Source organism: Solanum dulcamara, chromosome 8 (genome assembly GCF_947179165.1).
Source record: "Solanum dulcamara chromosome 8, daSolDulc1.2, whole genome shotgun sequence".
NCBI lineage: Eukaryota > Viridiplantae > Streptophyta > Magnoliopsida > Solanales > Solanaceae > Solanum > Solanum dulcamara.
This window is the reverse complement of record NC_077244.1, coordinates 75253364-75325452: the sequence shown is the minus strand read 5'-3', so window position 1 is coordinate 75325452 and position 72089 is coordinate 75253364. Positions and strand designations below refer to the sequence as shown.

Below are 72089 nucleotides of genomic sequence, written 5' to 3'. Positions count from 1 at the left end.
TTACTTATTGCATATTGATTCCTATTTTGAGTCGGCCGAAGATACTTACTCAGTACATGTTATCCTGTACTAACCCCTACTTGTATCTTTTCTTGTTTTGTTTTGTGGGGTGCAACGAGTGTTCCACCGACTTCGACTCGACCTCAACTCTAGTCAGTCTCCAGTTCATAAGATTTCAAGGTGAACTATCCTTCTAGCTGGCGATGGAATCTCTTGTCATGGTATGTTATCCTTAGTTTTCAGATACGTTATGTTATTTATTTATTTGGTGTTTGATAATTCGAGACTTAGTTTTAGAATTTAGATGTCTTTCATGTTTTGGGAAAAACGTATTTATTTGAGCTTCCACGTTATTGTCTTATTTATTTGTTGGGATTTGTATCGTTGGTTCTCCCACCTAGGAGGTTAAGTGTGGGTGCCACTCACGACCCATTTTGGATCGTGACTTTCTTTGATGGAAATTAAACAACATGACCAATGGCGAGTCACCAGCGGTTCATTCGAATCTCATTCGGCAGAAAATTATATTATTTATATATGATTAAAATAATTTTTTATGTATATATAGTAGATGTCAAACTTCTTCGACTAATTCATGTGTTTACTTATTCAGATTTTAAATCTCCTTACTCAAAATTCTAATTCCGCCACTGAACACCACCATCATTGAAATACAAGCCAAAAAAAAAACGTTTTTATTGTAAGATAATATAATTTAGAAGATTCATGCACCGGAGTGCTGAAATTAAAGAAGCACACACATATATATAAAATCCAACAAACACACTTTAATTTATCTTGCATGTATTATCCCTATGTTTTGCTGTCGGTTTTATAACAGACATCCGAGAAACTAGGTATATGCCTACAAGTCCCTCCTGCCTCCTGTCCTACCAACATTTATCAAAATCTAAGTTTTGTGGGATTTTTCACTTTTGATATGATATGTAGAATTCTTTAAAACTATATTAATATTGAAAATTTGACAGACACCTTGACATTTTTGAAAAGTCCTACTAATATTTATAAATATGATTACAAATTAAAGTGGAAGAATTAGCATTTTCATTAATAAAAAGTTGAAACATAATTTAATTTACACCATTCAAAGGACGATGTATATTTAATATTTACTTATACATGGAATTCTTTGTTGAAGAGATACCAAATGACTCTCATAGACAAGAATAGTCATTATTACATGACAAAATTATAAGTTGGATCGTGAATTAATGATAAGTTTCGAATACTAAATGATTAAATAAAAAATAAAGAGTGGTGTGGACACAACACATTGCAAATAATGGATAAGAATAGATATTTCAAAAAGAAAAGAAAAGAAAAGGGCCATGAATGTTTTGCCTTCACAGCTCTAAAGACGAGCATAAAAATGAAGTTTATTATTGCAAATTATTTACCACTATGTTTTGCCTGTTACGTTATGTGATAAAAGCCAAGAATAGAAGAAGAGGACAAAGCATATGTAAAACAAGGAAGAAAAAGGAAAAAACAAGGACAACACATTACACATTGGATCTAAAATAAGAAGATTCATGCACCCGAGGGAGCGACGCGATTTGATTTCGTAATCTTTAAGAATTTGGTTTTTAGTTTTTTATTAACATTTTATGTGAGATATTTATTTTTACACCTAATCTAGTAATGCACTTTTTATTGCACGTTCCGTATGTTTAGTTGTCGTCTGACAACAGACATCCGAAAAACTGGGAATGTACACAATTCCCTGATGATTACAGTTTAATTTCTTTATTCAATATAATTTTTACACAATCAAAAATTTTAAAGATACTATATAGTTATATATAAGTAGAGTTTAACTTTGGTGTACTATCAGTGTACAAGATTTTTTATGTAATTTTAAAGATAATTATCATAAATTTTTCAAGTAAGTAGACCTTTTCAAAAAAAGTTATAATTCTAAGTTTAGAAAAATATTACTACATCCTGATTTCTTCTCTTTTCTTCTTTTTATTCCTTTTATTTTTTTAAATTATTATATTCATCTTCCACCTTTTATTTTAAGAAAATCTAATTCATAACATTTACATTTATAATAATAATTATAATATAATGTGCAATAAGAATATTTAAAAAAGATGAAAGATGTAGCGAATTATCCAAGAAAGTTGTTGTGTTTTATGAGAAATACAACAATAGAAAAATGAAACGAATACTTTAAAAAACACTTAATTTCATGAGACAATACCAACAAATCCTAGAAACAATAAACAAAATAAAAACTAATCTAAAAAAGTGAGCTTTGATTGTAGATATAAAAAAAGAGTTGAAAAATGCAATTGTTATAGATTGAAAGAAGGATGCACAAAAGATTTCGGAGAAAAAAATGGGTATTTATGCTAGTAGAATAATTAAGGAGAAAGATACGCAAATGGTGAGGAGGACACAAGGAGAACAAAGAGAGAGAGAGAAAAATAATAATTGTGTTTAATCTTTTTACAAATAAATAAATTAATTAAAAATACTTGATAACTTGTACGTCACTATTACCTAATGTATAAGAAATTAATACAGCACAAAAGTTAAATCATATAAGTAATCGTTCGCTATATTACTTGCTATTAAATGTTTAAATACGACAATAGTGTAGAGATATTTACACTGCAAGAATATATATATTAAATATATATATATATATATATATATATATACTTCCTCCGATTCAATTTAATGTCCTTATTTTTCGCTTCAGTTTATTTGAAAAAAAAACTCTTTCATTCCATAGTTGGTAACTTTCTACTTTGTATATCTACGTGGCTTGTTAAGATCAAATTCAAATGATATTTGTTATTTTAGTACATTATTATATATATCTTTAAATTTAAATTACAAGATTAATTTTTTTTTTATTTTACTTTTTAAAAAATTATTTCTAAAATTGAGAGCTTATTTGGCTAAACAGTTTGGAGCACTTACTTTGAAGGGGAAAAAAACTTTTTGTGGAAATTTTAAGTTGAAGCAGAAGCAGTTTAACCATCTATAGCCAATCTCTCATATATCCGCACCAAAGAATCCGTGCATCTCCTCTTCACATTTATGAATCATATAATCAAAACTATTTTGTTAATTGATGGATCGGAGTACTAATTAAGTGGAAGTAGTGGTATCGAGTATTACACTACTCAGATAATAACCAAATCTAATTGTATTACTGCTAGTAGTATTTTATATATATAAACACATCACATGGAGATCACCCTAGCTAATACCCTCACTTCCTTTTAATAAATGAAGCAAGCCAGGAATATCGAGATAACAGCTTTAAATCAACCATTTATTAATTTCTATGATAATAATGCAAAATTTATCAAACTAGATAAAAAGGCGTTAAGTTCTAGTACTATAGTATATTATTGCATGAAAAGTAGTTATGTTATTAAGTAATATTATTATTATTATTATTAGTAGTAGTATATATAAGACCAACATAGGTTGTGGTGCAGTGATGAGACTACTTCATTCTTAAATCATGGCTATGGAAAGAATTCTATTGGGAGCGCTATCCTCGAATTGGCCCTAAAATGCGCGATTTAAATTTAATCGGAGTTCCACGGATTTCGAACGGTGAAAAACCAAAAAAGTATATATAAGGCCATTTATACCTAAACGAACGTTGGTTTCTTACATTTATTTATTTATTTATTTTATTTTTTCTATCGTGACAACTCTTGTTCTCACCTTTTAACATTTTGAAGCTAATATGTATTAAAATTAATAAGTTTAACTTATAAATTCATTTGAATTCAAATAATTATGACTCGTACCATTTATATGTATTAAAATGTTACTGTAGTAATAAGTACAAAAAGTTAATTTTAAACCGAATAAATTATAATAAATTTCAATTTCAAATTCATAAAGTTCTGTTTTTTTATCCGTATTATTATCTCAGCCAGCACATGGTGCAGTAAAGATCACGGATAATTGCATTTCTCCATGCAAGAACCATCAGTGGCTTTGGGGAAGTCTTCTCAAGATCCAACAGATCTAATTTTCTTTCCGGAACTACTATATGAGTGAGAGTTCATAATTTAAATTTGATGAATTTAATATTTAAAGTTTTAGTATTAAATATATTTTACTATTAAAATTATAAGTTTGAATATAATGACAAGGGTAAAATCTCCGTTTCTATGTAATAACTTACGATCCACATAGAAGAGGTAAATCCACTAGGCAAATCGGATGCAATAAGCTCTATTCATAAGGCAAACTCCACCCAAAAAGCCAATCCATTAAATTCATGCTTCGTTGTGCTTTTAAAGAACATAAGCAATACTTTGTAAATCATATATGAGAGATAATCCGCATTTTACAGATCCGATGCAATGAGCTCGACCCAGAAGGTAAACCCTTGCTTTCGCTTGGCCGGAAAGGCTACATCTGTTAGATTCTCGCTTTGTGCTTTTAAACAACAGAAAATTAGAAAGTCTTGCCGACATTATTATAAAATTCATTATTTATAGTGATTTGATTATTAATGGAAAATTCAACTATGTGTTGTTCCAACTACCAACGCAATTAGTGGGGTTACGACGTAACGTGAAACCTTAAACACTTTAATATGATATGATATATAGTAATTAATTAATTTAAGCCACTAGTTAAACTGCATGATTGTTCCTCTTCTGCTTACATGAAGAGCACCGTTAGAATGTTGTTGTTCGTTAAAGTATTCGAACCAATATATATATGACAGATTCGAACATGAACATATGTATATAATCTAGTAATGGTTGGTACAATATTTTTGCCTTAAGACTTGAGAGTTGCTTCACTAATTACTATGGCACATATGTATTTTTTTAGCCTATATTTACTTTCTTGAAGTTAAACATTTAGCTTTCTTTTTTAAATTAAATAAATTTTAAGTCATTAGAGTTCCTGGGAATGGAAAATATTGGATTGGGAGTGTCGCTTTTGAATCTAAATTTAATCGAATCCAATCCGAATACTTTAAACCATATATAGAATATGAGTCCAAAACTCAAAACATATATTTTAGCATAATTATTTGGAAAAAGAACGAGTTATATCTTTTCAAGTATAATTATTTGGAAAAAGAACGAGTTATATCATTATCAAAATTGCAATTATTGGTCTCAATTATGGGATTAATATATGATCATCTGGTCCCTTCATTTTTAGTTAATTAAAAAGATAAAGTATCAAAAATACACATGAACTATCCTTCTTTTTTGAATTTCATACCTAAACTATTGAGAATGTGAGTTTCATACCTAAACTATCACTTATAAGTTTGATAAATACACCTCTCTATTTTATTCCACTCTTATCATGGTATGTGTACTACACTTTCTCTTTCATTTAAAAAATTTGTCACACTACACTCCACATAGACAAAACATTCCATTTTAACAAAAATTAAATAAATTATTAGAATTAGTTAAAATTAAGATTAAAGTATTACTATCTTCCTTCCAAAAAATATTATAAAATAAAATATAAAATATTTTCTTACCTCACTCTACCACTTTCTCTCACCATACCCTCCCCCCTCCCAATTTTTTAATTTTATTTTTATTGATTAAATTTCTTTTATAATTTTTTTTAAAAAATTCTTACTTCATCTTCCCCCCCTTCAAATAATAATTTAGATATTTTTACTTTTTTTTAAAAAAATTCTACCCAGCCCTACTTAACCCTCCGCTTTCAATTTTTTTTATCGTTTTGTATTAGATATATATATATATATATATATATATATATATATATATATATATATACACATATGATTTTAGGAAAGTATTTTTTACTTTCCGCAAAACTTTTCTTATACAATTTTTTTATTTCTATTATATTCAGTACACAAGTAGAAAAAAATATTTTTCTAAAAATATATGTACATATCTAACACAAAACGAGAACACACACACACATATAAAAGAGTGGAGAGTTAGATGGGGTGGGCATAATTCTAATTTTTTTAAAAATAAAAATAATAACATTTTTTAGGAAAGAGTGAGGGGCCGGGGTGAAATATGAATTTTTTAAAAATATTTTATAAAAGAAATTTAAAAAATTTTAAAAATAATTTCTTTTTTTAAAAAAGTAATTTTTTTTTGGAATAGAAATACTTTAATCTTTAACTTTTAACTTGTCAAGGTGGAATATTTTATCCATGTGGAATGCCATGTGACAAGGTTTTTAAAAAAAATATTAAGAGTAGAGAGAGTGCATTACACACACCACTGATGTTTGTTTTTCAAACTAATAAGTTATAGTTTATGTATGAAACTCACACTTCCAATAGTTTAGGTAAGAATTAAAAAAACGAAGATAATTTAAGTGTGTTTTTAACACTTATTTCTTAATTAAATTATAGGTCTACAACTCAGGGACTTATCTAGTGCTTCAGTTCGATTTTAATATTTAACGATTTAACTTATTGATTGTCTATTTTATTATTTGCTAATTTTCTGTCGAACTAATAGAATATTGATTCGTCAATTTTTGATCAAATTATTGGTTAATCGTATATCCGATACAAATATTAAAATAAAAGATTATGTATCCCTTTAGTAACCATCCAACCATATTGGTACTTTTTCTTTGGGGTTGGGGGCGGGGGGGAGGGCCTCATTCCCAATATCATGCAAGTTGACATTTGCTGCTTTAGCTACGTAAAATTGCAATTCTATCTTGACGTAATAGGCGGAAGATCATTTATAATAAAAAGTCATGTGAAAATATAGTAGTGAGATTTTGGTGAGACAACTTTAATTACCCGTAATAAGAAATTTCGAGTTTAGATTTTAGGTATGGAGAAAATTCTGTTGAGAGCGGCTCATCAAACATATAAGTAGCCTAAAATCAAATGTAAATGGAGACCTTAAGTTTTAATTTTTTTTTAATGAAGTTTCTTATAGTCAATTCATTTAATCTTTCTTAAGACATAATATTCAAGATTTGTTAAAAAGTTTATATTTTCTACAAATAATACCTAATATTTATTTTTGTAAATATCTATAACCTATTATTTCTAAAAAAAATGAGGCCCCTCTAAGTAGGAGGCCCAAGTCTATTGCCTTCTTCTTAGGCTTGTTAAGCAATTGTCACGACTCAACCCATTGGACCGTGCGGGCACCTACTCTAACACCTAGAGCAAATTTCACGCGGAAGTTTAATAATTATCAATAATAGGCCAAAAGAGTTATGAAATCACTTTATATCAACTTAAAAAAACTCTGATGGTTTATTACAAGGAACAATCTAACACCCCAAAGATACTAGTCTATACAGGTACAAGAGCTTCTAAAGATACAAAGTATAAATAAGGTAATAACATAGCTCCCACCATAAGGAAGGAAGAGTGGAAGTTGTTGGAGAATCATCTTCGTCTTCACCTAAGAAACATCACTGACCCTGCAACCAGACAATGCCAAGTGGCATAGCAAGAGTAATATCAGTACAAACAACACGTACTGGTAGGCATCATCAGTCAATGTAACTCGATACCCAACGCATAATATATGGAAATTAACAAGAAGAAGACACGCTCTTAAGAAAATATATTCGCCAAACCTTTATGCACAAAATATTATCATTTCCATTAACCTCATTAAAGTAGTTCAAGCCTAATTTTCATCCTTTCTAGTTGGGTCGCTGCCAACACTAATATTGATCAAGGCCTAGCCCTTCTATCACATAGAGTAGTTTCCAAACTACGGGCCACTACTAACTCTGTCTAGCTCGTCTACTATATTTAGTTTTCACACCAACACATGAACCTAGAATAATTAACATCTCACTTGGAAGAGGTAAACATTTAGGGAAACTAAGGCTCACTTTCTAACCGTGCTGGCCCGCCATAGCGAGACCTATCCCATTCTGACGGCTTCGCCACAGCGGGATTCCTCTCGCCAGGGCGGCCTGCATAGAGACAGAAACTCTGATTAACCTCCCAATCCCCATTTTAACTCATATGCCACAGGACATCAACAATACATGACTATTAAGTCATTTATCCTACTTCACAACGCATTGACTGCTTTTCACTTATTTACCGACAACCTCATAACTACTATGCGGACGCATCTAGCACTCATAACTTAATCCGAACAGGCATACATAGAAACACATTATCAATTTATCATTTCAGGAGAAATATACAGTTTCACAAGGTAAATATCAATTACAACAGTCAACATAGTTATACTTGGACCTTCAGTCCTTTCATATCAACTACTACACAAAATGGGTGTGTTCAATTATGTTTGGGTTAGTTTTTCTATCATCAATCATATAGTCAAAATTAATTCACAGATGATAGTCATATAATGGTTCTCTTATGGAACTCATACCCAAGCCATATATGCGTCGGAACGTGACACTTAATCCAATATATGTGTCAAAATGTGATACCCGATACTATATATATATATGTGTTAAAATGTGATACCCGATACTATATATAACACCCAATCCAATATATGTGTCGGTACGTGACACCCAATCCAATATCACAATCACAACTACAATCATATGTCCACACAGGATATTTTACATACTTGGACAATCAAATAACAGGTTCATTGCATACAATTATTCATAATTAGTCATTTCATTAGTTTCATTCTATCTTCCTTTCATTAACAATATCTCAACAAGTCTTTTTTATTTAAGGCATCACTTTGGATAGAACAAGGTCAAGATTATGCATTTCACGGTCTTGGGATTATAAACTAATCACAACAACATATCATTCACCCAACAATAATAATGAAATGTATGGTAAATATCACAGTATCACTTAATCATTATTAAGAGCCTCTCTATGATTTAGTCCATACCATAACTTACAGCTACAGGCCATCAAAGAGGTATCAACACTAAGTCATTAACATTTAACCTTTATATCATGACTCGTATTACTCAAATAATTCACAGAAAATAATCAGCATAAACACACACAATTATTGTATAAGATTATCTTTATATGCATCAATAGCCCATAATCCTCAAGTCTCAAGATTCTGTTATGACCCAACTATTGTCTCATAAGAATCATTGGCCTTCTAATAGTTTCACCAAGATTAACATTGAAGATTGGGTCTTTATCACTAATCACATAATAATCATGACTCACATCATACATTCCCACTCTAAACAATAATCGACAATCATGTAACCATCCAGACTCCGTGCCCGAAGGCCTAGGCATGAAATCTCCCGTCAATCTACATTATATTAAGCAATGGGAACGAATATATACTACTCAATTGAGAAAACCTAGCCTACCTGAGCTCCAAGCAATTGTAGAAGGATTATAGCACAATCTATGACTTTCGGAAGGAGAATCAATGGAGACGGCTTGAAATCTGTGGGTTGTAGCCTTGCTTACGTTAGAAATCTCTTCTCCCATTCTCTCCAAGCCTAGAATAGCTTCTTGGGGGTTTCTAGGGTAACCCTTATCTATTTTGGCACTTAAGGGAAGAATGAGATGATAAAAAGATGCCTCCTTTACATTCTGGCCCGTCGGATTCCGCTCTGGCCGCTCAAATCCCGCTCTGGCAGCGCAGCACAGACAGTGCTCAATAAAATGGGCATAACTTTTTACTCCAAACTCCAAATAAAGTAAATTTGTGGCGTTGGAAAGAAGACTCATAGACCTTTAATTTGATAGGTCATGGTCCACCTAATTCTTTATAGGATGAGAGTTATGGTCATTTGAAGTAGACCTTAGTTTGAACTTAAGTCCAAAACTAAATCGAAAAAACACTTTTAGCTCAACTTTGAGATATGAGCATAACTCAAACTTAATTCACAACTAATGCACACTCACATATCAAGGTATTGATCCTAACCTTATGATGAATGAGATTGTATAACTTTACCGCATATATTTTTAGTAACGACGGGCTTGGTCGTTACATCAATTCCTGGAGAGCGTTACCCCTGAATGGGCCTTTCAATACGCGATTCAAGTTTAATCGGTGCTTCAATGTGGGCTTCGGATATTGGATGAAAAACCAAAAATAAAATAAAATTTGGTTCTCCCTTGATCTCAAATTATCTATTTTTATTTTTAAAAAAGTAATTATCTCAAATTATTTGTTAGTTTAGAAACTCAACATAAAATAATTTTTTTATTTTATCCCTGATAATTTGTTCATAAAAGCAACAAACATCTCAACAGAGTAACTACTTCGGGATTGTTTGGTATAAAGATAAGCTATTCTAGGATTAGTTAGGTACGAATTAGTAATATTGAGAATAGTTATATTTATTTATAAAAATATCCTCCACCTTATTTAGTATTCCATCTTTCCCAATTTATTTGACTCTTTTTCATTTTTCGAGAGTCAAACAATTTAAGTTTAATAAAAAATTCACGCATGAAATCTTCAAATTTTTTGAAATAAAATTTATATATTTGTAAACTATGTAAAAAATACTATAAAGTCACAATAATTGACAATTCAAAAATATTTAAAAGATATATGAAAAATTTACGGTAAAAAATAGATTTGTTTGAATCTCAAAATCCAAAAGGTGACACATAAATTGAGAACGAGGGAGTAGAAAAAACATTTGAGGGACTTCTGTGTTACTTTTATCATTTTCATTCCTTTATCCTGAGATAATTAATTCTAGTACAACTTCCTCCATTCCTTTTTAGTTGTTATGATAAGATTTTGCATAACTCTTACATGCCTCTTAATTCTTTAATCTCTATTTATTTATGTGCCTCTTAATTATAGAATAATTAATGCTAAGGGCAAAGTTGAAAAGAGATAATTAATTCTTTTTTTATTATTTAAATTGACAATTATTTTGAAAAAAATATTTTTAGTATACATGATAACTAATATGGAATGGAGAAAGTGTTATTCTAGCTTGTGACATTTATACCACTATTAATAACCAAACAAAGGACAAAAACAATATTAAAATTTTATCTCAAAACTATTTAGGCTTGTCTAGCATATTAAACGTCTCTTTAATGAAGAGCGTTTTTTCAAAAACCATAAATAAAGATTAAATAGTTAAAAATTTATTTTAACCAAGTTTGTTTTTGAAGGGTGGGTAAAAGAAAAACACGAGAGATAATTTGAGACAGAATAAAACCAAACAAGTTTTTTTCATGGCCAAACATGGGCGAGCCAAAAAAAGTCGAAACGGCGTCGCTCCAACCCCAGCGGGTTACCGTTAAATTCAAGTCTTCTGAAGCAATGTGAAACGTGGCAGTCGTTCCTCTTACTGGGAAAAAAATAATCTCTCATACAATTAACTAAACATATTGCAATCCTTTCCTCTTAACTTAATTAAAGGCAAGTTTTTTTTTTTGCTTTCTTTCCTTCTGGCTATTAATTTTGCTCATTTAGTATCGTATATTTTCCGTTATTTTGCTATTGATTTTTAATTGCTGCTTTCGAATTTGGGTAATTAACCATAGTTTAATCTTGTTTGGAACAGTTTTAATATGTTCCTTCTTTATATTTGAATCAATGCTCTTTATAATCTTGCTGTCTGAGTTGGCTTGTGCAGCTACTTTCTACCTCTCGCCATATAACAGGTACCGAGTAACTTTATCCAGCAATGATTAGACAAAATTGAGAAGTCCCCTGGTGTTTTGTTTCCGTTGAAATTTAAATGTGAGACATTATGATTTTCAGCCTACTTCATTCCAACTAGGCCACACCTTTGCTGCAATTTACTTTTCTTTTTTTTTTTGCTGAATTAATTCAACGATTAGATATTTTAATTTTACTGTCTTTCTTGGTTGTCAGAGGACATAAAGATCTCTTGATTTGCTTTTTCTTTTAGGGAAGAGTGTTCTTTGGATTTTTGTTGGGAGTTTAGATCAAATGTTTTGTTTATATATGGTGATTAAGTTAAACATTGTTTGATTCGATCCGTGTTGATATATTCTCGTTGGATCCTAAGGCATAATGGACACTGCAATGGCTCAAGTGGCTGTTTTCTTTTCATCTCCTTATTGCGAGTTTTGAAGATTTTGTTGCATTAAAACTTTTATATATGTATATGTTTACTATAGCTGCAATGCAATGCTATAGTATGTTTAAGAATTTAAACAATTGAATGTGCTGTATGTTTGCATAAATATAATGGGATCTTCACACATATAGCCAGACAAATTTACTGTTTACTTTTTTCTAGTCAGTCTACATAGATTATATACATATATTATACATCCGCTGGCAATTTTTAGTTTAATCAGTTTATGCATTTGGCTCTTTCTTTATAGAGTGGCAGTCTCTGGTATCAAGGTGACAGAGTGAACAAGATAGGGTGAGCATCGGAGCATCCACATTCACTTCCTTGCAAATGTGGCGAAATCTTGAGGGTGAGCATGGGGTGATTAATTCCCGTGCTCGTTGAGGAGAAGGGATAATACAACAGAGGACTGAAATTGAAAACCCAAACAGTACAGACCCCATTTTATTGTATGATCAGGGAATCGTTATGGGAAATACTAGGGTTGAAGGTGCCAATGAGGCTTGTAATGGATGTGTAACGTCTCAAAGCCAGAATGTATTGGAAAATGAATCCGAGGATAACCATAGTATTCTCTCAGATCAATCTAGCGATCTTGTGGAAATTGAACGCGAGAGAGTAAGGCAGGTTTTTCAGGAGTGGATGAGCACAGGTGTAAAGGACCATTCACAATCATTGAGTGTCTCACATAAGAAAAACTGCTCGGGGGCACCGTGGTTAGGGGAAAATGAACGAGAAAGGGTGAGAATCATAAGAGAGTGGGTGAAAATCAACATTCATCAAAGTGGCGAGGGTTCTCCAAGAGATGCAGGCGCTGCTGATATAGGTTCTCAATTCGAACAAGTGCGTGATGGAGTTATGGTCAATCATTCTGAAAATGGAGAGAGAAAACCCCTGCATATATATTGCGGCAGAAAAGCTCTTCTTGATTTGCTGATGAAGTTTCAAATGGAAAGGAAAAGAGAAATTCAGGGTTTATTGGAATGTCAGCCTGTATCAAACTTCACATACCGCAACCGGATTCAGGTAAGACTTGAGTATAGAATGCTTTTCATGGAATGTGCATTTTTAATCTTTTAGTCTATTCTTGTTATATCATTATGGCTGCAGATTTTCTGTTGGATTCATAAAGATATTTATATGCTAATTTGTAAATTAATTGAAAGGGGAAAAGGAAAGACAGATTGAAACCTAGATGCACTTGGCGAGAATGATAGACTTTGTTTATCTTTTGCAAGTAATCTTGACAAAGTTTGATAGCTATAAGATGGACAGATTGAAACCTAGACGCACTTGGCGAGAATGATAGACTTTGTTTATCTTTTGCAAGTAATCTTGACAAAGTTTGATATCTATAAGATGGTACAATGACTCCCCTATAATTAATATTCTGAAAAAAAATTAAAAAACTATGTTGTTTTAAAAATAATATTCGACAAACTTATTGACATCAAAATAGATTTTGCGTCGTATATGACAATTTCATGACAAAGATGTCTATTAAATAACCTCTATGCAAAATGAGTTCAAGAAGAGCAAGAGCAAGTTTTTAGGCATTAGAAACATCAATTTAGTAGTTGGCAAGCCCTGGTTCGTGAAAATTTAGTTAATTAAGGATTAGAATATAAACATACAGAATATTAGTTAATTGAGTGGAGTGAATATGAATAACAAGAATATTTGATTGGAATGTATGATAGTTTGCATTCTGTAGATTGATCTACAGTTCATTGAAATATGTGTGCAACATTTGGTGTTTTCCTAATAGTGTTAAAACCTTCTCCTAGTCATTGCTCAAGGGTAGATTTCTGCGGAATGAGAGCTTGATGACCAGTGATGAAAGAATTACATCAGACGCCGCAAGTGAATTGGGATTACTGAGACAAAGTCATACTGTATCTTATTTAAGGTAGAGCAAAGTATCTTTCTTTTGAAAGTTCACCTTTTTGATAAACCTGTGCATGGATTACCTGCTTCAAATGCAGTAACTCACTTGATTTCTCTCTTTTGCTTTGTTGAAATAATGGCTTTCGCCTTAGTCTACCAATCCTTGTTAGAAACTGCTTGATTGTGCTTTTCTTTTGTTACTTTTTTTAGTAATTAAGTGGACACTGACTTGTGTTTGTTTGAAGTTCTTGTACCAATTTTGTGATTAAAGTGCTTCTACGTTGATTTGTCCTCATTTGCTTTGTCGAAGAGTATGAGATTTTTCAACTTTAATCCATCAATCCTCCCTGATAATGCTGTTCCTTTGACCTTTTTGCTTAACTACGTGTACATTTCTTCCTGGTTTGTGTTGCTTTCACTTCTTCCGTGGTAAACTCTTTGAGTTTGTTTTCCCTTTGATCAGCCAATTGTCGTGGTTCTTTGTACACATACAGAATATCTAGCTAATTATTTCATCAGCCCAAAAGTCATATGTTCTATCTTAAAATTGTGTGTGAAACAGGAAAGAACTTTTATCCAGATTGGTTGATAATGCTCGTGGTTCTGCAAAAGATATGCAGTTAAATGCCTCTTCTAAAGATGATCTGAATCATCATCGAAGTGAACAGTCTCAATCAAATAACGAACAAGAGATAATTGATGAGTCCTATGATCGCTCTGAACTTGATAATGAAGAGAGAGAGACCTATGGATTTCATGTAGTAGGGAACTCAGAAAGCATTACATCTGAGCATGTAAACCAGCAAAAATCGGTTAATCAAATACCTGAACATTCAGATCAAATCAAAGGAAAGGAGGATATTGAGCAAGAGACATCAAATTTTGAATTTATTTTCAGTGTATCTGTAAGAGAGAATACTGGCATTAGGAACTTGACGGAGAATGGTGCTACTGAATGGTTGCAGGAAACTGCAGATTTTGAAAGTGGTTCTCGAGGGCATGTACGAGAAGACCATGAATCCTTTCATGATAATGATGCACCAAGAAGTGAGGCAATTGATCCTCATGAAGTCTATGGACATTCTCATGGCTCAATAAGAAGTACTTTTGAGGATTATGAGTGGCAAGTTTTATTAGCTCAGGCAGAAGATCCACAGGACGTTGTCACAGATTATGAGGAAAGCAACTTGCGACAAACAGAAGTGCCATATGAACTAGTTATTGAACATGGCAAAAGTGCGCAATTGTCTGCTTCTGAACACAATGAAACAACAAATGTTACCGCAGAAGACATGAGTGGAATTTGGAAGGAAGGTGCTGCAAACCATTGGTACCCAGACAGTTCGGAAAATGATACTGAAGAACAAATCTACGAACAAGAACAACATGAGGACTGGCAGAGTAATGATTGGCTAGATATGCCTTCTGGTCAGAATGCTGGATCCATGAGAAGGGTTGATTCATTATATGTGCCTGATGATGACAGTGTTTACAATATTGAACTTCGAGAACTTCTAAGAAGGTAAAGGACTCTCGTTACTACAGGATTATTCATTATCTACGAAAAATTGATGCTTAAGCGATTTAACTGGTTCCTTAATGCTGTAGGAGGCGCGTCTCTAATCTGCTTCAAAGTGGTTTCCGTGAGAGTCTAGACCAGCTAATACAATCTTACATTGAAAGGCAAGGTCACGCTTCTGAATGGTATATGGATGGAACATCATCATCCCCTGATGATACGGAAAACGAGCTGCTTCAAGAATATGCCAATCAAGATGGGCCTCAGATAAATAGTGAATCTAACCCCTTTGCCATGACTTCACTACATGTGCCACCTTCTCAGCCACTTTGGAACCTGGATCCAGATGATCATAATTTGCCTCTCCGAGATCCGTGGCAGTGCATAGGAACAGTAAGCTCACCTTTATAATTTTTGACAAATCTACTTGAAGTTAATTAGAGAAGTTGCTTTCTGTTAGTTCTAGTACCTATAAGATATACTCCCTCCGTCTCAATTTAAGTGTCTTACTTTCTTTTGTAGTCTGTCTTAAAAAGAGTGCTTCTTTCAATAATTAGTTAGTTTTTGAATTCAAACACTACATGACAAGTTTAAGACCACAAGATCTAAAGGACTACACACATCTTTAATTCATACTTGTAACTAGTTTTAGACGAAATTCATGCTCATTTGACCTACTGCAGGATTGGGAAATCATACATGAGTTGAAGAATGACATGTCTAGGCTTCAGCAGAGGATGGACAATATGCAGAGGATGTTGCTTAAGTGCATGGAAATGCAAGTTGAGCTGCAACGTATGGTTTATCAAGATGTTTCTGCAGCCTTAAATCGATTTGCTTGTTCAACAGGTTAGATTTCACGTCTAAATGGGTTCTTGTATCCAATTTATAGTTGCAAAAGTTCATGGAAATACGTCATTTCTCTATCTAATTGTGAGCATGCAGATCTTCTTACACCCAAAGTTTCTCCCCTTTTTCTGATGACAGTTTCATGTTCAATTGATCAGATATTGCTGCTGCATTCAAGGACGGTCTGCTGAATGATGAATCCAAATGGGATAATGTGAGAAAAGGGATTTGTTGTTTGTGTTGTAATACCAGCATAGATGCCTTACTGTATAGGTAAACCATATATGAACATCCTTGTTCATTTATTTCTCGAGCATAGATGATTCTCTTTTGAGCAGTCTTAGAGACTCCTCTTTCTTCCCTTTTTCTGTTTTATGGATGTTTGAATTAGTAAAACTCAAGGGAATCATCCATTTGAAATTGATGCAGGTGTGGACACATGTGTACATGTTTAAAATGTGCAGAAAATTTGGTCCAGTGGAACGGAAAATGTCCAATGTGCCGGGCACCAGTAATTGAGGTGATCCGAACTTTTTCTATACAGTAATGTTGGTGCATGTTTGGGCGTGTGCAGCACTGCTCAAATTAGTTCACTAAACGAAAATTGTCCAAAAAGTGTTCCCGGGCACCGTCAATTAAGGTTTTTCTGTACATAGCTGGTAGAAAACTAAACAATACCTGTAAAGCAGAGGTAGATATAATGAAATAAGAGAACGTGCATTCGTTGCTGCTTTAGTTTGTCTGGGTAAGTCGTCTTTCCTTCAGTGACGATCCTTTTTGTGGTTTTAATGATGTTTAATTTACCCTTCATATTTTCATTAACATAGAACTTGATTTGCAGATTTCATGTTTGTAAAACCAACTTTAGGGGGGTGAAATCTTATAGTCCAACATTATTTTCATCTATATCGACTAGTCGACTACGTTCCCTTGATGAAAGCTGCATCAGTGCTCACATATCGAATAGTGTGTATATACTCAGTGTGCTGTGGATGGACTTGTTGAAGCTTATGTACAGAGAAGCTTATATAGAAGTGCAGGTCATTATTCATGATGTTTCTGATCATGCGTTAGCTCGGAGATTTCTCGATTATCAAAAATAAAATCCCTTCCCATCATATGTAAATTGGAAAAGGGTCAAATATACCCTTGTACTATTGAAAATTGTTTAAATATACGCCTCGTTTTACTTTCGGGCTAAATATACCCATCTTGTTATACTTTCAGTTCAAATATACCTTTTTCATTATACTTTGATACAAATTTGCCTTTAATTTTAACAGAAGAATACTTGAAAAGCTCAATTAAATAATTCATTCTCAATTTTAAATATCTGATTTTTTAGGAATAAATAAAATTTTCAAATACTAATTTGAGTTTTTTTTTTCCTTAGAAATGACAATACAAAATGCATTGCATAATTTTAAGTACTAATACATGAAATTTCTAAATACTAATTTGAGTCTTTTTTTCCTACAAAATGATAAAGACAAATTATGCTGCAAAATTATTTTGCAACGTTTTCTGTCTTATCATTTTGTAAGAAAAAAACTCTCAAATTAATACTTAGAAATTTCATGTATTAGTACTGTATTGTCATTTCTAGGGAAAAAAAACTCAAATTAGTATTTGAAAATTTTATTTATTCCTAAAAAAATCAGATATTTAAAATTGAGAATGAGTTATTTAAATTTGAGCTTTTCAAGTATTCTTCCGTTAAAATTAAGGGCGAATTTGTACCAAAGTATAATGAGAGGGTATTTTTGAACCGAAAATATAACAGGAGGGGTATATTTAGCCCGAAAATATAACGAAGGATATATTTAAACTATTTCCAATAGTACAGGGATATATTTGACCATTTTCCGTATGTAAATTATGATTTAAGTGATGAGTAGATTCATCTGTTTATATAGATTTTACTCACTTCCAACTTTGTACAAATGTGAAATGTGTTGCAAGGTAATCTATTTTTCTTCCTCTTCTAATCTTTTCATGTTATTGGTCGGTAAGTATAGAAAGCATTGTTTGTTAGCGAAATGATCCAATGTATTGGACTATCTTTGCTTCAGTAGAATTGAGCTATTACTATCATTCGAAATGAGAATTCATATAGGGTGTATTTTCCTCAAATTTAAAGAAAAATGACTTCCTTCAGAAGATAAGGAAAACATTTTTCAAATGATTTTGAAGATGATTTTTTCAAAATCATTTTAACTTCTAGCCTCAACTTCCTATCTTTAACTTAATTAGTTTCACATGTCGATTCTCGATATTATCTTGGATCTTGAGTGGAGTTTAAGAGTCGGAATTGAATCTCAGATCGAATCTCAAAGTCGGAGTCAAATTCTCGGGCCTCGAGTCGAGGTCAGGGGTCTCAGGTTGGAGTCTCGTGTTGAGGATCGAGATCAGAATCGAATCTCGAGTGGGGTTGGGGTCGAATCGAGTGTCGAGAGCCGAATTTCAGGTCGAGGTCTTCAATTGGGGTCGAGCAGTGGCGGAGCCACATGGTGTCCAGGGGGTTCATCTGAACCCCCTTCGACGAAAAATTATACTATTTATACATGGATAAAATATTTTTTTATATATAAATAGTAGATGTTGAACCCCCTTCGGCTAGTTCGTGTGTCTACTTTTTTAGATTTTGAACCCCCTTATTAAAAATTCTGATTTCGCCACTGGGATCGAGCTTGGGTCTCTAGTGGGGTCGGGGTCTCGAGTCTCGAGGGTCGGGGTCTTCAATTGGGTCTCGAGTGAGGTCGGGGTAGGGTCAATTCTCGATCGGGTCTCGAGTCAAAATCAGGTGTTTGGCTCAGGTTGGGGTCAAGTACTGAAAAATATTTCAGTCACTAACCAAACATGAGAAAATAATTTAAAAACCAACGTTTTTTTTTTTTAAAAAGCTCTTTTTAGGAAAACATTTTCCTTCCTACCAAACACACCCATAGTCGCTGTCAATTACAAGTGGAACCCTATTCATCAGAACAAATAATACATATGCACAACAAATAATCCAATGTATTGTACAAATAAAACATATGTATCAATATTAAATTTCTTATTCAATTATTAAAACTTAAATTGCTATATTTTAAGTTCCAAATTCATAAGATTCTAACTTTTGAAACCTGGATTATATAGAATTCAAATTCTGAAATCGCCACCAACATATATATAGGAGACGACTATGTATGAAGGGAGCCACGTGTCGACACATGTCGGCAGCACCTAATTAGTTTCACCATTTTATTAACGTCGAATTAAGCAAAATGCAGAGTTGTTGTCTATAATATTGTTATATTAGAGGGAGGATATGGCTAGGGTTAAAAGCGTAGAACCTTCAGAGGAAGCTTTCTTGGTATTTTGTATGTTACAGGACTTAAAAAGTACAAAATTTTCTCACTACATTACGTCAATTAAACTAATTTAAGATAAAGTTGAAATGTTATTACTAAAGAAACAGACAAAAAACGAAGGCAGTAGTAGTACAACAGAGACATAGTAGTAGTATTTTAACATCTAATTCATCCGCATCGCCAAGATATATACGCATCGACTTCACATGCATGCAAATAATAATAAGATCACAAAAAAGAGCTTGAAATTTGCATGAAGTGATTTCCCAAATTAAGCACCAAAAAAAAAAAGCGTAAACCAAAATGAATTAAACATGAAGCTAATTATTCACAAGAGCTAGCCAACTAACTAACAACAATTATGGCTTGGACTTGGCCTTCTCGACACTAGATACATAGTTAGCAACAGCTTTTGTCCCTTCAGCAATTGCATGCTTCCCTAGCTCCCCAGGCAGCACCAATTTCACCGCATCCTGAATATCCACCGACGCCAACGTGGCCCGGCCCACGTACTTCGAGAGAATCGCCGCTTCATTGGCAATCCTCTCGAACATATCACCCATCAAATTATTCAATATCGTCATAGCCTTTGATGAAATTCCCATATCTGGATGAACTTGCTTCATCACCCTAAACACATACCTTCTGTACCCTTCGCTGGGTCCCACTCCTCCACCCACTTTCGCCCTCTTCTTTTTCCTCTCTCCTCCTCCTCCTTTTGCTTTCTGGGCCGGGTCGGGTTTCCTCTTCTGGGCTTTGTTTTGATCCGCTTCCATTTTCGGAGGTGTGGGCATCTCTTCTGGCTCTTCAGCTGGTTGAGTTTCGTCTTCATCTACTTGTTGGGCCGGGTCGGGTTTCCTTTGTTGGGCCACGGATTTGTCTTGAATATTAATGGTTCTCTTAGGTGTTGCTACTTCTTCGGAAGTAGGTGGTGTTAGTATTTCGAATGATTGATTTTCTTCAGTCAATAAAGTTTGACTTTCGGTCTCCGTTTCACCGGCGACCGGAGTTACGATGACGGAGACGGTTTCTTCCACCACTTTTCGGGCGGTGACCACCGTGGCACGGGCCCTTCCTCCACGTTTCTTTGGTGCCATGTTCGATTTTTATTTGTTGTTTTCCCTCTCTTTTTTGGAGTGTGTGAAAAATTACGGTGGAGCGGCTAAGGTATATGAAATTATGAAGAGGTGGGATTTTTAGCTTTTTCACTGATGAGAGGTTTCTAAGAGAGTGACACGTGGACGACAGGTGTTGAAATAATGGATTATTACAAGATACGTGGGGGGTAAGAATGAAGAGTAAAGAAATTTCTGGAGGAAGATTACATCTTTCTTCCTCAATTTTCGTTTTTCTTTTTTAAAATTTTGAGCAGCTTATAATGAGAAAATGAAAAACGAATAATTAAGAGGATTCTAGACAAGATCATTTTTTTTCGTTTGTTAATAATATGTGGGGATTCAGGGGCAGATTTTTGGAAATTAATATCTTTTGCGCAGATTTTATAGTTATATTAAAAAATGTATTAAATAGATTTGAGATAATTTGCAAGGTAATTTCACGGTGGCTCAAATTTGCTATTTAAAAATAATATATCTTTCGTTGTAAGAAAAACAAACAAAAAATAAAGGGAGAAAGAAATGTGTCGGCTCTTTGTCATCAGGTATTTCAAGCTTCGTCTCATTTCAATAAATCTACACTCAACAAGTCTTGAAGTAAGAGGCATATGTAGACACATAAATTTTATTGGATTTAATTCATACCAAATTTGAATTTAATTCATATTTTTGGGTTGAATAATTAATTTGGACCGCATAATTTATAAATACGTCCATTTTATTAAATTCAAGTCCAAGGTCCATTTCATCTTGAGGTTCAAACTCATGCCACATGTCAAGGTGACTTGGCATCCCAGTCAAGTTCAAGACCAACAAAAGAATGACATGTGTTCAAATAATGTGGCAATTCTGATCAAAATCCAACAATCAATCAAAAAACAACCTTATCACATAGTATTTGTGATAAGCTTGAAGACTTACAAGAATCAATCAGAAGAAGGCAAAAGAGTTCACCCACATTTGGACTGCCTCCCTATAACTATAAATAGAAAGGTTACATAATTTTCTGAGGACATTTTGCAAGCATTGGAGAAAAGCTACAACACCAACTATATAGTTCTTCGAAGGAGTGGTCAGCAGAGTTCTTTTCGAAGATCGACTTAAGACGACGAAGTATTTACGACGTTCCCGGAGATCAAAAATATCTCAAGAAAGTCTACATTCGAGAAATAAGCTACTGTTGATCCTCGAATTACGGAAACATATTAGGAGAGAAGAATCAAGAGAACAGCGAAATTATACTCACAAAGATTCATCAATAAAATTACTTTTTTTTTATTTTGATTGCAATTAATTTTCAGCATCACAAAAATTTATCGCGAACAGTTACCTTGTTTCGGATTATGAACGCTATCGGACCATACTACCACTGGACTTGGGCCATGACGGTGACAGTTGACACCATAATTATAAGTAGGAATATATAAATATATAGAATGGACATTATTCATCCAATATAATACTGTCAACAACTCTCGTCTATCCTATCCAAATTATAGTTCAGTCGCAGTTGGAGTTCTATTTTTCATTTTCTTTTACTTGGTTTAATTTCTTATAATTCAATTCAAATCCTTCAATAAATACTAGTGATGGGGTCAAACGCCATTGACTAGAGTTCTAATTAAGGAATTTTAATATATTCATGAATCCAGTGACTTATCTATCCAAATTAAAAAACAACCATAGTAAATATTGAGAATTCTCTTAGTCTTTGATATGTGTATTTATCTTTTTATATTTTCTTAATAAAAATTTTTACTCTGTCATTAAAAGATATGTGCATGTATCTATTAATTAAATATGTTGAGGGTGACTTTGATTTGTAACCATATTAATTAATAATGTGCAACATTCTAAGGCATACGATAAAATTGTACTAACAAGTCATATGGTCGATTCTATATGATTGTCTACGCTTTAAATACTCACGTTGCTTATCATATATTGTCACATCCTTAATTGGTCCACTGAAAATTAGTTAGGCGTTCAGACATTTGGACATGTCCTTTGTTAATTTTCTAAAGAAATATTCCTAGATTGAATAGTTTTAAATCTCGAACACTATGCTTTCCGATGTTGTAAAAAAACAAAATAGAATTATTAATTTTACTGTACTATTGTACGTCAACCAAAATGGATGGGTCTAAATAGAAATATTCAGCCTAGTTGACTCTATTTTTGCTACCTGGTTGATAATGAACCTATAACGGACCATACTACCGCAGGAATATAAATATATGGACAAACCCAAACAAAAACACTTATTGGGCAAATAGTACACTCAATAACTTGGGACATTTGCATTTTTGCCCCGATTTTGTGTTGTTCTTTAATTTTTAGCGCTCAAAACAAATAATTTATTGCGGGGCATGTATAAATTTATATTGCCGCACCCTTAAAAAAGGCATCAGTTTAATTGTTAGGGGCAAAAATTAAGATCATTATATTTGAAAAACAAATCATGCAATTAAATGCAACAAAACGTCATTCCTTTTCAAATTAATTAGTCCAAACCCAATTCAATCCAGTTACAACTTTTAAACAAGAAACTTGTCGCTAATCTTATTTAGAAATGGATTAACAATGAATTATCAAAAAGTTCTATTAGTTGCGAGTTATTAAACAATGGATTGACGTGAAAATTTATAGCTAATTTCAAAAAAAAAAATGCTATGAGAATTTATAATTTTCATTTACAAGCTTGCGTCGGAATTCATACAGATTAAATTCAATCCAATTTATCTTAATTAGTTAGTTAATATGTAGGTCAATCTTATTATTAAAGACAGAAAAAAAAAGCATTGTTAAGAATGTCAATGGAAGTGTTATTAGCTAGGAGCCCATAGTCAAAGAATATAGATAATTCTTTTAAATTAATTTATCAACGCAAATCGTTTGAAAATCATTATTTGGTAGTTCGATTGTCAAAGACTGAGTAACTTAGGGTGAGTTTAATAGGAAGGAACATGAATATGTATTTTTTTATTAATTTATTTTTATATTTGCAAAGTAATAATTAAGTAAAAGTTATTCTTTTAAAGTCATTTTGTTGTGATATAAAAGCCGATAAAAAGATTTGTGTGTTGATGAGAAGTTAGTTAGAAGCAAGGGTAGATTAGTCAATTACTGATTAGTAGTTATAACTAACTATTCAACAAATTAGTTAGATAACAAATTCAGTTGCAAACTAACCACTGTTATATATACAGCAGTTAGCTATTGTAATCAGTGAGCTTTGAGATTAATTCAATGAGAGTTCAATAGCTGTTTTTCTTCTTCTTCTTCTTCTGCAGACTCCTCACTTACGTTCATGGTATCAGAGCTTTGTCACAGTGATTACTGTGAGAAGTGATATGGTTTTTGAGTCAAAGAATCAAAACTAGATTCATAGATTCATCCAATTTTAAGATTGATCTGCAGATCGAAGCTCCATTGAAGTTGAAATCTGCATTCAGCATTTACTTCCGCAACAAAATTTCAAAGGAATTTAGTACTTTCAGAAATTGAAGAAATGTCGGGTGAAACGACACTAGATTCATCTCAGAATCTCAATCAGAACCACAACAATGCTCAACGAGTTGATATACCTTTCTCTTGGAATAGTAATTCCATACAAGGACAAGGTATTGACTATAATCATCCTCATTTCAGCTGCTTGGTGTGGAGAACTACACCTTATGGAATCGATCAATTAAACTAGCTTTGTTAGGAAGGAACAAGTTAGGATTAGCTGTTCCGAAAGATGTTTGTTTGCCAAATGGTGGTACTACTAATGTGACGCATATTGGTTCTTGTAGTTTATCAGCTAGAAGTGTGATTACCAATGTATTTCATATACCTGAGTTCAAGTATAATCTCATGTCTGTCAGCAAAATCACAAAGGAGTTAAGATGTTCAGTCTCCTTCTTCCCTGACTTCTGTGTTTTTCTAAGAGCTCTACACTAGGAAGGTGAAGGAAGTTGGTAAAGAAAAAGGAGATCTGTACCTGTTGTGGAGCACACTAACTCAAAGAAATATCAGTGATTTTCAAGAGACTGCATTTACTGTAGATAAAGTTCATGCAAAAATTCAAGAGTCAAATATAGAGATATGGCATAAAAGACTAGGACATGTGTCCTCAATGGTACTTGCTAAGATGTTTGATATAAATAAACAAAGCTTGTGTAAAGTGTCTAAGTGCTTAGTTTTTCCTTTGCCAAATAAACAAGACTTGTTTTTCCTTCTAGTAGGATCAGAAGTAATAGTTATTTTGACTTGATACATGTTGATCTCTGGGGACCCTATAATACAGCTACCTTAGATGGCAATAAGTACTTTCTTACAATAGTTGATGATTTCTCCAGAATTACCTGGTTATTTCTGCTTCAACAGAAGTCAGATGTATGTGTCTCTTTGAATGTTTTCCAGTATGTTAGAAATTAATTTGACAAACAAGTCAAGGTCCTAAGATTTGACAATGGCACATAATTTTTCAATTTAGTGTGTGCTAACATGTTAACTGATTTGAGAATTGCCCATTAAAGGTCTTGTCCTTATACCCCTCAGCAAAATGGTGTTGATGAGAGAAAGCACAGACATCTGCTAGAGATAACAAGAGCTTTAAGGTTTCAAGCTAAAATACCTATTAAGTATTGGGGACACTGTGTATTAGTTGCAACTTATCTATTTAACAGGTTACCCAGTAGTGTACTTGAGTATCACACTCCTTTTGAAAGGCTATATGGCATCAAACCAATGTTGTCTCAGTTGAGGACACTTGTATGCCTGGTGTTTGCGAAAAATCTCACTGAACATAATAAACTAATGCCCAGATCAAGGTCAAAAGTTTACATGGGTTACTCTGAAGTACAAAAAAGATATATTTTATTTGATCTAACTACCAGATCCTTCTTTACAAGTAGAGATGTTATTTTCAGGAAAGATATATTTCCTTTTGCCACTTCTGATAGTTATGCCACACAGCATCTGTTTGTAGACACATGTAGGTGTTAGAAGGAGATATTCAAGAGTTTATGCATCCTTCTCCTTTGTTACTCAGAAGTACCACTACATCATCAGAAGGTGTAATTACAGATGAGGTACAGGCTACTGTAGAGCAGAATGCTGTGAATCTTGATTCTTTTGAGGTACTTGATAACACTGAACTCTCAAGTATGCCTACTAATGTAGCTAGCCTTGAAGAATCAATCCTTACTCATTCTTCCTCTGAGGGAGTTCCTCCTATTACTAGAAGGGCTACTAGGCCTAAACAAGCTCTTACTTGGTTGAAGGATTTTGTGTCCCTCACTACCACCACAGATGTGCAGTATCCCTTGTCTAACTATGTAAGATACTCTCATCTATATTTTGTCTATCAATGCTATATTGCTGCTACCTCCACTGTGACAGAACCCAATAGTTATTCAGAAGCTATTAAGGACCTTACTGAGATTCAGACTTTGAAAAGTAACAAGACCTAGAAGATCACTGACTTACCACCAGGGAAGAGACCCATTGGGTGCAGATAGATTTATAAAGTTAAGTACAAATTTATAGGAGAAATAGAAAGGTTCAAAGCAAGGTTGGTTGCAAAAGGGTATAGTTAGCAAGAAGGGATTGATTACAAAGAAACTTTCTCTTCAGTTGTGAAGATGGTTACAGTGAGATCTATATTGTCTCTTGCAGCCTCCAAACAGTGGAATATTCATTAGATGGATGTCTTCAATGCATTTCTTCAAGGAGATTTGGATCATGAAATCTATATGCACCTTCCTCAAGGGTTTGTCAGTCAAGGGGGAAGGTGTGCATATTGAAAAAGTCCTTATATGGACTCAAGCAAGCCCCAAGGCAATGGAATCACAAGCTTACTGAAGCTCTTATTAATCTCAAGTTTAAACAGAGTCAATATGATTATTCTTTGTTCATCAACAAATCAATAAAATGAATTGTAATTGTGCTTGTGTATGTAGATGACATATTGATAACTGGCAGCAATCTGAAGTTGATTGAAGAGACAAAGAAGGCTTTACAACAGGCCTTTAAGATGAAAGACTTGGGAGAACTCAAATATTTTCTAGGAATTAAATTTATAAGGTCAACAGAAGAAATACTAATACATCAGAGAAAGTATGCTCTTGAGCTTATAGCATAGGCAGGCATGACAGTATCTAAGCCTGCAGGAACACCTATAGATGTTAATATCAAATTAACATCAAAATAGTATGATGAGCATGTGAATAAGAAGCAAGAAGAATCAGATGATCCCTTAGTAGATCAAACATTGTATCAAAGATTGATAGGCAAACTTTTGTATCTTAATATGACAAGGCCAGACATAGCTTTCAGTACTAAGACATTGAGTCAGTTTCTACATCAACCAAAAAAGTCACACTTGGATGTTGCATTAAGATTAGTTAGGTACTTAAAAGAGGCAACCTGGACAAGGCATACTACTGTCCAGTTGCTCAGATAATCAGGTTACTGCATTTTGTGATGCAGATTGGGCCTCTTGTCCACTCACCAGAAAGTCTGTTACAGGTTACATGATTAAGATTGGAAAGTCTTTGGTATCATGGAAGGCTAAGAAGCACACCACAGTATCAAGGAACTCAGTTGAGGCTGAGTATAGGAACATGACTTCTACTGTATCAGAATTGGTATGGTTGCTTGGAATGCTGAAAGAAGTAGAGGCTGAAGTCAAGTTGCCAGTGCAAGTATATAGTGATAGCAAGACTGCAATTCAGATTGCAGCAAATCCAGTATACCGTGAAAAGACAAAGCACATAGAAATAGATTGTCACTTCATTAGAGAAAGGTTACAACAAGGTTTGATCAAAGTGAACTATCTGCCAACTCAGGAACAACCTGCATATGTATTAACCAAAGGAGTGTCTAGAGTTCAACATGAACACCTTCTATCCAATCTAGGAGTTTTGAATATCTTTGCACCTCCCAGCTTGAAGGAGAGTGTTGTGATATAAAAGTTGATAAGAAGATTAGTGTGTTAATGAGAAGTTAGTTAGAAGCAAGGGTAGATTACTCAATTACTGATTAGTAGTTATAACTAACTATTCAACAGATTAGTTAGATAACAAATTCAGTTACAAACTAACCACTGCTATAGATATAGCAGTTAGCTATTGTAATTAGTGAGCTTTGAGATTAATTCAATGAGAGTTCAATATATATTCTTCTTCTTCCTCTTCCTCTTCCTCTTCCTCTTCCTCTTTTTCTTCTTCTTTTTCTTCTTCTTCTTCTTTTGCAGATTCCTCACTTACGTTCACATTTATATATAACCTACGTAAATACTATGAGTAGAAAGGAGGCCGGTTGAGGGGAGAGGGTAGAGATATCATGTATGCAGGATGGGGGATATAGAATTACACTTAAAATTTGCTTTCATTACTTTTATCACAAAAAATATTATTTTTTATTTTTAAAAAACGTCTTTCCTAAAAAAAATGCTCTTCAAACGAATTGAATAATCAAACATGAAAAGATTTACAGACATATTTTTGGAAAAGTTTTCCCTCCATATACCAAACACAAAAATTCGTCGACAATAATCGTCATTGAACTCTCGACGTAATTTTAAGGATATTATTGTTTTAAAGAAAGCCACCTTATTTGAGTGGGTGCTAGCCAATTGTTAAACTTCTTCTTAGAGGATTTAACTCCTATTTTAATACTCCTTCCTATTTATTTTACTTGTCATAATTATTATAAATAATTAATTAAAAATAATATTTATCATTTTAAAATATTAAGAGAGAATTAATCATCTTTTTATGTGTTTACTTCAATAAATATACATAGAGATTATAACTCTAGTGAAAAGAAAGAAAAAAAGGTAATAAATGTTATGTTTAGGAACATCACTTTAATTAAATTATTTTTTAAATTAATATTTTCTTAAGGGGGAATATAATACTTCAAATCTTCAATTGTTGAGGTGAAAACAATACTCATTATTGAAATTTTGATCTATTTTACAGCAACAATAGTTTAAATCTTTAGCAGATTCATATGATTTATGAGCATTTTCAATCAATCAAAACTACGAGCCTAATTATTAACAATGATGAAAACTCAAAAAACAATAATTTTCCAATAAAACCTTAATTCGTGCAATAGTTATTACGGAATAAAAAGGAACAAAGATATTTTTTCGCACAACTTATTCATAGTAAAAGGAAACATATAATGCAAGATTTTTATACATATCAACTATGGTACTATACCATAATTTCCACACATCATTTTATTCATCACGTAGCTATATATCTATTCTATTAAAAACAGAGAATATAATATAATATAACGTGAATAGAGAACTTATCAACCCTAAAAAATCAAGGGCTATAATATGTCTTATAATTCACATGAAATTAATTAATACTTTGGATATAAAACTAATTTAATTCATGAGAAGTCTTTTCTTAACAGCCATACCTCGAGAAATATCAGTGCATGATATGAAGAACTTCTCCAACTCTTCATTTCCACCAATTTCAAAAAATTCGAATCGTGGAAACTTTCTCTTACTAAGCAATAAGTTTTTTGGTTTCTTCGGAGCCGGGGGAGGGCAGCTTCCGACTATCGGAATCTTGTTTTTCCGACAAGTTGGCGTTCGACACAACTCTTCATCAATATTATGCCTAGAAGTAGTACTAGAACTATTGTTTAGTACTAATATGTTTGTCTCTAATATTTCTTCTTCATGATGTTTTTTGGGAAAATTTTGATTTAAAATTTGAGGATCTGACATGAAGTTTAATAAGGGATTTTTTTTATTTATTTATTTTGGCAATGGAATATTTGGTAGATGAAATGAAAAATGATAAAAGTAGCTAGGTTGAAAATAGATGGAGATGGAAAGAGGGGTGGGTGGGGGGAGGGAAGGAGAGGGGGTTGGTTCAATTTTTTGTTTTTTTATTTTCTTTCTTATCTTGTTAAAGGAAATTACGTCTTCTTGTTTCCAAATTAATGTTCGTTCCGTTTTCCTTATGTAGTCTGTTTCATCAATAATGTACCCTTTCAGTCTACATTCACAATGCTTTCACCTTATAGTATGACAGCCAGTAGCCCATTTTTTTTATATATAATCATTTGATATCCAGAATTTCTCCGATATAGAGAAATTTCAATCATTTCACTATATCTTTGTATTACGAGACAATAGCATTATTATATAACTTGTGACCATGGGAGATATACATTTGCACAACATTAAATTAGTTTCTATTGTTTGAAAGTTGAATTTGAATCGACATTGTACATATAATAATAATTGGCTTTGTTTTAGACTTTTGTAAACATAGAATAGACGAGGACAAATAACTTATATTTGAAAAATGTAGTAACGTGTTGAGTTTGTATAATATCCAACTACACAACATTACAAGAACAATATGTAAGGTTATTCTGTATTTCTCCTTAATATTTTTACGTATTAATTTTTAATATATAATGATAAAGATTCATCTAATCGGGAAAGTGGTTAGAAAATAATGATAAAAAAAGGATTACTCGACCAATATAATTATTTGTTAAAGTAAGATAATTTTTAATAATTGATCAACAACTTACCATGAGTATTATGACATTTTTTTGTTAGACTAGTTTCAATCCTAGCTAATCTTATCTGTTATTCTCCACAACTTATAATAAGTATTATGACATTTTTTAGTCGACTAGTTTCAATTCTGTCTAGTTTCATGTGTATATTACTGACTGTTGCTTTTTATAGGTACTTTTTGAAAATAGTTTTTACAATAAGTAATTTTAAAAATTTTGCCTATAAATCTACATCGCAATAAAAAAAAATCCAATTAAGCCGTCTACTTACAAATTTTTGTTTTGGAATTTATATTTTAGAGAGACAGGCAGTAGTTTTAGCAGGAAGGTATATAGTTGTCTCCCTGATCTTACGGCCACCGTAGCTTTCTTATCTCTTCCTTCACCCTGTCTCTTTCTTGCAACTTGTCTTTGTTACAATAAATATATTACAATCTGCATGGCATTGGATACCATTTGGGAATTTGGAATTGTACATCAAATCCCACTCCATCTTGATGTTGATACAATTCACATGGAATTTTCAATTCTTTGTATCCTTGTGGCTCCATAGTTAGCAATACTTTCTTAAATTTTAGTGGTCAAATTATTCGATATTTATGTCCGTATGTACCTGATTGAATAGTTAGAGTGCGCAGAAGTTAACTTGAACATAACATTCATGTAAAAAGAAAAGATGAAAGAACTTTTAATCTAGCTCGAGAGTTTATTAAATTAATTAGTAGAGTGTTATTCAATATCTTGTTTTCTGATTTAATGAAGCAGAATTTGTAATTAAAAATAAATTAAACATGAGCATCATATATTTCAGACTAATTCCTCTCAGAATATAACATAATAAACATTATATAAAAACACAACACTTCAAATTACAAAACTTCTGGCGAACTCAAATTAGAACAGTGCAAATCACACGTGCTGCTTACTTTTATTTTTATAAAAACAAACAATGCAGAAGAAGAGGCAAGAAGTATTTGAATTTTAACGAGTAAAATTTGAAAAATGTCTTCTGAATTTATAACCAATAAAGGTATTTGTTCATATTTTAGGTATATATGTTTTTTGTTGTTACAAAAAACAGGTTATATCAATTAACTAAATCGTTTTATCAAAGTTAAAATCGAGCGATACCGACGATAAGTATCTTTCCAAATATTTAAAATAGAGTGAAAGTGTTTCTCGAAAAATTTCTTTCCTTCTTTCTTTTATAGGACGAAGTCCATTCATCAACTAACCCAAAAGTCATATGATTAAACCAATTCACACCAAACATCCAACACAATCCCCCTTTAATATTCTCTCCTTTTTTTTCTGTGGTTGAAGGAATGTGTGTTGAGACTGATGACAAGAGCTAATAATTAGGCAATTAGTACGTCAATTTTCATGATTTGTTCTATTATCCACAATCACTATCGAAATAATTGCACAAACGCAAATTATATATTATAATTTATTCAATCCCATTTATATCCATTATAAAAACATGAGATCCTCGTAATATCCTTAAACTAAGCAAATCAATGATTGTATGGTTACTCACTATCTTATATCTTTACCCTAATCTTCACTAATTGTACTAATTAAGTCAAAATAAATAAATTACTTTATTCCATTAGTTCCAAGGGAGATAATGAAAGATTTTACTAGCTAAACAATAATATATAGTTGACAAAAGGGGGAATACTTTGTCTAATATATATCTAGGAAAAATACAATACTCAAAGCATTGGAAACCCCTAGTTGTGGGCCAAGTGTGCATGGAACCTATCACAACCCAACATGTATTAGAATCCAAAGGTTTCCGTTTATATATGAATGGGAAAAGCCCAAGCATATTTTTCAAGGGGAATTATCTCATATAGCCCTAAAAAATATTTTAATTATGTTTCATAATTATAGTTTGTTAATTATAATTTGTAGCTATAATTATAGCAGCGTTTGTATAATTTGCTGTACAATTCGCAGTTTTTGTATATCGTTTGTATATTTCACTATACAATTAATGCACAACGTTTGTATAATTCACTATACAATTTGTAGTATTTGTATATTTCGATATACAATTCGATTTGCACACAGCATTTGTATAAATCGCATGAATTATACAAAATTCAACTGTATAATTGCGTGAATTATACAAACTCAAACTGTAATTACAGTTAGATGTTTGTCGCGAGGCATAATTAATTCAAACTATATCTATGTTAGTTAATTAACTAGTATATGTTTACTTATACGCGTAATTTTCTCATTTTTCAACTATTTGAGCATACTTCTTCCACGCAATTAATCCAAGCTTTTGAATAGAATATAAACCTTTTTATTATTTTTATTTGTAGTTCATAACTTTGATATTTTTCATTTCTCTAACTTATGAGTGATTCAGATCACGGAAGAAAATTTTTATGAGAAAATATTAGGTTAGGGTCTAAAATTCTGTAAATGCAAAATGACATACTAATATTTTGTCTGTAGGATTGATGAATATATGAGAAAAATATTAGATCCCAGTTTAATATTGACCGAAAGGGTAAAGGATTATATTTGCACAACTTGAGCGATTAAAACGAATGGTCTTGGAGCTGGGTGATCTTGAACTCTTGACTTTGCTTGCGTCGTGGGAAAACTTCATACTCCCTTCGTCCTATTTACTTGTTAAATATTTTCTAGTTTGATTTTTCTTTTTATTTGTCATTTTTGACAAATCAAGAAAATATATTTATTTTTCTTTCTTTTATACCCCTAATTTATTAATATTGAGTTGATGTCTTTAAAAAGTGTAGTGAGTAAATATATTTAAAACTTTATCAATTAATAGAGATAAGATGATAAACTCACTATATTAATCGTTGTCTTCTTAATAGGTATGCCAAATTAAAATTTGACAAGTAAAAAATACGAAGAAAATATTTAACAAGTTTTGACTTTTTATCTTAAAAGTTTTTCAATTGTCCACGATTTAAGACCACCCATTTCTAATATTATTAGGTGTAATTTCCTGATAAGCCTTTGACCAAATAGAATTAGACCTTGATTTGATGGCAGTCTAGTCCAGCCCATTGAAGCAAATCATTTGGACAATCTTGACATAAAAAAGGGTGACATGTATATAGCCCATTTTAGGCAATCTTGACATCAAAAACTTCTCAATTCCTTCTTGTGCTCTTAACTACTTGAGCTTTTACCTTCTTTTTTTTCTCTTTTCTTTTTTTGAGTTTTTGAATCAACCACTTGATTTATAAGACTTTGGAAGAACCTAGGCCAGAAATTTGAATAACTCACATAATTTTGAATTGGCCACGTAACACATGACTAAAATGATGTTATTTTTTGAGAAATGTAATAGCTCAGTTGATTGATTACTTGAATTTTTACCTTATTGATGAAAATTCGATTCTTTATCTTATAATTCCCTTCCCATTTTTCTACCTCAATTAAAAAAAGTCATTTTTAGAATGTTCTAATGGATCAAAAATACCCTCATGTATCATGGTTTATGACACTTTCTTTTTCTTCCAAAATGATATATTTTGAGTGTAAATTCAGTATTCTGTTGGATGAAGTTGACGTGGAAGTAAAGTTTTCCACATAGACTATAACATTTGGGATGGCATGGATGAAATGGAGACTTGTCTCAAGAGTCTTGTGTGATAAACAAGGTACCACACAAATTTAAAGGTAAGTTTTATAGAGTGGTAGTTACATTGTCGTTGTTGTATTGGGTGAAATATTGGTAAATCAAGAACTCACATGTTTAAAAGATACATGTTGTAAAAGATGAGGATGTTAAAATAGATGTGTGGGCATGCTAGGAACTACAAGATTAGGAATGAAGTTCTCTAAGAGAAAGTGAAAGTGACCTCTATGGCAAATAAGATGAGGAAAACGAGACTGAAGAGTTGTGAACACTGGTTGTAGGAGGTACGCAGGGGAGTGAGGTAGGCCAAAAAATATATTGGAAATAGATGATCAGACATGACATGGTGTAATTTCATATACTGAGAAATGACTCTAGATAAAAAGGAGTGGACGTCTCGTATTAGGGTAGTAGGTTAGTAGGGGTAGAGTGTTGTTTTGCTTTGCAGAGGTTTAGGCGTGATAGTGCATGTCGTAGTACTAGTCGTACTATTGTAGTTCTTGTCATATGTTATTTATTGTGTCTCGATTATCATATTATTTTGGTATTGTTAGTTTTTTCTTCAATAAATAATACAATGTTTTTCTTATTATATGTTTTCTTCTTTGTTTTATTGGGCTTGATGCACTTAAGTCGAGGGTATTTTGAAAACAATTTTTCTACCTTCACGAGATAGTAGTAAAATCTACATGGGACCATCATGAGATTTCACTGAATATATTATTATTGTTTAATGGAAAGATAGGACCATCAGTATTCTACATAAAAAAAAAAGATAAAGAATTTTACAATGAATAAATTCAATTAAGTCTCCTTCATATTTTGATGTTATCTTCTCAAAGTTAAAACCTCTCTAACTAGATATCAACTCATTCTGCATTACCAAAAATTACCACTCCAATTGACAAAAAGAAAAAGACTTTTGGCAACAAACAAGAAACATTCCTAAATCCCCGTTATCTAAAACTTGATTAGAAGGATTAAGCACAAACAAGGGGACAGGTGGTAATCATAATTCGTCAGGTTTCCTTTTGTTTTCTTGCAAATAAATTATTAATTCGTTTAAATAAATTATCAACTGTTTAACTGGCACCAAAAAAGTTTCATTCTTCTTTTCAAAGAAGCTCAATTTCACACAGATCTTAAATAATCTCTCTTTCTCAATCATTCTTCTACCAACGGCGGTGAATAGTGCTCGGAATGTCTCCAAAGCCATCGGAAAATGGAATCGACGGCGACGATGAGAGGGACGACGAAGAAGAAGAAGATTCTGAAGAAGAGGAGGAGGAGGAAGAAGAAGAGGATGAGCCGAGGTTGAAGTATCAGAGAATGGGTGCAAGTGTGCCGTCGCTTCTGTCTGCTGATGCTGCCACTTCTATTGCCGTCTCTGAACGAATGATCGCCTTTGGTACACACGGTGGAGCTGTTCACATTCTCGATTTCCTTGGTAATCAGGTGATTAATTCTTCTCCTGAATTGAATTTGAGTTCTACTCGTACTTATTTTTGTTCGAAAGTCACTACTGAATTTATTTCAATTGCCTATGAAGCATTGATCAGTCGTCACCTACAAAATCACTTTTTCCCTCATTCTAGTGATGCTCTAAAGTTCAGGGTAGGGATTTCATTGGGAAGTCTATCAGAACGATACACCAGAAGGCCTAGAGAATGACAGGAACTTCTTTGATGGTTGACTTTTCCAAAACACACTTTAAAGTGTGTATTGTAAAAAAAATTATAGCTCAGTTTTTATTATCCAGAATATAGGCTCTTGGATGAACCAGAACTATTCAATTTTTTTTAAAAAATGGTTTTCTGTGAAAAAGTATTGCCACATCCTAATGTTACTCTAGCGACTTTGTAGCCACTAGATAGGTTGCAGCTGGCTGCCTCATTGTGTTTGTTGTCACTTGAAGATTTTCAGTATTTTTTTTTTGTTAGCATCTAGAGAAGTAACAAAATCTGTTTTCTCCTAAAATGTTGTTGTGTTCAAGGTAGTTCTCTTCTGCCCTGATCATGTGTTGTACAGGACCATTCTCGTCTACATATGGTTATACACTATCAAATAGAATAAATTCTCGCTATCAGAAAGTTCAAGTTGTCTAGTTAAGTTACATTTTAGTATCAGATTTACTTTGGAGGGCAGAGGACTGTCACAGGGAGGCCTTAAGGAACCTGTTTTGAGCTGTGGTAGTTGTCGTTGTTTTATGGACAAATTTTGTTCTTGATTCCCCATTTACAAAGGCTTAAATCATTTCAGTGATCGCCGTATTTGAAAACACTGCTGTCAGGGTCATTAGTAAGAAGTGAGAATAGTTGATTATGGAAAGAAGAACTTTGGTCAGATTGGCATAAGGTTGTCACCAGTACAGAAACTACCTACGTCTCTACCAATACTGTACAGGCTTCTAGAACACATGTAAAGATAAAACAAGGAATAAAAACTTATTTTGCAACTCTTGGTTAACATCATACAGCATGGTTGAAAGTTTTGACCTACTTGAAAAAGAAAAGCTTCCTATTTCTTACACTATGTTATCAACAATAACATATATCACTAAGATTATTCTGTAAAATATGTTAATGACTTTCCTGACTTTCAAAGATTTTTTTTTGCTCAGTCTAGCTTGATATTATATCATAAAACAAATAGGTAATACAGCTTCTAAAAGTATCATCTTGTAGGTTTATTCAGAAGATATCTAAGAATGTTCTTTATTATCTATGTATAAAATGAGCTTCCTTTTCTTTGATTTAAAATTTCCTGATTGTTTGTATGTTTTGCAACTCTAATTACTACAGGTCAAGGAGTTTGCTCCTCACACTGCTTCTGTCAATGACCTTTGCTTTGACACAGAAGGAGAATACGTCGGTAGCTGCTCTGATGATGGCTCTGTTGTAATAAATAGTCTTTTTACTGATGAGAAGATGAAATTTGAGTATCACCGACCAATGAAGGCCATTGCTCTAGACCCAGACTATGCAAGAACATCTTCCAGAAGATTTGTCACTGGTGGTTTGCCTGGTCAATTGTATTTAAATGTTAAGAAGTGGCTAGGCTATCGTGACCAGGTTTGTTGTATATTTTTTGTGGTAATTATTTACCTGCACTTTCTATATTGAAAAATTTGACAATACCTGGGGAATCTTCTGATCATTCCTAGTGTACTTCTATTTGGCAGGTTTTGCACTCTGGTGAAGGTCCAATTCATGCGGTGAAGTGGAGAACTAGCCTCGTTGCCTGGGCGAATGATACAGGAGTTAAAGTCTATGATGCTTGCAATGATCAGCGTATAACATTCATTGAAAGACCTCGTGGGATTCCACTCCCTGAACTGCTGCTCCCACATATTGTTTGGCAGGTTGGCTTTGTAACTCTCATGCAGCTTATGATCACCAACCATATCTGTGGATTTTACTCATATTTGAGTTACATGTATTTCTTACTTGGAAGAGATCAAGATATGTGAAAATGCAATTTAGTGCTACTACATTGTATAGGCTTTTCCTACAAATTTTGAAAGAAGAATAAGATTATAGTGGTACTCCTAATCTTTTTTTGAATAATAAGAACGTAGTTGTACTTTTTTGGATCTCAGTTATCATGCGTCTTACTTTTGAATATTCTGGCCATTCTCTTATTCTACAATGACATTCAGGATGACAGTCTTTTGGTCATTGGTTGGGGAACATCTGTGAAAATCGCATTGATAAGAACGACTCAAAGCAAGGGCGTGAATGGGACATACAAGCATATGCCTATGTCTGGTCTGAATCAGGTGGATATAGTGGCATCTTTTCAAACCAGCTATTTCATTTCAGGAATTGCTCCCTTTGGTGATTCTTTGGTTATTCTAGCTTATATACCGGGTGAAGAAGATGGAGAGAAAGACTCCAGTAGCACTATTCCCTCCAGGCAGGTAATTGTTTCATTTTCTGCTTTTTGACCCTGAACTTTACTCGCAGATCAAATCGCTTTGACTTGGCCCTTGTTCCTGTATGGAACAATCTTATTGCTTTCTCTACTTAATGTTTGGTGAAACGCTCTCATGTGCTCAACATGTATGTGTAACTGAGATAGTGATGAAGTGCTGTTACACTACTTCTGTGTACCTGTAATTTCCTTTGTTGAGTTTTTCAACCGCAAGTGCTGTTGTTGGCTAGGCTAAAAGCTTGAGGAACAGAATGTGATAGTTTAAGCAATTCATAATTTTCTTTGGCATCTTCTGTTATGGTAAGATTCACAATTCACAAATTGAGCATTTTGGAATTCATTTCTCAATTCGAAAACTTTAACTCCAACCTAATTTTCATAAAAAGACAGTTTTAGCAATTTAACTGTTAACATTCAAACCAAAAAATAAAAGTGAGAAGAGGATTGGATTAAGTTGATAGGGGTCAGGGTGGGCGAAGTTTTCTGGTGGAAGGGTTGGACTGGGAGCATCTGCACTGAAGAGGGGTCTTCTTAGTGAGAAGGATAATCTAGTCCACTTGTAGCTCAGTTTGGTAATAATTCTTGCTTCTCGAAACAAAATTGGGTTATGTATACACTTTTTGTTTACTTGGATAAAAAACTTTCTGGGTTTCACTTCAATGCATAGATTGGAAGGACTTACGAATATATTAGAAGTTGAGGAGGGCTAATGTGTCAAAATTAAATAACAAAAATAGAGGAAAGTGCATTCAACTACCCTAGCCTTGTAAACCTTAGCCATCTTAATAGTCATGTCTGCGGTGTTCTAACACATGCCATATGTGAATGAATGAACTATATGACATTCTGTTCCTTCACTTGTATATGTGTTTTTCTTGAAGAGTTGAGGGCATTTTGCTGAACTTCAAGTTTTGCACACTAGATGCTATGAACGTCCCTATTTTTTGATCAAGTTTCTATAGTAATAGTTGCTGGACTTTTTGAATATCTAACAGGGAAATGCCCAAAGACCAGAAGTGCGAGTTGTGACGTGGAATAATGATGAGCTCGCAACGGACGCTCTTCCTGTACACGGCTTTGAGCATTACAAGGCCAAAGACTATTCGCTGGCTCATGCTCCATTCTCTGGTACTGTTTGCTTGACTGTAGCTATTTCCTCAATTTCCTCTTCTTTTCACATGGGCTTGCAATGAGAGTTTTTATGGGAAAAGGTAACATGTCCAAATGATTATAGGTAGCAGCTATGCAGGAGGTCAGTGGGCTGCTGGTGATGAACCCCTATACTATATTGTATCCCCCAAGGATGTGGTTATTGCAAAACCACGGTGCGTAAGCTCTTTTTGTTTCTTCATATGGTTTTGAAATTTTTGTCACAGACATTATTATTATGTTTTATTTTCATTAAGCTAAAGTGGTATTTTCTTAGGGGAATTTTTCCCGCTGCATATCCTTCATTTTCTTGAATAAAATAGATAATTTATTAGTAATAAAGTAAATGTTAGTATGTAAAAGGAGGGACATCATTTCCTCAGTCAACATAACTTGCAATGATTTGTAAAAGGAACTTTTGACCATGTGTGCACACCTATAGTTTTCAAAGTCCAATAAATGAAGACTTTCCTTAGCTAAGTCAGATATATCCTTAAGAGGCCTATTTCGCCTTAACAGAAAAGTATTCTTGACTATCCAGACTGCGTAACTTGCATTACTTTCAGTTCTTGCATCCAATTATTCTTATAAAGTGCGTACTTTTATTTAGTCACTTATAAGTTGAGTTGCTTTCACTGGGTTTGTTGTTGTTATTGTTATAAGTTGAGTCGCAGTCTTCACCAAAGATAGTCATTTTGTTATAAAACAAACCAATTTTTCTTATTCCAGACTTCCACTTTGGCATGACAAACTTACTCCCAACTCAATTATGTAGTTCCTCCATAAAATATGATATCCTTCCCAAAGAAAGTCACCAATAGCACACTTTAGTGCAGTGGGATGCTATAAGTACATTATTGAATGAGAATAATGCAACCCTCGAAAGTTAAGACGTCCCTTCCAATTTACGTTAAGTGCCTTCGTTGTTTTTAATTTAACAACCACTTATTAGCACTTACCAGCTCTTAATAGGTCTGAATTGTTCAAATCTTATACTGAGTGTTAAATTCATTAAAACGTTTGCTTAAATATTTTCGAATGTAACATCTTACCAATTTTCTATTTATTACCACAACACAACCAAGTCATTCACCTCTACCACCAACCACCTCTATTACCAGCCTCCATCACACAACCATGTCTACCATCAACCACCAACCACCTCCAGCCTCCACCTGCACAACTATCACGGCTAACCGCCTCTACCACCACTGCCAACCAACTACATCCACGCAACCTTTGTATACCATCGTACAACCACCACTGTCAGCCTCCTCTACCAACCAAGATCACCACCAGACACCAACTTATGACCATACTACCACCATAATCAGTTGCGACTGCCTCTAGCTTTCTAGAGTGATTCATTAAAGAAACAATTTGTAACACCATTTAAACTAATATTTTCTCTAATATTTCGTTGATATAATATTTAGTATCAATTTGTTTGATTTTCTGTGTTTATTAGTTTCTAAATAAAGATAAATTATACACATTCATAAGCTAAAAAATGAACACTCTTAATTATTCAGTGGTCAAATCTAAATATTGTGTTTTAATAATCATACGTATATTCAGATTCAAACATCTTAATAAAAACAAATGTAACCTTACTCATGTTAATAGTTGAGCCAAATTTAACAATACAAATTCTCTGAAGGCGTATGGGTCGTCTGGTTCACGGGATAAAAAAAACTGATTCCAGGATGGAATGTGGGATTATTTAGTCTCAATATTGTTTCCGTTTTAAACAATCTAAGTATTAGTTATGCCACAGTTTTAGCATTATTCTTTTACTACATCCAATGTGGGAGAACAATCCTAGGATAAACAATTAAATGACAAAATTGTGCTTCTCCAAAGCTTTACTTCCAGAGTTCTTTAAGAAGACCAAGGTTCTTCATCTTATACACATTCATAAGCTAAAAAATGAACACTCTTAATTATTCAGTGGTCAAATCTAAATATTGTGTTTTAATAATCATACGTATATTCAGATTTAAACATCTTAATAAAAACAAATGTAACCTTACTCATGTTAATAGTTGAGCCAAATTTAACAATACAAATTCTCTGAAGGCGTATGGGTCGTCTGGTTCACGGGATAAAAAAAACTGATTCCAGGATGGAATGTGGGATTATTTAGTCTCAATATTGTTTCCGTTTTAAACAATCTAAGTATTAGTTATGCCACAGTTTTAGCATTATTCTTTTACTACATCCAATGTGGGAGAACAATCCTAGGATAAACAATTAAATGACAAAATTGTGCTTCTCCAAAGCTTTACTTCCAGAGTTCTTTAAGAAGACCAAGGTTCTTCATCTTAAAAAAAAAAGGCCAAGGTTAAATTTGGGAAGAAAAGTTTATCCAAGTTTATTTACTATAAAACCAAATGTATGTTATTTATAATACTCCATATATCCAATTTTTAATCATATATCTACAAAAAAAACCTATATCCACTAAATAAACTCGTTATTATTTAGTCCCCGTATTATAATGCTCACATTATAATCCCGGTCATTTGCAGACCAAATGACTCCTTGGAGTGTTGGCAAAGTCGATACCTGTCTTTTGATCCCTTTCTGTCTTTTAATCTGGACCAATCTATCCTTGAACACATCCGGATCTTATACCGTTGATATATCTTGGGTGATGATAAAATGCTAAAGCTAATAATAATAATGAAATGATAATATGTTAAAGCTAACTGAGAATGAAACATAGGCAAATGCTGGCAATCGTAGCAGAGTGTGTGTGTGCAGTATCTTACGTTGATTTATTTTTTTTGCTCACATCTAAATTTTACTTACAAAGGTTTCTTTCAGATTTATAGATCGAGAGGAAATTAACAATGTATTTTTACTAAGGTCAATTGCAGATGTAAGGTTCCTAGTTTGATTAATTTGCATCCAAGCTCTAGATCATTGCTACACAATTTGTTCAGGGCTTCTAATTTGAACAAAAGCTGAGAATGAAATTATGTTCATTACTTACTTTGAATGTGCTACTAGAAATTTATGATTTTGTACCTGTTTCTGTAGATGGATGTCAAACCTGTAACATCTCTTTTATTCAAAAAAAGGGAAACCCCTCCCCCTTTCCAGATATAGGAATGCATATTGGCAAATATTGTCATTTTAATATGTGCTTATATTCCGAGATCGGTTGTTAGGGATGCAGAGGATCACATTAATTGGCTTCTCCAGCATGGATGGCATGAGAAAGCTTTAGAAGCGGTTGAAGCCAATCAGGGTCAGAGTGAACTACTTGATGAGGTATTCAATTTGAATTTGGTTTCTAATCCTCAAGGGTCTAATGTTAATATAAGTTCAGCTGAATGTAAGGTTAATTTCCTGCTATAATGTTCTATAGAGCTCTCAACTGCATCTTCACTTGTATTTATGCATAAAAGGATTGGGATGTTTCGGGAAAAGGATTCTTTTTCCTTGCTTGCATTTGTATAAGATGGTTAAATTGATTTAGAAAATAGCAGTCTACTTGTGTGCACTCAATCAAGTCGAGTACCGATGGCAATGGGTTGGGATTCCTAGCTCTCCACTATCTTCTCTTATTAATTCAATATTAGAAAGATTAAGAAAAGCATTTATGGTGATCATAAATTGATATTAGAGGGTAGAATTGTTCGGTGGTTATACCTAATTAAAACCATGTACATAATGAGTGTAAATGGCTACCCAGCTATCACACTGGGGGTGTCAAAATGAGCCAAATATAGATAACCCGCTCAGAATTTTATGGGTTGGGCTCAAGATAATTTGAATTGGGTCAATCTCAACCCATTCAAGCCTTAATCCATTTTAAAAGAATCTTCAACTGAACCCAATTTAATCTTCAAAAAATTTCAACCCATTTACTCTTTAGTAATGTATGTTCCCATATTGAAGGTATGAGTTACTATCTATTTTATATCTTCTAGGATTGATCTATCCATTTATAACTTCTTTTTCTTTTCTTGAGTTGAAATTCAAATTATGGTTATAAAAGTTAAATAACAATATGTTAAAATTATTGAGATTAAGCGGGTCAAATTTGGCAGGTCATGACTCAACCCTATTTTGAGCCCATTTGAGCCCAAAGTAAATTTAGGCGGGTCATGACCCAACCCAATTTCTATTTCAACCCATTTTATATCTTCAATTTCAACCCAACCCGCCCATTTGACACCCCTATATAATACATTAGAAATTATTAACTACCCATAACTCTTAACAGAGTGGTTGATTGGCAGTCATTGGATTTGCACTGAATTTCACCACTGGGGTATTTAATGGAGATAAATCATGCTTGACGAGAACTCATTTAGGAAGTTGCTCAATTTTGGCACGAAAAGAACGGAAGTGGTTCATTCCAAAAAGATAGAAAGCTTTTTTACGAGGTACAATTAGAAATTTCTCTTTATTTGATTTGTTACAAAATCGACCATGGATCAATTCCGTTTTGTTTGGAGGTATTGAGTACACTATGAGCTTCATGTTACTCTTTCCAAGTGACATGTCCAGGGCATCCCAATTGGATTGACGGGTTGTCGTTTTCAATGTCTATAGATAATGTCTATGTCAAGAAAATTTTTGATCTTCCCATTTCCATTTTGTATGTGATCAAAATTTTGCATAACCTATTACAAATCTCATTGTGGTTTGTTTCTCTCTCAATCAGGTTGGTTCAAGATACCTTGATCATTTGATTGTTGAAAGAAAATATGCTGAAGCAGCATCTTTGTGTCCAAAGTTGTTGCGAGGATCAGCTTCCGCATGGGAAAGGTATTGAATGGTGTTAAAATCACAATCTTTAGGAATTATACTTTCGTAATTTTATTTGGATATTGTACTAGATGGGTTTTCCACTTTGCACATCTCCGGCAGCTTCCAGTTTTGGTTCCATATATCCCAACTGAAAACCCAAGATTACGTGATACGGCTTATGAGGTCTGTACATTACTGTGATGGTTGCTTTCACTTCTTGGTATGACTTCTCTTTTGCAGCTAAAGAAACTCAACTGGTAAAGTATATGTTGTGATTTAGGTAGCTCTTGTTGCTTTGGCGACAAATCCATCTTTTCACAAGGATCTGTTATCAACGGTCAAATCTTGGCCACCTCACATTTATTCTACAAAGCCTGTTTTCTCTGCTATTGAACCTCAGTTTAATACCTCATCTATGACTGATCCACTCAAAGAGGTACGTGTGTAGAGGTTCCTGTCTATGACTTATATGCAAAAGTTTTTTGGTATATTCGCTCAATGTGCTAGTTCTACCATGTAGGCGCTAGCTGAGTTATATGTAATTGATGGACAACATGATAAAGCTTTTGCTCTTTATGCTGATGTAAGTTCCACTTCCACTTATAACAATCATCATGATGTACTAAAGTGAATACTCTCTAGCGAAGTGTGGTTGTGTGTTTGACTTTGTTTTTGTTTATTCCATGATGTTTTCAGCTTATGAAACCGGATCTATTTGAATTCATCGAAAAGCATAATTTGCATGATGCTGTTCGTGAAAAGGTATGTTTTTATGATGGACGGCTGAAGTTATTAACATGATTCATGCTGTGAAAATGATATAATTCAGCTCAACTCAAATTTATTTGGAGTGCAAAGTCTAACTCTGTTTCCATTGTTATTAACTATCTTCTTCGGATTTAGGACAGTTACCATTTCACTATTTTGTAGAAAAAATAAGCCCCCTTTTTTTTTGGTATATTTGGTCTCATTTGGTGAATTCATCACTAATTCCTCAACTTATCAGTCTTAATTCCCTTGACGTGGATTGATAGGTCGTCCAACTAATGATGATCAGCTGCAAGCGTGCAGTACTATTATTAATCCAGCAGCGTGACTTAATACCGTCATCTGAAGTGGTATCACAGCTTATTGCTGCAAGGGATAAGTGTGATTACCGATACTTTTTGCATCTCTATCTTCATTCACTTTTTGAAGTGAATCCCCATGCTGGAAAGGATTGCCATGACATGCAGGTTTGTATAAATTGACTTTACAAGTATTGACTCAAAACCTGAATAGGTCTTGAGGTAAAATTATCTGATTTGATGAGATGTCTTCCACAAGTGAGAATATATCTTTTCTTGTTCTAGTTGGGACTGTTTTCTGCTTTAATGCTACCTGACAGTAGAGACAGTGTCTTTGTAATAATTTTTAGGTGGCCATTTTCTATAAATACTACATATCTATACTCTTAAATTTTAATACTATAGTTTACAATAACTTTACAAATCATTACCCAGGAACCTCAAGCCATTGGCAAACTTCAAATTGTTTAATCATTCCAAATATGGTAATTTAGCAAATTTGGATTGATTTCAATCAATAAAAATGCAACTGCTAGGTTTGATATCATTCTTCCAGTTTGGCTTCTTTATCAATATTTGTACAAGCCATAAGTAGCCCAAACAGAAGCTATGTTATGGTTACCCACTCACATTAGTAGTTTGTTAATGAAAACAACTGTCTACCAGTGTTCCATATTGTATGTCTGGTTTTGAATTGCATTCTCATCCCATACCACAAAAGATAAGATCCAACCACATTTTACGTTAAGGTTCCAACAGTTTGATTTTCTGATCTTTTGGTTAAGTATCTGTAAGACTGTAACCAAAAAAGGACAGCCCGGTGCACTAAAGCTCCCGCTATGCGCAGGGTCCGGGGAAGGGCCCGACCTGTAACCAAAATGAGGCTAAAAACAAATCAGCTGTCCTTTATGAGCTAATAAGAAAGAGAACATTTAACTGTAAAGTCCAAGAAAATATGATGCTGGAAATGACAACACGAGTTCTTTACTGTGTCTTCCCTCATTTTTTATTCATGTATTCTCTAATTTATATGCATCTAATCTTGGTGTGGATGCTCCAACACCTTTTTAAAAGTTGAAATCCCTTTATGGTCTTTCCTATATTGTCTATTATTTGATGGTTTTTGTATGACTCCCATAGGTTGAGCTGTATGCTGACTATGATCCTAAGATGCTGCCTACCTTTCTTAGAAGCAGCCAGCATTATACATTGGAGAAGGTTTGTGAAAATGAATGGCTGACAATCTCAATCTGTGCCCGGTTGGTCTTTCTTATTTTATTTATACACATATTCACCTTGTACAGAAATTTTTTGTCAGGCTTATGAAGTTTGTGTGAAGAAAGATTTACTGAAAGAGCAAGTTTTCATCCTTGGAAGAATGGGGAATGCAAAGCAAGCGCTTGCTGTTATCATTAATAGGTTAGGAGATATAGAAGAGGTACTTGAACCTTATTTTATGATCTTCATCTTACTTTCAAATTTGGTGATGAGACAAGCCCCATAACTAAATACATGCAGGCCATAGAATTTGTAAGCATGCAACAAGATGATGAACTCTGGGAAGAACTGATAAAACAAAGTTTTCATAAGCCTGAAATGGTAAAGTTCATCACTTTCTTTTTCTCCCGTTATGTTTGCAAAGCGAGATAAAACAGACACTTCTCTTTTATGTTTTGGATTAAGTTTCCTTTTCTATGCTTCACCTTATTTTTTACAGGTTGGTGTATTGTTAGAGCATACTGTAGGGAATCTTGATCCACTCTACATTGTCAATATGTTGCCCAATGACCTGGAGATACCTCGGTAAGTTAGTCAGAAAAACTCGCTCTTCTGTTCTAATCTGCAAATTGGCCGTTGCTTTCTACAAAATTGCATGCAATACATCTTTGTACTTGTATGACAAAATGAGTTGCACAGGGCTAGGATATTCTGTAATTCCAAGTGCTATTTATTGATCTGGATTTCATTTATAGCTAACTTCCTGAATGTAATTGCAATATTGCTCTCATTTCAGTCTGAGGGATCGTCTGGTCAAGATTGTGACAGACTACAGGACAGAGACTTCTCTTAGACATGGGTGCAATGATATACTCAAGGTACATTATTTTATTTACCTACCTTCCATGGTATCATAGGGAAGATTCGCATTATCTTCAAAGTTGTACAGGGGAAATTCTTTGACAATTTGGGTTTTACTTACAGGCTGATTGCATGAATTTGTTGGTTAAATATTACAAAGAAGCGAAGCGCGGTGTTTGCTTGAGTGATGTAGATGATGTATCTTCCTGCAGGGGTGAGAAGAGTGCTTCACATCTGGGAGAGAGAACAATGAGCATGAAAGCCGTGGAAGTTAAGTCTAAAACCAGGGGAGGTGGAAGGTGCTGCATATGTTTTGATCCATTTTCTATACTGAATGTATCAATCATTGCATTCTTTTGTTGTCATGCCTTTCATACAACGTGTCTTATGGAGTCCACCATTTCCATTGGTGGCAATAAAGAGACAGGAATCGCTGCCCAGAGGACTGTCTCATATGATGAATATGATAATGGTGTTAACGATGATTATGAGGGTGAGGACGAAGAAGAGGATACCTCTTCAGGTGCCCCACAGATGCGTTGTATTTTGTGTACCACAGCTGCAGGTTAAATATCTGCTAATTTTGTTCCTGTACCATAGTTGTGCGTGGTGTGTGCATATATGTTGAGCTTGTGCGATTTAGATACTAGCATCTTCTTGTACTAAGGTCTGTAGCTTTAGTAAATTGTACCATTTTTTATTTTTGAGTTCCTTTCCCTGCTCAATTCCCTAAGATAATAGGGTGCGAGAATAAATGCAGTTTTCCAGATTTCCTGTACTATTGTTTTTGAGTGTGTGAAAATTGACTGGTGCTCGAAGTATTACCGCCAATGAATGTCCCCCCCCCCCCCCCCACCCACTTTTTGTGTTTTTTTTTTTTGACATTTATTGTGTGATAAGTTAGTAAAGGAAGCATTAACAAGTAACAGCACTAAGATGACTTTGATAGTAGAAAGCCATAGAGCAGCAGTTGCCTGACTGTGAAAGGAGATTTACCAAAAAACTGATGGAACTGCTAGTAAATGAAGGCATGCATCATGATCATCCAGCTTTTTGTTCGATTTGGTCTTTCAGTTTAATCCAAATAAAACGCACCCTTATCCACGGAGACTAAATAGGTAGGCTACATACATCCTGTTTCAAGCAGTTTCACTAAGTTATATTCCTAAAGATTGCAGTAACATAAAACATAGAAGGTCTATTAACACCATCCAATAAGCCTATACGAACTCAATTTGACCAAAACAGATTCAGATATCAACTCGTAATATTAACAGTATATATACCTTCACGGTCTAGAAAGAATTGGTTTTTGTGATCTGGCTGTCTAGAATTCCTCTTCCGAGGTAGCAACAAAAACTTGAATTCCCTTAGGTAGGCTACTAGGAAGTTTATCATGAAGATATTCATAAAAAAAATATTATCACGAATCTTTACAAAAAGATTCCCCCTACATTGACAAGCCATGCCAACGGTATTCATCTTACTGAAGAAGACTAATTGAAAGAAGAGCAAATCCATCAGTAGACGAAGTAAGAACTAAGAAAAGATAAAAAAGGATTTATACAAATTAAAACAAGCATTCGAATTCCCTTAAGTAACTAGGAAAGAATGTTTATCATGGTGAGTGTCAAAAAAACATTATCACAAGCCTTTACAAAAAAATCCGCGATACTGACAAAGATTTAGGGACAAATGCACCCACACTACAAGCCAAGCCAAATATTACTAAAAAATAGAAATAGGGAGAAACCCATGATTCGACGAGTAAGAAAAAGTAAGAAGGATCTACTACAAAATAGAACATGAATTCGAACATTGGGAAAGGAAGTTTATCATAGAGTATTCCATAAAAGCATTATCACAAGCCTTCACTAAAACTCCCCACTATATTGACAAGTTTTAGGGAACAAATGCACCCACACTACTAAACAAGCCAAGAGGGAGCATATTTGTCACTAGACAAGTAAGAAAAGGTAAGAACAGTCTATTCATAATAGGAAGTATATCAGAAAGCTCAGAAAATAATTGTCAAGGTGAATAGTGCATATAGAGGACTTACTATTTAAAGCCCTTTTGCCACGTAGACATTAGTAAAATTTTTAGCCATGTAAAATATAGTACATGTTTTTTTTTCTAGATATAGAATAAATATATAAATTACTGAATGTACGAAAGAGGAACAAGATAATTTCAAATGTAATTTTCCTTGACAATACCAATAGGGTCTGACAAAGATAGAAAGGCACCCAAACACCTGTAGGCATATCAACCTCCGACAGAAACTTGTAAAGCCAAAGGCAATATACTTCAATACACAACATGCCGTTGCAAAAACAAGTACGTGATCTGTAGCCCACAGACCCAAAAACAAAACAAAGACTGATAGTTTAATATTAGCTTGTTGCGCATGGCAATATGCTGTAAATAATAAAACCAGAAGAACATTCCTACTCAATTCAGTGATCTAAAGATCAGTGAATTTTTCAGCAGTAAAACATGACATTCGAAACATTGGCATGAATGTTAGGAAGAGGCCTGATTTGTGCAGCTATCCGCTCCCTGGTTCCTGCTCCTCCATCACCTCCACTAGTAGTTGATCTTAAATCCGTATCATCCTCGATGTAATAGCGTGCACGGAAAGCAGCTAGATGTGCATAGTAGGCTGGAGGCACTGCGTAAAAAACACCATAATAAGTAAAGAAACAAAAACAGTCGAGAGAACTCAATAACTGTAAAAGAGACAAGTTTTCAAAAACACTAAGCAGGCAAAACTAACCTAAGGAAACTGATCGTGTACACCTTGCATACCTGTGAGATGAACAAGATGTGGATTATATGATTTTCGAAATATAAAAAGATATATGTCTTCCAAGTAAATAAAGTTCAAGAGATTTTACGTGTAGCACAGGTAGTTTGTTAAATTCTGAATGGCATCTGCGCTGAATGCGTTCTCATCAAACAGTACATGGTAATGTGCGGGACGACTGGTGCCCTAATGAATTCAAGCAAGAGAGACCATAAAGGTTCTTACAACTGTAAATGAAGTAATTTAACAAAATTACCTTGATCCCAGCGTGGCTACACAAGTAAAAATCAAACTCAGTTGGATGGCAAATCTTGGTATCTACCACAGTACCTATTTTGCAAAAGTAATAGCAGTCATCATTTATTATTCATCAATGTGGTCACACATAGAATTATGCTTGAATGCGTCTATCAGATATTTGGGAGAGGAAAAAACCGAAACCTGGCAAAATGTTTCCACTCTTGTCTGTCATATTACGATCATTATGATTGGCAGGGAATAGACGTGTATGATGTCGCTTCTGCACTACCACAAAGGTCACTCGTGGCAAATAACCTTCTTCCAGGGAATTGCATGCCTAAAGAAAGGTCTGTTAGGATTGTAACAAAGACCAAATTGGGACTTCTGGTGTAATTGATACCTTCTCAGATGTGTATTTCATTAACAGTACACACCAGTTAACATACAATATAAACTTGAGGCTTCATATAGTCATCTATCAAATTTGTCTAATTTTACAATAACAAGACACATAAAGTGAGAAGATAAAAGAAACATCATCCTGCAAAATGAAAATACAGAAAGCACTAAGCTTTTGGTACAGAACAACAGACAAGATTGTATACCTTGCGGATTGCATCCATTTCTTCCAATAAAACCTGATTGAATTGTCCTTCGCTGACTCCATCTCTGTAATTTTACAGTGATTGATTGGCTAATATGGAAAAAGGAGCACAAGATCACTAACATGACCAACTACAACAAAAACTGACCTATAGAAGATTATTCTAGCAGGCTTATGCCCTGTCGATCTTCGAAATGCTTTCAGCAATTCCCTGAAAAAGAATTAATTTGTAAGATGAGAAGAACTTTGGTATGGAAGGCACAAGCATGGAACAAAATTAAGGACTTCTACATAATCATTCCACCGCGAACAATCCCTTTTTTAGGATCTTCCTTCTCTGTGTATAAGTCCATAATGATCTCTTTCCTATGGGGCTGTGCAGAAACAATGCCCTTATATTTAGTAACTTCAGGCCAATCCATTGATGCGACCACCTGCAAAAGAGAACTTACCACCAGTTCATTTTAATTGAAAATGGAAGATCCTTTTAAGCTTCAATAACAATTTTCAAAATAAGAGATGTGAAGTAATATTCAGTATACAGCTGCTATAGAGGGACTAGAATCTTCTCCGGGTTGCGGATGTGTCACATCAGCACCAAAGACAATTGTGGGCACATCAGTGAGGTAAGGTATTCTTCTATTAACTGCCTGCTCCAAAACAGAGTTTCTTCCACCCACCTGAAGTAAATGCACACACAAAAAAATTAGACAACTCTTTTAGAAACTCTTTTACCTCTTTGCAATACTAGGCATGACAAACCTTGACATTTATCTTTAGAGCGAGGTTTTCAAAATATTGATTATTTGCCTGGCCACAATTCTTTGGATTGCAACATTGGGAAACAATTCCCAAATCTGTTTCGCACACACGCTTGATCAGTCCTGAAAAAACAACACTCCAAACTAAATCAGCATTCAACTACCTACTTCATTTCGTGGTGCTATGTTCTTCCTTTGGTTAGTCAGTAAATCAACAATCTAATATCTCTCACCATAATATCCAGGCGCGTCAGGAACAATAACAATTAACAGCTGAAGATATTTCGCTTGATGGTTCCCCTTATTTATCTCTTGCATAGATTCTCTATGGATATCACCAAGAGTCTTCTCAATCTGCCCAGCAAGAGCTCTGCGAGGCTCCACCAAGGGCGTATTGTTGAACCTCTACAACCAAACATAACAAGACACAGCATGTGACTTCATAAGCCCATGAAACTGCACAATTATGGAAAGTGAAATATGTAGCCTTACCATCCCTTTGCTATTGCACATAGCGACCAGTTGCCTGCAGAGCGGCTCTGGATTAAGCCGTGAGAAGCTAACACACGTCCATGTATCTACCGAGGCACCATCAATCAATTTCTAAACAACAGAAAAAAGAATTATATTGAGCCTCCTAAACTGGCAATGAATAATGTCACTGATTAAAAAGTTCAGGATCGTTTAATTTCAAAAAAAAAGTTCAAGATTGTTTAACCAATCAATATGACAGCTTTTGACAAAAATGAGAGATATGCATATGTCAATTTAAGTTCTCAATGACACTGGAAATTAAACACCCTCAAAATTCATAAAGTAATTTTAGGAAGTAACAAAAGAATCCCATTAGCTAGAAAATAATAAGAACAAGAAGCTCTAGGATAATATCAGGAATAAGCAATCTTTTTTAGGTAAGAACGTCTCATGTGTATCCAGAATTACTCAAAGAGGACAAGTGACTATTGAAATACCTTATTAATCATATTCCATTGACCAACCCTGGGATCCACTCGTGATTCTTTCCCAGACTCGTGATACCTTAGCTGCAAGACCAATAATGAAACAGATGGTAAGCTCACGTAAAACTAAAGATCTAATGAATGAATCAAACAAAGCATAGTCAAAGGAAATACCATTGGAGGTTGAAGCACCCGTGCTTCAATGGTGGTGAGTTCACTTTGAACTCCAATACCAAATTCAGTCGCCATTGCATCATTACCATAATCGTTAGCTCTCACAATCTACAAGACAAAAGAACCATCCAATCAAAAACAACATGTAAAAAGCATGTGCAACTAATTTCGACAAGAACCAATCTCATGTTCGATAGATCTGATGTGTACTTGCCGTTTTAATGCTACCCTCCCTTATATTTGGTCTCTGACAGGTTGCCTTCAGCATCTCTGTTACCTGCCTGCTATTTAGCATTTTTGTGTATCTTTGTCCACTGACAATTTTGCAAATCTGAAAGAAGACATATCAGACGAGACAGCTAGTACATGCAGAAAAATAACCGCAATAGGAAAGGTGGAAAATAAAATTAAAAGGGAAGTAAGAGTAAGTAACCTCCATAGGTAGATACACAGGCTTTTTTAAATTGCTGCCAGACTGAATCGCTGGCAACATAGGATACCTTAGTACAATATTGTACTTCTGTCGGAAGTAGTCAGCAACAGATATCTCTCTTTCAGTGCCATCAACAGAAAACCTTAATCAATTTGAGATTGTCAAAAACAATTAGTGATTCCTAGGAGAACATAAAGTTATCCAAAAATACAATTTTAACAACAAATACAAGAAAAATGAAACTAATAAGGCAACAACCATATAAGAAAAAATTGTTTCAATCCAATCCTATGAATATAAAATTAAAAGAATGCATTATAAAAACTTGTAGACAGATCAATTTGTGATGTTACATTAGATTGATGATAAAGTTAGTGTGCTTAAAAGCTTCGAAATGTTGTTAACTAACTGCGTACCCATAAAATAACCAGCTTAACATCAAAAACAAGAGTATGAAGCTATAGTCTAACCGCTCATATAAGTCACAGTCCCTAAATTAGTAACATACATCAACTCCCTTGCTGGTCGATTAGACAACCCCGAGATCCTGTAGCGTCTAATACCTTGATGACTCACCTCTACCTTAACACCTTTCAAAACCTTTTTGACCTGAAAAATAGTGAAAAGAATGAACATTTAAAACATTTTTCCAATAAGTAGAATAAACATCTAAAAAAGCATTTTAGTATTGAGCAAAGGACATCTAGAAACACTATCATCCTACAGATATTCATTTCTTTTACCAACATATTTCAGGGGCTTCAAATTGTGCCAAACCATAAACAGAGCATAGACGAGGACTACAGACAAGAAATTCTCAAGTACCTTCAACCGATCCTGATCAGACATCCACCTATTAGGATCCCTGAGATTCAGGTACTTAAAAACGTAATCAGAGACTAAAATGGGCTCATAGAATGCTCTGGCTGACGTATCTGCAAGCACAGTAGCAGGAGAAGAAACGTGTTAGAGAAAGTAGTCCAATTAGTCTTAAAGAAGCAAAAAATCTAAAAAGAAACCAAACACAAAATGTAAATCCCCGTCCTGGACTTCCTTGCAGGTTCATACCAATATTGAGAGAAGGGCCCATCTGAGTTAGTCGAAGACTCTGATAATACCCTTTCCAGTATTCCAACCCAGCAGTAAGCGATTCATGGTCTCCCAACGAATGGTGGAAAAACGACCGCCCCACTACTTCATAGCTGCAGTTGTAAGAGTTTGCAGTGTCTTAATTATGATTCAAATGGATTAAGGAAAAAAGAAAACGAACAGAGAAGAACCTACACATTTGATGGCGTAGCCCGCAGCACCACATCCAAGGCTTGTATAGTCTCCTGCGGGGCATCTGACTGCCTACTTTGCAAGAACTGTTTCAAATGGTGAATATCAACTTTGGCAGCAAAATTAATGGAGACCTTAAACTCCCTTTCCCTCCTGAAAAAATAAAACAATGCAACAAAGTTCATAAAGGAAACAATACAAATGAATAAAAACAAGGCCGTGGTAAATCAACAAAATACTATTAATCTACAGCAATTTACAAACAGACGAATTGCTGTGCTTGGAAATATGCAAACACTAATAGCAAACTTACCTTGCTCCACCATTATCATCAGCAAGCTTGACAACAAACTCCTTGGAGGTGAATGGTAGCGCACTCGCAGTGTAAACACTCTTTCGACCATCATATGCTAATAGTCGACCACCCAAGTGTGAAACTTTATAGTCGTCAACTAGCTGTTTGATTATCTTTCTGCACACATTCTTTGACAGAACCTCGGGAGAGATTGTAACCTGAAAATTCAAAATTAAAAGTGATTAATAAAGGAGACATTGACCATTGCTGTAACAAACTCTAACTGTGATCCATCAATTAACACATCAAAAAACAATTATTACTATAACTAAAAAAAACAGCATTGATATAACAATACTAAAATTTCAAAACTTGATTTTCAGTAAAAAAAAATCATGGAGTTAGAAACTATTGTTCCTAATTAGTAATCCACTCTAGTCCAAAAAATAAATGAATTTTTAAAGTGTTACACACAACTGAAGAAAGTTAATAATAAATGGCATTAATTAGAGGGTAATTTGTCAATATAACATATTGCTACTTCCCAAATATTTCTTAAAACTAGATATAGTTGAATAACCCATTAAAGAGAGGGTAATATTGGAAAAAAATAATATGAAATAATTCATTTCATTTTATAATTGATAACACTATTAGAAAGAATGATAATTTTGGGAAAAAATAATTAATAATTAATATGAAATAAAAATGTGCCAAAACTTCATTTATTTTGAATAGCAGATAGTACAAAATAAACATTACAATTTACACCTATATGTATAAAGCAATGTGTATATGCATATAATGCACACACAACACATAAATAAATAGACACATAAGACACTTGGACATTATTACCCCCACATAACAATGTATCATATGCATATAATACACACACATATATATACATTAAAAAAAAGATATGTATATGTATACTCTATAACTGTATACAGATGATTCAGCTATATAACATATACACGTACATATATATACCACAACAACAACATACCCAGTGACACATGTACATATATATATATACATAAATACAGATGATTCAGGTATCTGAAACATGCATACACACACATAAAAAACAGATATATCATATATACATATATACAGATGATTCAGGTATCTGACACATACATACACACACATAAAAACAGATATATCATATATACAGACAATTCAGGTATATAACATATACATATACACATATAAAAAATTATTATGTGTATTTAATAGAGAGAGAAACACACGACATAAAAAACAATAAAAAATCATCAACTAATACATCAAGGCTGTTTACTTACATCATAGTGATGTAGATCTCGATCAGCAATCTCAACGAGAAAGTGATTTGCCCTCACAATACACTTCCGCCCGACCGTTCCGTAACCCGGTCTCGGCGGAACTCCAATGTGTTTGGATGATGCCGGCGGCGGCTTTGGCGGCTGTACCGAAGTCGACGGTCCCGCTTGATGCACAGGGATGGCCGCAACAGGAGGCTGTGCCGGCGCTGAGGACTGTTGTACGGGCTGGGGCCTAGCAGGAGGATTTGCAGATGAGGAAGGTTGAAGCGAAAGCTTCTGTTCAACCTCCCGAGTCATCGATGAAACCGCCATTGACGGTTGTTGATGTTGATACATCGGCGGAGCATTGACACCCGGCGATCCTCCAGTGGGATACGCTCCTCGACCACGACCACCGGGAGACGACGGCCATCCTCTGCCACGACCACCGGAAGGAGGTGTTCGACCACCAGAGCCTCTGCCTCCAGCAGCAGGGGAACCACCACGACGTCCTCGTCCACGTTCCGACATTGTTATCGATCGAGAAAAAAAAGAGTAGGAAGGGAAGTTGATTGTGAGAGTGATGAAAAGTGACAGCGGAAGAAGTGGGGAAGACCTCTGTTAGTACTCACTTATATAGGAGGAAATTGGGGAAGATATTTACCCTCCGGTCCTCAATTACAACGTTAATTATTCTCAAGTACACGCAGTAATTTTCTATTTCGATCTTTGTTTAGGGGTTGTTTGACTGATATAACCGATGATTATTCAGTGGTAAAATGTAAGTGGATGTTTGGCCTTTCTATTTGAAAGTTGGAATTGTGTTTGATCATGAATATGAATTAAAGTTTTTCTAGACTTTTTGTGAATAATTGGAGTGAAAAAAATAAAGAACATAATTTTGTTGTTTTTCAAATTCTTGAAAATTTTGAAGTTGACTTCCGAAATTTTATGGTCAAACATATTTTTCGGAATTCAACTCCTAAAAAGGTGAAAAAAACTCATAGTGAAATGCCTTTTTGTGTTTGGCTAAGGGTATTAGTTAGTCTCAAAAATATTTATCTCATCATTTGTACTAAAATGATGGGATAAATTATTTTATATAAATAGTGAGATAACTTTGTCTATCTCATCCATCGTACCAAACAACTCTTAGAAATTTAAATTAGTTGAACCAATCTGGAGACACATATAGTTGACAAGATCTTTCACTTAGATATATTTACTACGACTTTTACTATTTAAAAGCCTATAGTAGGGCCGAACTGTGCCATTTTAATACTTTTTACCGATCAAATATGTAAAGAGTGTGTATACACTCATCATGACACGTCAAAATAGAAAATTAAATGAAGACACGTGATTGAAACTGTAATAGAATTCAATTGCGCCATTTTAATGCTTTTGCTGACTCGGACAAATGTGTAAAGAGTATGTAACATACTCGACAGTGACATGTAAATATTACGAATCAAATAAAGACACGTTGAAAATGAATTATGAGAAAAAGGAAAAAGGAAAAAAGAAAAATAATTTTCAAAAACTATAATAAAATTTTAAAAAATATTTTCTAAACCCTAGCTACTCGATCCCTCCTTCCCTTTTCTAGACAAACTTCACATACTTCTCACCGGAAAATGAATATCTTTTATCGAGGAGGGGTGGAGGGGTGGATTTCGTGAAACTTTTTTAAAAATCTAAATTTGTTCAAATTATTATTACAAACAATGGTGGGGTCATTGGTAGAGTCACGATTTTCAGTAAAGGGTATCAATGGTTGCAGTTAAAAAATACAACTATGGGGCTATCAGGGATAAACACATGACCTCAGAGAATCTTTTGCAACACCTTAATTACTGTACTCAAAAATTGATCTATATATACAATATAATTTTCAAGCAAAAGGAGTGCCGCTTGACACCCCTTGGACAAGGATAGCTCCGCCCCTCAATGAGGTGATTGCTGAAAAAATATAAAAGGGATGTGGTCGTCGAGAAAAAGACCAAGAGGAGGGGGGATTGCCGAAGACGACGGAAAATAGATAGTAAGTGACATTTTTACAGCAACAACAACATATCTAGTAGTCCCATAAAGGAGTCTGAATATAATAGAATGTGCTTTGATCTTAACTCTACCTCAGAGGTAGAGAATTTGTTTCTGATAGATCATCAACTCAAGAAAAAAGAGTCTAAATTAATTCACAAAAGGGAAAATAACGATACAAAAAACAGTAAATAATAACAAAAAAATAGTAATAGAGTCGAAACTATAACAAAATAATATAATAATCTGAGTATAAGGAATCAACATAAAAGCGGAGAAAAAAAATAAAGAAGAACAAATGGAAGAAGAAGAATGACACGGTCGAACCCTACTATACGTGCTTAAATAGTACAAATTTTAGCTAGCGTTTGGCCGTAAATTTTCAAATATTTTTGGCAAGTTATTTTTTGGTAAAATTTCACCATGCGTTTGGTCATAGATTTTGAGAGAAATATTTGACCTTTTAAAAAAATATGATTTACACCCATAAGTTTTAAAAATTATTTAAATATTCACAACTTTGTATTATCATTTTATAATAAACATGTTCCGTGAAAAGTCATGACAACGAACACAATTCATACGAATTCAAAAAAAGATAAAGAAAATACAAGAAAAATATCATTGATTTGTATATGAGAAACTACTATTAGTACTTGTTATTGAAAGTGATTTCGAAGAGTAAGGTCGGAGAAAAATTGTATAAAATATGTATATAATAGTATAAATTCTTTAAAACAAACTAGAACTGAAATTTAGTCAAGAACTAAAAATAATGGGTATTTTTATAAAATATAAAAGTTTTGGTACTTTTAAAAAATTTCAAATACTAGAATTTGACCCAAATTTTAATTTTTTCTAGCACTTGGGATATTTGGTAAATATATTTGTTAAATAATATGACAAGTTAAATGGCCAAACACTAGTTTTCAAAAAAAAAATATTTTTTTCCAAATATGTTTATGGCCAAAGGACACTTTAATTTAAGTGCCTAAATAAAAAATAGGCAGGTAACTTGCAATATGTTCAAGTTTTAGCCTTTTAGTTTTTAGGTAATTTTCAATATGTTCAGGCTTCAGCCTTTTAATTTTTAACTTTTCTGCAATATGTTCAGATTTTAGCCTTTTAATTTTTAAGTAATTTTCAATATGTTCAGAGTTTAGCCTTTTAAATTTTTAACTTTCTATTACGACAAATAAAAGTAAAGAATTTTGTTGTTACTAACATAGAAGTATTATTTTTCTAGATCAACATATGTTGCATTCTATAGCAAGTATGAATTGTCAACGCTGATCGTTATATATATATATATATATATATATATATATATTATTATTATTATTATTTATTCATTCACGTGTCAAAGAAGATTGAACTTCAGAATTTTGTTTTAATTATACACATGTGATTAAATGAAAAAAATAAGATTATAACCCCGACTAGATATCTTCCAAATACTGAAAAAAATATGTAAAAATTTTATTTTTAAAAATATTAAATTTCCAGTAGCAATTTTTTTTTCTTTTTCAAGTCTTGTCCTTATTTTATTTTTTTGTTTTGTTTGTTCTCTCTCTCACACACACATATATAAAGGGTTGAAGTTCAAGATTCTTTTGACTATATAGCATAAAAAGAAAAAGAAATATTGTAAAATATACGAACAACATTTCAGGAAAAATTAATGTATGATTCCGTCATTTATTTTGAAAATATTAAATTTCCAACAGTAAGAATTAAATCTAATTTTTTCATGTCCGAACCTAATTTTTTTTTTCTTATTTATTCATATGTAAGAGAGGTAGAACTTCAAGTTGTTGTTTTTTAATTACAGTTGTTGTTTTTTAATTACACATATATTGTATAGTGAATTTTATTTATATAAAATATATAGCATTTTAGGAAATTAGTAACAAATTTTGAATAGATATCTTCCCAATACATAAAATAAATTTAAGATTCGGCAATTTAATTAAAAAATATAAATATCAACAATATTTTTTGTAAAATATACAACACTTTAGAAGATATGTGTGGTCAAACAAATGAATTATAATATAATTTAGTAACAAATCTTGACTAAATGTCTTTTTAATACTAGTAGAAAATATATGTGAGGTTTGGTAATATTATTAAAAATATTAAATTTCTGGCAGTAAATATTAAATTCTGTCTTTTCAAGCTTGGTCCTTAATTTAATTTAATTTCTTATTCTTATTGTTCATATATAAGAGAAGGTTCAACTTCAAAGAATTTTTTTAATTACAGTATAGCATAAAGTGTTTTTTGTAAAATATAAGTACAACGTTTAGGAAATACGACTGGTCAAACATAATCACTATAATATAATTTAGTAACAAATCACGAATAAATCTCTTCCTAATGTAGAAAATTAATGAATGACTGGATAATTTATCCAAAAAAATATTTTAAAAAATAAATTTCTAGCAATAAATTAGATCTTCTTTTTTTCAAGTTTGATCCTAGATTTGGTTTTTTTCCTTATTCATTCACATGTAAAGATAGGTTGAACTTCGAAGATTATTTTTTTTAGTTACACGTATAATCATTAAGCAATTTATATATATAAAATAGCATTTTAGAAAATTAGTGACAAATTTCAAATAAATGTCTTATTCCTAATACATAAAATAAATGTAAGCTTCAAGTTGGTGTCTTAGTGGTAAGATGGGTATACTCTATCTTTCTGCACTCCATTTTGTGAGATTTTAGTGAATATATTATTATTATTATTTTATATTATTTATATGCGTATAATTATAATTGTAACCAAACAACTCCTTTAAAACTTTTAATCCCTATCATGCCATAACATTTACATGACCATACAAATTTCATCAGGCGTATGATAATTTTTTTTTGTTTAAAATATAAAAATGATAGTTTTTAAATGGACTAATAATAAGAGGTAAAAAATAGTTATAGTTATCTTACTTTAAAAATCAACTTCTCTATCAATCATGAACAATATATATTCTCCCTTCTTTATACTTTGCATTGTCAATTTTATTCTTGACATTTTCAATCATCCATCTATACAATTTCTTTTTATATTATAGATAGTATTTATTTATTTTATTCCAAGTATTTATATATTTTATTTAAGCTCACATCCCATTTTGTGTATCTTTTTCAGTTTCTCTAGATATAGTTATCTATCTGGTGGGCTCTGGCTAAATTTTCGAGACTCGATTTGATTCATATTTGCACAAAAAATATACTTTAAAAGTAAAATTGAATTTATGATTAAAACTCGAATTAAAGACTTCATATAAAAATTGGATTAGAGGAAATTACTTCACACTTGCTGCTCTGCTAGTAAGATTTTACCAATATTACGTTCAATGTATTTACATGAAATTAATATACACATGATACATCTAATACATAATTTACCTAATCAGGATAAACTAATATATGCTTGTATTTTATTAAATTATTTAATCATAACAAATTGATATGATTTGTTGTAATCGTGCATGTAGGTAGTTAATGTACATTTCCTTTTCGATTGTTTCAATCGTAAATACAATTCATTTGGTGATTTTTTAATCGATGAAATCGTAGAAATATATAATAATTCGTCAAAAAATGACATACTAGCTACTTCTTTCCATATAACGGAATTATAAGTTATTCTTTGAATTTGTTCATGATATTACCTACTAAACGATTTATATGAATTATTAATTTTCCCTTTATAAAGTTCCTCTATTATTCATATAAAATATTGTATTTCAAAAATAATGAAAATTAATAAATACTCATTAATTTTAAGTAAATACTTGCAACCTTTGATGGGGTTGGTATGGCTTGTTGGATACATCAGCTCTTTTCTTTTCTTTTCTTTTCTTTTTTCTCTCTCCACCATTACTATTAAAATGATGTATTATTAACTTAACCACGAGTATAATTAATATATTGTAGTTTAAAATTCAAACTTCAAGTAAATGCTGTATCATTAACTTAATCACGAGTATAATTAATAGTATTGTAGTTTAAAATTCAAACTTCAAGTAAAACATTACCCTTAGTTCATTTTTACTCTCTCTGTTCTCTTTTACGTGTCAAAATTTTCTTAATTCGATTTTCATTTTTATTTATCAAATTTGACAAATCAAGAAAGTATAATTTTTTTTTTACCTATTTTATCCTTAATTTATTAAGAGAGTTAATATATTGGTATCAAAATATTTTGGAATTTGAATTATGACTTTAGTGATTAATAAGGGTAAAACGGTAAATTTTTCATATCAATAATTGATTTCTTAATAGGTATGTCAAGTCAAAAATTAACAAGTAAAAAGGAAATGGAGGGAGTATTTGAATTTGGCACACCCATTAAAAAATAATGACGGACATGACTAAACTATTCTTATCAATAGGTGTTTAATATTAAATCTTGAAAAGTAATTTGGGGAATAAGTAATTAATGTTGACGAAAAACGTAAAAATATTATTTATTTTTTCTTGATATGTTAAAAGTGACAAATAAAAATGAATAGAGTGAGTAAAAAGGAGATTTTTGAATCTTGTGATCTGAAACTAAATATGAGTTTAGTCTTTTAAATTTGGGAAAAGAACACTTATAACCCCCCAAAGTAAAATATTTACCCTTAAATGTCTCATTACTTTCATAGCCCCTTTTAATTTTAAATCCGAGCGCTGACGTCAATGTTCACCTTTTTTTTTCTCTCTGATATCATCAGAGTATATTCACATACTGTAATATACTGTGATGATATCTTTACTCTGATGGCATCAAAGAGTAACTAAACAGTGTTTTTATTGAAGGACTATTTTTCCCTCTTTGATGCCATCAAAGTATAATATACTCTGGTGGTATCAAAAAGTAACTGAGTATTATTTTCATTGACGTTTGTTTCAATCTTCTTATGAAATTACTCAACCATTCATGATACTATTTCGGTATCATTGATGTATGTTTCAATTCTCAATATTTTAATTAAAAAAGAGTTAAAAAAAGAGTTATAATTTAGATATATTTTTTAAAAAAATTGGAAAAAGAGAAAAAATTTATAAAAATATATTTTCTATTAATTTAGAACTTAATAAATAACATCGTGACTTTCATAATTTTCTCTTAATTGTTTCTTATTTATTTCTTAAAAAAAAGAGTCAAATCATATATGATAACGATATGGTATCAATATACCAACGGAGTATCACAACGAATTAAGCTTAGTCTTACATGATATCGATACATTATATCAATATACTGATGGAGTATCACAAAGAATTAATTCATAGTTGTGATAATGACATCATGTGCGAAATAAGAAAAGAGAAAGTGGATAGACACAAATAAGTAGTTTGGGTCATAGATGGATAAATAATTTGAGTTGGGTCTAATTTAGAAAAATAATTTTATTAATGAGTCCAATTTATATAATTTTCCCTTTAAATTTTGTGAATATAATCTTAAACTTGTCCTGTAAAATATTAAAATTAAAAAATATTAAAAATATAAAAAAATAGTTTTTAAAAAAATAAATTTAAATAAATAAGATACTTAAATTAAGACAGCATAATGAATATTCATCAACCGGCTCCTGAAAAATATGGATAAGTTTCAAATATTTTTTTGAAGAAAATTTAAACACTCAAAATGAATGTCTTTTTTTTTTCTTTTTTCCGAATGTTAATAACTGTCTGAAGATAAGACAAAATCAGTTTTGCTTACGAGGACTTGAGTGGGCCCTTATCCAGAAACGACAAACGAAACGACCAATGCTCTTATCTGATTTATTTTTTAAATCATTTTTAAAAATTATTCAGTTGACTTGTGATTCAAGAAAATTGAAAAACTTTAAGATAATCCTTTTCTAGAAACTGTTTTTCAACCGTGAAAAAATGTAAAAAAGAAAAAAAATGTTTTACTTGGTGTTTGATTGAAAAATAGTATTCTATTCATCTTGATTTGTGTGGCATAATTTAAATTTTACGAATAAATTATTTTTTATTGAATGAGAATTCATATATAAATATTTGAAGTTGTTAATAATTATGATTTATATGATCTTTTAAGTAATTTTTAAATATATAAATTTTACCCTTAAAATCTTAAAGTTTTTATATATAAATATTTGAAGTTGTTAATAATTATGATTTATATGATCTTTTAAGTAATTTTTAAATATATAAATTTTACCCTTAAAATCTTAAAGTTTTTATGTTGAATATAATTTAAAATTTTAAATTTCAAAATTTAAACTGTGTCATATAAATTGAAATAAAAAATATATATTTAATTTTAAAAACATAAAAGTATTTACGAAATGTTCATCTTCAAAAATTTGAAGCAAATGCCGCCTTATGGTAAATCCCTACTCCCTAATGTGTTTTATTTTTGACCGATGAACTAAGATTCAGAATAGATAATAGCAAAATCAAATATTAAACTTTTAATATGGTGTGTATTGACATTTTATATAATGGAACTAATTTTATAATCTTTTATGTATATATATATATATATATAGTAGATGTCGAACCTCATTCAACTAGTTTGTGTATTTACTTCTTCAAATTTTGAATTTCGTTAATCAAAATCTTGATTTCACCACTGTCCACCCCACACACAAAATTCTAATGTATTCTATATCAAATATATAATACATTATTTTTATTATTATTATTTTTTCAAATTCAAGTTCATATTGTGCCAAAAGACTCAATAAAATTTATTATTTTAATAGAATACTAAATATATGTACGGATAAAGGACAAAAATCAGTTTCCAAGGAGAATGACAGGGTCGATTTGGGCATCGGGCGAAAAAGAAGGGAACCGTCAATAGATGTGGTCAAATTAAAAATATCATATAATACAGAAGGAAGTAAATGTTATAGAGTTTTGTTTTTCAAAATAAATAAAGACGACGAGTCATTTTCCATGAAAGTTCTATAGCAAATATCATAATTAGAAACATGTACACGTCATTGTTCTGTGATAAAGAAATTCTATTTATTGACTTTTGACTCTATACAGTACTTTCTTTTTTCTTCTTTTTTTCTTTTCTCTAGCTCCTTTATTCTCATGTATCTACCAGGAAGTTACTTATCGCGTAAGGAACACACGCTATATTAGGGTACAATACTCTATAAAGTATAAAACAAATTATATTAAATATTTTTCTACTTGTAGTTACAAAGGAGTGAAAATAACTTGTGTCAGTTATTTTACTTAAATCTTTTTTTAAATACAAAATTTATATATATGAATAAATGAGAAATCCTAAAAAGAAAAATTAGTTATCCGTATAAATCGCTAAATGGGAAAATGTTTCGAAGAAACATAACGAGTAACTAATAATTTTGTTATTAAAAAAAATAACTATTATGCTCTTTTTGAAATCATGTATTCATCAACCAAAAAAAATTATCGATCAAATGAATTGTAATTGAAACGATTGAAATAGAAATGTAGTAAAACTTTACTCATATGCATGATTACAACAAGTCACATCAATTTGTTATAATTAAGTAATTTAATAAGATATGTATATTAATTTATCTTAATTAATAGATATTTATGTATTTATTAATTTAGTAAATGAAAAGAAACTTAATTGAAATAAATAATAATTTTTCTTTTTATGATCGATCAATATAAACATCAAAAGCTTCGCGCTGCAAAATTTTCACTAGCAAAACAGCAAGTATGAAATAATTTCCTCTAATCAAATTGGCAAATAAAAAGAAATGGGATCAAAGACTTTAACTTTTGTAATTTTCTTCATTAATGCTTCTGACGTTGTAATTTAATTACTTATCGGCCAAGGTCATCATTAGAATTCACAACTCCAAATCTTTAACGAGCAATTAATTTACATCATATTCTTCATACATTCACATGCTAATCCCTCCGTCCATTTTCATCTTTTATTTGATACACTTCTTAAATAGTACTCCCTCTATTATCTATTTATTAAATTTCTAAGCTAATGCATAGATATTATAAAAAAAATAAGAATAAAATTTGAACTATATTTTTTTTATTATCCTTTTGTTTAATCAACCTCATAAAGATAATTAAATGTGAAATCATAAATACAAATAGTCCCTTATTAAAGTATAACTTTGTAATTAGTATAGTTTAACTCCTAAAAAATTACAAAACTTCATTAATGCAAAAGGTAAACATGAAAAAAGATTCAAACATTTCTCTTGAACTTTGAACAATTCAACTATTTTGAATAATGAAAAAAACTTGTTTTATAAGATGTTAAATATACGTGCAGATTCACAAATTTTAGATTATGAAATTCACCAACACAATGACCAAAAGAAACCAGAAATCAGGCACATCAAAATTCCGAACACTCTTTGATTGAGATGTGTTACTAGCCAGAGCCTAGACAAAATTCATCTTATCACCCAAAGAATTCCACAAGTCTGAGATATTTTGAGGTTACAAAAATTGAGGCTATTACAGGTAGATGTTTGGAATGTCTTACGGCATCAGTGTCGTATATGCTAATGCTAATTCTTTCAGAAGAAATCTAAGGTGGTACCAATCTTCCACCTTCGTTGATAATTTAGTAAATTTAAGTACACAGCTTCCCATCAGTTGCATGATTCAGCGCCGTGACCTTGCAGCTTACATGACCATGAATTGTAAATGCAAACTGCCAATATACTAATCAACTTTCTGTCTCACTTCTGCTGGAAAGATCTAATCTGCATCAAATCTGATCTTCTTTGGTGCAGCCTGAATTGAACCCACCTGCGAATGACATGAACCAGTGTTTAATCTCCTGATGGAGTGCAGTGTGATTTCAGCTTAACCTAAGAACTCTTTTATCGTGTCCACGGTGCAAGTCATTGGTCACTTCCCTAATTCTAGTTCTTTCTAATATTTAGGAAGTAATTAGCATTATTGTTCCTCCTAAACAAATAGTCAAACACTACTCTATCATTGTTCAACGGTAAACAGTAGCCAAGCATGCAACAATCCCGTTATTAATATCATCTAGTACAAATTATAGGTAATTAACGGTTAGATTAACCAAATAGAAGGGTTTCCGTACTCCAACCAGTAACCTGCAGTGATAAGGCTGTATTTGCAGCATCAGAGAGTTAGACTGAGAATAAAGAAAGCCATATATGTCTTACCATTTCTGGACACTCATAGTCAATCCCAGCTGCCTCAATCCTCTTTCGCCTCTTCTTGTCGCGTTTTAATATTCCTTCAACCAACTTCTTGTGATCATCCAGTGTTCTTTCCTGGATAATTATTAGCACTCATCAAGTTTATGTTTGCAAAGTCTAATCAGAGGTCATAATACTAAACTATTTACCACATTTAGCATAACACAAAAGCAAAAATGTTATATCCCACTGAACCTTACCTTGTCCTGACGTTTCCTTTCAATATTAACCCAATCCAAGGGTTTGTACCAGCGGTTCACACCTTTCCACCTATGTAGAATCAAAGTTGTTAACTACCAACAGATAAAGAGACACAAATTTGCATATCCATGCTAAGAGCATATCATAAACCTACCCATAAATTTTTCAACTCCACACTCCTTGTAAAGTGAAAAAACAATCAGGTCAATACAACAACAACATACCCATTGTAGTTCCACAAAGTGGGGTCTGAGGATAGAGTGTACGAGACCTTACCCCTACCTCAGAGGTAGAGAGACAGTTTCTGATAAATCCTCGGCTTAAGGAAAAACAGTCCACAGCAATCCCAAAAAGGAGCAAATTTGAAGGTCAATATATTCTTTAATCGAGTCACATAAAAAAATATTCTGGTGTTTGATTAGTTTCCAATTTGTAGTGACAAAAGACTACAAAGTACTGATCAACCTCCTACAACAAGAACCTCCCAGACCACTGAGCCCCCTCCACCCAAGCACACCCCCCCCCCCCCCAAAAAAAAAAAAAACCAAAACACAAGAAAGCGAAAAAGATGGAATAAACCAAAGAAAATTGACAAATCTCCTCGCACTTGGACATAAAATAATAAAATTACCATTCCCTCCATCAAAATGGAAAGGGGGGGGGGGGTCCTTACAATCTTGGATGTACATGTTCAGGAGGAATAAGCTGAACTTGCAGTAAATGCTCAAACAAGAGATAGTTATGCATAGTATCCACAACAACTTTTGCAACCTGCAGTTACCCCAAAAGATAACCAGGAAATGGGAAGATAATGATCAGATGGATTTTTTAAAGCATATCTACGATACTACAAAGCCACTAGGACAAGTACTACCTCAGGAGACTCAAATTCTATGAAGCCAAAATGCTTTGATTTTCCTGTCTGTTAAGGAAATGAAACCAGGATAAGTCAATGAACACATAGAAAATTACCTTAAAGGAAAATAATGGTAAAATCAGTGGATTAACATATGATGTGTAGCTTAAAGTGCAGTGCATGCCCATAAAGAAAGAAAAATAAATTTGTCAATGGACAAAAGAATGAATCAAGTAGTTTGAAATTTTTTTTTGAAGTGAATGACAATGAATCACCATACTCCACTACATAATTATGGCCTACAGTTTCATTTTGTTTTTCTAGATGAAAAATACTTCATAAGGTTTAAAAACAGGTGTTATAATCAATGTATTTCCTTTATCCAAACTCAAGGTATTTCCAGGCAGATGTTAGCTTTACTGATCAGACTCAATACACTCACGAATGAGACACTAAGATAAGGTGTACAGAGAACATAGGGTGGAACAGAGAATTTCTAGCTGAATGAATAGAAGGAAGAATAAAAAAGAAGCCGGATGTCCAGCACGATCGTGTTGAGGGTTCCATGACATTGAGAAAGTTTATTCCCCAGATTGAGAGAAACAAGATTGCACTGTGGATTAAGACGGGGCGGAGAGATCCTTGCTGTCCTTAAGGGGGATTCCAAATGTTAAAGAGTTGTTCTGAAAGGGTTAAAGAAGCATTCCAATTTACTGAATTTTTTTTCCCAGTAAGAAGCATTCTGGTTTGCTGATTGCTTAGGATTCTTTGAAATTACAAAAAAACATAACGCGACTAACCAAAGAAAAAGCCATAACGTGACTAACCAAAGAAAAAGTAGAGGCTACCAACATGCAAGCAAGGTGATTTACACCTCAACTGGTTAAGATGTACTCAAGTAAAACATCATTGACCAATGGTTAAAAAGTACTAGTGGCACGGTGTCATTTAAGAGAGAATGAACAAATGGGCCAGCAGAATAGGTTGTCTACTTTTTAGTTTTTAGTTAGGTGCATTACCAAACTAATTGAGTCGAGGGTCTATCGGAAATAACCTCTCTACCCCACAAAGGCAGGGGTAAGGTAAGCGGTAAACCTACCCTAACGAGACCCCACTTGTGGGATTACACTGGGTATGTTACTGTTTATTGTTGTTTGCATTATCAGAATAATATCTATATTTCAGATGAAAAATATTTACAGGGAGAGACAAGGCACCAAAACAGGATAAACAAACGGCAAAGGTTATCCCAATACCACAGAATGAGAATGGGAAACAAGAAGTGAACGAGACATTTTCTCCTAATCTCCTCCAACAAATCTCGAAGTGCAGGATAAAAAAAAGGATCCATAAGCAGACCGAGATTGTGCGAAGGTGTATTTTTCCTTTTAAATTTTGTTTTTATTGGGGCTTAGGACCTACACCTGTAATTCAACTATTAGGAGGAGGCAAAAACAAAGGGAATCACAAGAAAACAATATTAGGGAACAAATAATAGCGGATAGGGAATGAAACTAGAAGTAAGGCAATAGCCCAATTACCAAGAAAGGCATGATTTAGGGAACATATGAGGGTGGTATTAATGTCAATGAGTTTTCTGATAAGTTAATGTTGAAGAGAAGTCTAAGCTTGTTGTTTACCAAGGTACGAAAGATGCACAGGGATGGTCAGAGTAGTCGAATAAGAAACACTGTTTGCACTTTGCCAGAGAGGAGCTAAAAAGAAAAAGAGGATTCATATGCTTGCCAATGATAGCAACTATCACGGAAACAGATGTAGAATCTAATCATCTTGTGGAAAAAAATTGTAGTACGATATTGCAGAAGGAGGGCAGAGGCATGGGATAAGAATGAACTAAAGAGATCAAACAGTAGTGTGAATTACAATAGGAGATACATTGTTGTTGTTTTTGGTTAAGACAAATTGGATATTGCGTAACTTAGAAGAGTACCCTGGTAGGTCCATGACTTTGTACGTAGGTCAATGCACACTTCAGTTGCATCCCCTGGAACCATGTCTATGAAAATTATTCACATATAGAAAAAGGAATTACTTGGATACCAAGATGAAGAAGCTCGACTTTGGAAATATATGTTTTGCCAAAAGACCTTTGTATGTTTTGCCAAGATTTTCTCTTTTCTCAAGATTATTTTCATATTCAGCTGCAGAACAGATTATCATAAACAACTACAAAATATAAGTAGTTCTAAGTATTTGCTCAAAACCCCTATTCCATTAACCAAATTGGACTTTCAAGTTAGCAGATACGTCAAATGCATAACAATAATATAACCATAAAACATTAAGTAAGACAGTTAAAGAGCAAACATGAAAAGAAATCTCTAACCAAACAGATGGACAATTAACCAATATTAATTGGCCTGGTAAATTAACCTTTTTATTCCTTGCAATTCTAAGCCTCTTGATTGTACCAAATTGCTTAAAGAAACCTGAAGACCAATTTAGAGTATATAACACAATTACTCAACTTCATTCTGTTATACATAAAGAGGAAAATATCAAGTATCTAAATTGGCTCATTCTCAAGCAAATTTAAATACAGAAATGCAAACCTTCCATTTCATTCTCATAAAATCCATGTGGGATTCTCCCGATATATAACACTGTTCCTTTATTTTCCCTCACTTCAGTCTTTGGAAGCTTCTGCGCTGGCCCACCTTCTAATGGCTATTTAGAAGGACAAAAAAAGTTATATACGGCACACCAATAACCACGGTGAATTTTACAGTTATAATTCTAATGAAGACCATTGCCCACTTAGAGGATCACAGACCAAACATCAAACTGTAGCTTTCTGCCTTCCTTTGTTACTTCTCTACCATTGAGACATAAGTTAATACGTATATACCAAGCAAGTTGCAAAATTAAGGGATTACATATAATATAAAATCATAGAAACTAAAGCATTTACTACCACGACATACCGATAAAGGAGACCATAATTTGAGGTATTTTCTTTTAATTTTCATTGTATAAATCTATATAGTTCGAAGATAGTGGATGGACTGCTTGTATGCTGGAGCCGTAAGAACAAATAACGTACCAGAAAGTCACGGGCTTCATCTTTAGAAGCTGAAGAAGCAGAAAAATCGCTTGCTCCCTTTTTCAATTTCTTCGTTATTGCTTTCTTCCTTGCTTTAACACCCATCTCTGTTTACATAATCATACTACACGTCAAACACTTTTGCACAGATAAAAACAGAAACATGGTAAAGAAAATTAAAACCCTGAAGAAAATTACTTGAGCTATAAGCCTTATTGGACCTCGCCGGAGAACGGTGACAAATAAGCCGATGAATGCCCAGAGCTGCCAAGCGCGAGAGAGGAAAACGTTGTTTTGCGGAGAGCGGTAACTTAAACCCTAAACCCTTTGTTCGGATCCTCTCGTTTTCTAATTTCGGGTCGACCACCTGCCCTGGATTTTGCATGGGTCAATAGCAGGGCTGTTCAAAATAATCAATAATTCGAATTGATTTTTTTTTTATTGTTTTATCAAAAATGGGTTATTGGTTCAATTGGTTTTGATAATGGTTTGATTTTTTTTTATATATATTGGGTTATCAATTCTATAATGGTTTAGCATGTATACAAATCGATAATCAAAAAGTTGAACTGATAAACTTTAAAATTGATTTGATCGATACAAAACCGTGGTCAGTAGTTGTGACTTGTGCTTTTTACGGATTATTTGGTACGCGAGATAAGGTGAGATTAAAATTATACTTTGTTTGATTGGAGGCATTTAATTTAGAATAAATTTATACCTTCACGCTTCAACCAAACTAAGTATAAATTTAATCTCAATCTTAATTTTGTATTTTCCTTCTTATCCTATCCAACTTGATATTATATTATTTCACCACTCATATAAGATAAATTAATTCTATCATTATAATCCCAAAATTATAATACCGAAATAATTTTGTCCAAAAACCAAACAACCCCAACACCTAATGGTTTGGAATATTTGTCTTTTGGGCACTTCGTCAAAAATCGTA

At 32.9% G+C, this 72089-nt stretch overlaps 5 protein-coding genes across 12 annotated transcripts; 2 read left to right on the top strand and 3 right to left on the bottom strand.

Moving 5' to 3' along the window:
- The first annotated feature begins 12265 nt into the window (after positions 1-12265).
- On the top strand, positions 12266-17032 carry LOC129899672 (uncharacterized). Its single transcript, XM_055974694.1, has 7 exons — positions 12266-13047; positions 13809-13930; positions 14471-15430; positions 15517-15820; positions 16111-16276; positions 16435-16549; positions 16706-17032. The coding sequence occupies exons 1-7, from the start codon at positions 12490-12492 to the stop codon at positions 16821-16823; spliced, it is 2343 nt and encodes a 780-aa protein (XP_055830669.1). The 5' UTR covers positions 12266-12489; the 3' UTR covers positions 16824-17032.
- Positions 17033-19787: 2755 nt separating this feature from the next.
- LOC129899164 (uncharacterized) lies at positions 19788-29685 on the bottom strand. Of its 6 annotated transcripts, none has more exons than XM_055974005.1 (2): positions 29178-29685; positions 19788-21903 (listed from the first exon to the last, which is right to left on the bottom strand). In XM_055974005.1, the coding sequence occupies exon 2, from the start codon at positions 20727-20729 to the stop codon at positions 19992-19994; it is 738 nt and encodes a 245-aa protein (XP_055829980.1). In that variant the 5' UTR covers positions 20730-21903; positions 29178-29685; the 3' UTR covers positions 19788-19991. The 6 variants fall into 6 exon arrangements, 1 of the variants encoding a protein (XP_055829980.1); XR_008769485.1 differs by lacking the exon at positions 19788-21903 and adding an exon at positions 23485-24208; XR_008769484.1 differs by lacking the exon at positions 19788-21903 and adding an exon at positions 23485-24174.
- A 5142-nt stretch (positions 29686-34827) lies between these two features.
- LOC129899219 (vacuolar protein sorting-associated protein 41 homolog) lies at positions 34828-47765 on the top strand. 3 transcript variants are annotated; one of them, XM_055974096.1, is made up of 20 exons: positions 34828-34941; positions 35132-35394; positions 36741-37010; positions 37121-37300; positions 37598-37858; positions 38868-39000; positions 39107-39197; positions 42198-42300; positions 43703-43806; positions 43878-43971; positions 44069-44224; positions 44309-44371; positions 44485-44550; positions 44823-45023; positions 45996-46073; positions 46174-46293; positions 46374-46454; positions 46573-46658; positions 46870-46951; positions 47058-47765. In XM_055974096.1, the coding sequence occupies exons 2-20, from the start codon at positions 35140-35142 to the stop codon at positions 47502-47504; spliced, it is 2871 nt and encodes a 956-aa protein (XP_055830071.1). In that variant the 5' UTR covers positions 34828-34941; positions 35132-35139; the 3' UTR covers positions 47505-47765. The 3 variants fall into 3 exon arrangements, with proteins under 3 accessions (XP_055830071.1, XP_055830072.1, XP_055830070.1); XM_055974097.1 differs by having other exon boundaries at positions 34828-34962; XM_055974095.1 differs by lacking the exon at positions 34828-34941 and having other exon boundaries at positions 34979-35394.
- A 1360-nt stretch (positions 47766-49125) lies between these two features.
- Positions 49126-56453, bottom strand: LOC129899375 (protein argonaute 5-like). Its single transcript, XM_055974322.1, has 22 exons — positions 55801-56453; positions 54509-54708; positions 54199-54348; positions 53983-54116; positions 53740-53849; positions 53423-53523; positions 52915-53056; positions 52696-52812; positions 52482-52589; positions 52320-52391; positions 51841-51951; positions 51582-51753; positions 51350-51471; positions 51130-51267; positions 50879-51021; positions 50736-50798; positions 50589-50652; positions 50185-50320; positions 50000-50073; positions 49835-49929; positions 49714-49745; positions 49126-49608 (listed from the first exon to the last, which is right to left on the bottom strand). The coding sequence occupies exons 1-22, from the start codon at positions 56308-56310 to the stop codon at positions 49421-49423; spliced, it is 2982 nt and encodes a 993-aa protein (XP_055830297.1). The 5' UTR covers positions 56311-56453; the 3' UTR covers positions 49126-49420.
- A 9716-nt stretch (positions 56454-66169) lies between these two features.
- Positions 66170-71481, bottom strand: LOC129899098 (uncharacterized RNA-binding protein C1827.05c-like). Its single transcript, XM_055973905.1, has 9 exons — positions 71333-71481; positions 71135-71241; positions 70644-70758; positions 70465-70520; positions 68089-68136; positions 67888-67985; positions 67214-67283; positions 66978-67088; positions 66170-66588 (listed from the first exon to the last, which is right to left on the bottom strand). The coding sequence occupies exons 2-9, from the start codon at positions 71237-71239 to the stop codon at positions 66538-66540; spliced, it is 654 nt and encodes a 217-aa protein (XP_055829880.1). The 5' UTR covers positions 71240-71241; positions 71333-71481; the 3' UTR covers positions 66170-66537.
- Positions 71482-72089: the final 608 nt, after the last annotated feature.

Bases quoted from the DNA above. Each gene is read 5' to 3' on its own strand.
- LOC129899098 (XM_055973905.1), bottom strand. From the start codon at position 71,239: ATGGGTGTTAAAGCAAGGAAGAAAGCAATAACGAAGAAATTGAAAAAG. The intron at 67,986-68,088 runs GTAGTACTTGTC...GGGTAACTGCAG, and splicing joins TAGAATTTGAGTCTCCTGAG to GTTGCAAAAGTTGTTGTGGA. The intron at 67,089-67,213 runs GTAAGGTTCAGT...ATAATTATCCAG, and splicing joins AAAGGAAACGTCAGGACAAG to GAAAGAACACTGGATGATCA.
- LOC129899375 (XM_055974322.1), bottom strand. From the start codon at position 56,310: ATGTCGGAACGTGGACGAGGACGTCGTGGTGGTTCCCCTGCTGCTGGA. The intron at 52,590-52,695 runs GCAAGTACACAT...TTTGTCTTGTAG, and splicing joins GGGAGGGTAGCATTAAAACG to ATTGTGAGAGCTAACGATTA. The intron at 49,746-49,834 runs GTAAAATCTCTT...TTCATCTCACAG, and splicing joins ACAAACTACCTGTGCTACAC to GTATGCAAGGTGTACACGAT.
- LOC129899164 (XM_055974005.1), bottom strand. From the start codon at position 20,729: ATGGCACCAAAGAAACGTGGAGGAAGGGCCCGTGCCACGGTGGTCACC.
- LOC129899672 (XM_055974694.1), top strand. From the start codon at position 12,490: ATGGGAAATACTAGGGTTGAAGGTGCCAATGAGGCTTGTAATGGATGT. The intron at 16,277-16,434 runs GTTAGATTTCAC...TCAATTGATCAG, and splicing joins TCGATTTGCTTGTTCAACAG to ATATTGCTGCTGCATTCAAG. The intron at 16,550-16,705 runs GTAAACCATATA...AAATTGATGCAG, and splicing joins ATAGATGCCTTACTGTATAG to GTGTGGACACATGTGTACAT.
- LOC129899219 (XM_055974096.1), top strand. From the start codon at position 35,140: ATGTCTCCAAAGCCATCGGAAAATGGAATCGACGGCGACGATGAGAGG. The intron at 42,301-43,702 runs GTATTCAATTTG...TCTCTCAATCAG, and splicing joins AGAGTGAACTACTTGATGAG to GTTGGTTCAAGATACCTTGA. The intron at 44,551-44,822 runs GTATGTTTTTAT...GTGGATTGATAG, and splicing joins ATGATGCTGTTCGTGAAAAG to GTCGTCCAACTAATGATGAT.